The following is a 72,089-nucleotide window of genomic DNA, read 5'->3' as shown; positions in this document are numbered from 1 at the left end:
TCTCATAATAGGAATCCAATATCTGGATTCATTATGCCGACAGATTAATTAAGAGCATTTCTTTTTGTGCTAAATTCCAGAATGAGTTTCCTAAGTGTTTTCACAGTCTGGTTTTATCTATTTTATTCTACTGTGATTCAGAGGTTCCCAAGTTTAAGAACACAACAACTATACCCAACATTTTAATAGACTGATATTTTAACTGACCTTCTACACGAATCTTTTTCATTCTAAGCCCAGATTTCATCCCCAATTTTCATCTCCCTAGACATTCAGAAGTTATTGATTCTCTACTGGCTTTTTATGTAGTGAAGTCGCTCAGTTGTGTCCAACTCTTTGCGACCCCATGGACTATAGCCTACCAGGCTCCTCTGTCCATGGGATTTTCCAGGCAAGAGTACTGGAGTGGATTGCCATTTCCTTCTCCAGGGGATCTTCCCGACCCAGGGATCAAACCCGGGTCTCCCACATTGTAGACAGACGCTTAACCATCTGAGCCACCAGGGAAGTCCTAATAACTATCATGCTGACTTTCACATATTTGTATCAACTATTCATTAAAAATCCATTTGGAATTTTAACATTTCATAGGATGAACTGTCTTTACAGACCAATTGAAAGGATAAAACCTGATATAAAGAAAATGTTTCTTACAAGTAATCTTACAGTTCAGAAAATTGGGGTGAATCTTAGGTCTTTAGCCTTCCTGAAGTATAATCTTGGATCAAGGTAAATGAAGGTGAGGACACAATTTGTTTAAAGCACTCTAAATATTCTTAGAATCCCTACTAATTCTAGATTAAACTAAAATATTTGAAAGTTGTGCTCTCATATTTAGAGATAGCTTACAAATAGCTGTGAAAAGAAGACAAGCGAAAAGCAAAGGAGAAAAGGAAAGATACAAACATCTGAATGCAGAGTTCCAAAGAATAGCAAGAAGAGATAAGAAAGCCTTCTTCAGCAATCAATCCAAAGAAATAGAGGAAAACAACAGAATGGGAACTCTTCAAGAAAATCAGAGATACCAAAGGAACATTTCATGCAAAGATGGGCTCAATAAAGGACAGAAATGGTATGGACCTAACAAAAGCAGAAGATATTAGGAAGAGATGGCAAGAATACACAGAAGAACTGTACAAAAAAGATCTTCATGACCCAGATAATCACGATTGTGTGATCACTCACCTAGAGCCAGACATCCTGGAATGTGAAGTCAAGTGGGCCTTACAAAGCATCACTACGAACAAAGCTAGTGGAGGTGATAGAATTCCAGTTGAGCTATTCCAAATCCTGAAAGATGATGCTGTGAAAGTGCTGCACTCAATATGCCAGCAAATTTGGAAAACTCAGCAGTGGCCACAGGACTGGAAAAGGTCAGTTTTCATTCCAATCCCAAAGAAAGGCAATGCCAAAGAATGCTCAAACTACAGCACAATTGCATTCATCTCACACGCTAGTAAAGTCATGCTCAAAATTCTCCAAGCCAGGCTTCAGCAATATGTGAACCGTGAACTTCCTTATGTTCAAGCTGGTTTTAGAAAAGGCAGAGGAACCAGAGATCAAATTGCCAACATCTGCTGGATCATGGAAAAAGCAAGAGAGTTCCAGAAAAACATCTATTTCTGCTTTATTGACTATGCCAAAGCCTTTGACTGTGTGGATCACAATAAACTGTGGAAAATTCTTCAAGAGATGGGAATACCAGACCACCTGATCTGCCTCTTGAGAAACCTGTATGCAGGTCAGGAAGCAACAGTTAGAACTGGACATGGAACAACAGACTGGTTCCAAATAGGAAAAGGAGTACATCAAGGCTGTATATTGTCACCCTGTTTATTTAACTTATATGCAGAGTACATCATGAGAAACGCTGGACTGGAAGAAGCACAAGCTGGAATCAAGTTTGCTGGGAGAAATATCAATAACCTTACATATGCAGATGATACCACCCTTATGGCAGAAAGTGAAGAGGAACTCAAAAGCCTCTTGATGAAGGTGAAAGTGGAGAGTGAAAAAGTTGGCTTAAAGCTCAACATTCAGAAAACTAAGATCATGGCATCCGGTCCAGTCACTTCATGGGAAATAGATGGGGAAACAGTGGAAACAGTGTCAGACTTTATTTTTCTGGGCTCCAAAATCACTGCAGATGGTGGCTGCAGCCATGAAATTAAAAGACGCTTACTCCTTGGAAGGAAAGTTATGACCAACCTAGATAGCATATTCAAAAGCAGAGACATTACTTTGCCAACAAAGGTTTGTCTAGTTAAGGCCATGATTTTTCCTGTGGTCATGTATGGATGTGAGAGTTGGACTGTGAAGAAGGCTGAGCGCCGAAGAGTTGATGCTTTTGAACTGTGGTGTTGGAGAAGACTCTTGAGAGTCCTTGGACTGCAAGGAGATCCAACCAGTCCATTCTGAAAGAGATCAGCCCTGGGATTTCTTTGGAAGGACTGATGCTAAAGCTGAAACTCCTGTACTTTGGCCACCTCATGCAAAGAGTTGACTCATTGGAAAAGACTCTGATGCTGGGAGGGATTGGGGGCAAGAGGAGAACGGGACAACAGAGGATGAGATGGCTGGATGGCATCACTGACTCGATGGACGTGAATTTGAGTGAACTCCGGGAGTTGGTGATGGACAGGGAAGGCCTGGTGTGCTGCGATTCATGGGGTCGCAAAGAGTCAGACATGACTGAGTGGCTGATCTGATCTCTGATCTGATCTGACCATTCCCAGTAACTCCCAGACCTGGGCACATTTGTGATGTTATATTTGCCTTCATGTAGTGGTTTTTTTTTTTTTTTTTTTTTAATTCCATTTCTCTAAGAAATAAAGAAAAGGACTTGAACTAATAGCTATACTTCCAGCATTGAGAAGTATTTTCTTCAGTGCGACTCTCTTAAACATGAATTCCACTAGAACAGCCCACAGTATCTGCTGCATATTGAACACAAAATGGGACTTATCCCATGCATCAAGACTAAATGAAATCCTTTCAAATTTTGGTCTCCTTGCCAATGTGCAATTATACTGTAGATATTTTTTTAGTCAAACATATTTCACATTAATAAAATAGCTCAAAAAATTTGAGAAGGATATCAGATCTATATTTTTCATTTACTGATAATCTTGTCTACTTACTTGTGGAAGGATAAAACATAGGATTTGGATCCTTAGAAGCCAGCAGATTTACATATATAATATGAAGCTTTCCATGTCACTTCCCATTAATTTGGATATTTGGCCTTATTCCAGTGTTGATGAAGAAGGTGAAACAAGAATGATAAATTGCAGGACTCGCTTGGGTTTTTCTGGCTGTCATCAAACCTATAAACTTGTCTAGTCTTCCATTTGCAAGAAATATTTAAGTCATTTCAACAGCCTAGCCATTGTGCTCACAACTTAGGGAAATGACTGAGTCAAGGTTCATCTCAAAGAATAAACACATAAGGGATTAAACCTAGGCAAAAAATAATTTGCTAAGCACTTTTACAAAGTACGAAATACAGAGTTACAAAGTATTCTGAAAGGAAAGAAATCAGGGAGACTAGGTTACATGGAGGAGATGTTTTTAAGTCATGCCTTTAAAAATGACTTTCTCTTAGTCCCTGCTTATCCAGTACATTAGAATATTTGGCCTTAGATATGGAAAAAAAAATTGTATTTGCAAGATAATAGGTATCTTCTTAAAAAGAAAAAAACGTTGATTTTGTTTTAACTTTGAGGTAACCTCGTGTCCATGGGTAAATTGTTTCATGTCTCAGATCTTCTCAAACCCAGCATCATGAGGATTGCACACAATATGAAAAGTGTTCAATATTTGACACACAGTCAATAACGATGCTGAACACCGTCAGTGGCATTATGTATGTTACTCATAGTATCATAACCATGACAAAGAAATTTTAAAATTTAAAGAGAAACATCTCAGGTATTGCAATCCTAAAGGGGAGCCAATGAAAATATAGTCTTGCAGCGTTTGCCTCCATTTGCAATTTCCAAGGGCTAGATATTTCTCTCCAGTGTTCAGAAACAAAGACGATTACCTTTCAAGAAAAGTTCAGTTTATCTGAAAGGACAGTTCTAACTCTATGAAGTCATTAGTTGGTAACTTGGATTCACTTTGCACAACTATTCTGATACCTGTTATTCATTTGTTTTGTCAGCTTCCAACTGATGTTGCTAACGAATTTTAGATATGAATTGGAGAATATGTAGTTTGAATATGATATAATGCATTTATTGTACGTAAATCTTATTTTCAAAACCCATAGTGATTTTTTTTTCTTCTAGTTAGGCCTTATTAATATAGAGGCAACTGCTACTGGCCACAAATATAGGAGACCCAGTGGTAATAAAAAGGCCTTTATGATGATCTGTGCACACCAGGCTGGGCAAATATTGTGAGATTCCTTCTTACCATGAAAACTTTGCAAATACAGTCCTAACCAAACAGGGTACAGTCCTCTTTAAATTTTTATTTTTGGCACAGAACCTTTTAAACTAAGCTAATTTAGGTTTTTTAGTTTATAAATCTTGTCTGACTTTTCTAAATAAATACAAGCTCAGTGTGTGCCATTCGAGACTTGTATCTTTTCCCTTTTAAAATTTACATAATTATTACCAAAATAAGTTGAGAAGGTGTGTTCTTCTCCATGTTTTACCTTGACTTTAAAATGAGAATACTCTATGACTCTTAGGAAAAGAAAGAGTTTGCACTTGGAATTTGAGATCTTAAAGAATGTAGAGAAAATGTTAACTAATCCATCTGAGGAAAAAAAAATACCTGTAGCCCTCACCAGGCTCTTCTGTCCATAGGATTTCCCAGACAAGAATAGTGCAGTGCGTAGCCATTCCCTTCTCCCGGTTATCTTTCCGATCCAGGGATCAAACCCTAGTTTCCCATACTGCAGGCAGATTCTTTACCTTCTGAGCCACCAGGGAAACCCCCAAACCAACTATACTTCAACAATAAAATACATAAAATGAAGCTTATATGAAAGGCCAAAAAAAAAAAAAATCTGTTGTTTAAGCCACCCAATCAATGGTATTTTGTGATGACAATCTGACCTAACTAATACAGTGTTCTTCTTCTTAAAGAAGTACCCCTGAATTGTATAATGTCCTACAAAATTTGGATTTGGTCTTGATAGCAAAATTAAAATTAAGAACTAGGCAAAGTGGATGGTGGAAGACTGAGAAAATAATTTCAGTTTCTATCCACCATTACCACCAAGTCTTACATAGTTTTTCCCTCAGTAAAATATCAAAATATACCTAAATTCTGGGCAGCTTCAGTCTTGGGCAAGAAATTAGAATATTAGCAAAAGAGTCTTTCAGTTATTGTTTCTATATAATATTATGCTTTAATCTTCAGTGGAGAGGCTAGAGCTCAATAAAAAATAAATAGTCAAAATACTGATATTAATAGTACTGTATGAGCTCATTGTTTGCAGTCCTCATTTTAGTCTCACAATAAACAGAACTGGCATAGGCAGGAATTCATATGATTAAATATCCTACTTGCAAACATGAATATATTATGAAGTGTTAATGCAATGCATTAAGAAGTGATGTCATGTGGCATAGATTTTCTATTGGAATATGGAGAACATGTTCTATTTCTTTTTTTGTAACTTCAAAACAATTGATTTTGACAAATTTGGGGGCAGAGAGTAGAAGTTTTAAAGAAAACCATTTTATGCCACAGAGAATCCAAGATAAAAAGCAGTCATCTTGGACTTCCGGAGATGCATCTGCCTTTCTGGATCACTAAGTGTGGTATTTAGTCTATTTGCAGAACCCACCTGCTCAGAAATTCTTGGTGACTCAGCGTTAGTTGCAACATGTTAAGCTGTGTGGGGTTTTCCTTTTTCCCCAAAGGAAGCAGCCACTAGAGAAGAAAAGTTCCTGTTCGGGATATGGGAAGTCTTTAATCCAGAGAAAATTTTCCATTTTTTTCTTATACATCATGACAAATTGCTAGAACTTCAAATGATTAACCTGTAAGTAGTGTGGTTTATGGAGAAGGCAATGGCACCCCACTCCAGTACTCTTGCCTGGAAAATCCCATGGATGGAAGAGCCCGGTAGGCTCCAGTCCATGGGGTCGCTAAGAGTCGGGCACGACTGAGCGACTTCACTTTCACTTTTCACTTTCATGCATTGGAGAAGGAAATGGCAACCCACTCCAGTATTCTTGCCTGGAGAATCCCAGGGACAGAGGAGCCTAGTGGGCTGCCCTCTATGGGGTCGCACAGAGTCGGACACGACTGAGGCAACTTAGCAGCAGTAGCAGCAGCAGTGTGGTTTATAGCCAAAGATGAGGTCTTAGTGAATCCTAGTGGTCCTGGGATTAATCAAGAAACACTGAGTCCTCTCAATGTGTTACCCACTATAGCACCAGCCACTCAACAAATAAAGTCAAATAACAACCCGTGCTTTCTAGGATATCACAGTATATTAGAACACCAAGACAAAAACAAATGTAATTTTCCATTAAGTGCAGTAATACAGACTTGTACATTCTAAAGGTAACTAAGAGAAAATATAAAATATATATATCTGGAAAATATATATATCTGGAAAAAATGAAAACACCAGTTTGAAACAATACATGAACCTCAATGTTCATAGCAGCACTGTCTGCAATAGCAAGATATGGAAGTGACCTAAGTGCCATCAGTGGATGAACAGATAAAGAAGGTGTGAAGTATGTGTGTGTATACAATGGAATATTGCTGTTGTTCAGTCACCAAGTTATGTCTGGCCCTGCGACCCCATGGATTGCAGCACGCCACGCTTCCCTGTCCTTCACTATCTCCTGGAATTTGCTCAAACTCACGTCCATTGAGTTGATGATGTCATCCAACCGTCTTATCCTCTGTTGCCCCCATCTTCTGCCCTCAGTCGTTCCCAGCATGAGAGTCTTTTCTAAAGAGTCAGTTCTATGCATCGGGTGGCCAAAATGTTGGAACTTAGCCTCAGCATCAGTCCTTCCAATGAATATTCAGGGCTGATTTCCTTTAGGATTGACTGGTTTGATCTCCTTGCCATCCAAGGGACTCTCAAGAGTCTTTTCCAGCACCACAATTTGAAAGCATCTGTTCTTTGTCACTCAGCCTTCTTTAGGTCCAACTTTCACATCCATACATAACTACCAAGAAAACCATAGGTTTCACTGTACGGACCTTTGTCGGCAAAGTTAAACTGTCTAGGTTTATCTAGCTTTCCTTCAGAGGAACAAGTGCCCTTTAACTCCATGTCTGCAGTCACCATCCACAGTGATTTTGGAGCCCAAGAAAATAAACTCAGGCAAGAATACTGGTGTGGGTTGCCATGTCTTTCTCCAGGGGATCTTTCCAACCCAGGTATCACACTAAAGTCTCCTGTATTGGAAGGCAGATTCTTTACCATTGAACCACCTGAGAAGCCCACCAAAGAATATTACTTAGTCTTAAAAAAATAATGTAATTCTTCCATTTGCATCAACATGGATAGACTTAGAGAATATTATGTTTAGTGAAATAAGTCAGACAAAGACAAGTATTGTAAGATATCAGTTATGTGTAGAATCTAAAATAAGATACAAATGAATGTATATGCAAGACAGACTTACAAATATAGACAACAAACTAGTGGTTACCAGTGGGGAGGGGCAAAATAAGGGTATGGACTTAAGAGATGAATTCTACTATGTATAAAATAGAGAAGCAACGAGGATATGTTGTTTAGCATCGGCAAATATAACAATTATCTTGTGATAATTTTGAATGACATATAATCTATACAAATATACTGAATCACTATGCTATATACCTAAAACTAACATAATATTGTAAAGCAACTATACTTCAATTAAAAAAAATACAAAGAAAATATAATCCCATCTCCCTGGTCAGATTTTGATGCTTATTCCATCAGTTTGCACCTCTGCTATAAAGAAGATAACTGCATTTCAACCTGTCAGAAAATTTAGAACATTTTGTTCAAATACATGAAGCAAAAATGTTTTCTATTTTTTAGTAGAACTTATTCTATGATATAAGAGAATATTAACAAGTAGCACATTTTTCTTTGTCATGTCTCCGAGTCTTCTTTCTCTACCAGAAAAATCTTATTTCAAATCAGAATGACTGATATCTGATTTTTTTTTTCTCTGTAGTTGATAAACCAGGGCAGACTGACAGGGCTCAGTTTTCTGAGCTAATGTAATTTTGTTTCCAATAACAGTTTAGTTACCTCTCTTGGAGAGCAAAGTTTTCATGCCAGAAGTAGTGATGTAGAGATTAAGGTGATATTGTACATGTCACACCAGACCTCAGTGAGAATATATTTTGGAAAGAAAAAAATAAATAAAGGTGACAATCAACATAGGTATGCCAACTAGCCAGGGACTCAAAAACCACAGCAAAAATGTCTAGTGCTTTATTTTCCTGATCTCAAACAATTTTTGTTACACAAGGTAGATTGTGAATGTTGTCAGCAGTCATAGAATTGATTTCCTTATACATCATTTGTAAGACATCATGTCATACAGGGCAGATATTCATATTTTAGGATTTCCCTGGAGTTACACGGAAACATAACAGTCAGTTCAGTCACTCAGTCGTCTCTGACTCTTTGCAACCCCACGGACTGCAGCACGCCAGGCTTCCCTGTTCATCACCAACTCCTGGAGTTTACTCAAACTCATATCCATTGAGTCGGTGACGCCATTCAACCATCTCATCCTCTGTCATCCCCTTCTCCTTCCATCTCAAATCTTTCCCAGCATCAGCGTCCTTTCAAATGAGTCAGCTCTTTGCATCAGGTGGCCAAAGTATTGGAGTTTCAGCTTCAACATCAGTCCTTCTAATGAATATTCAGGACTGATTTCCCTTAGGATGGACTGGTTGGAACTCCTGGCAGTTCAAGGGACTCTCAAGAGTCTTCTCCAACACCACAGTTCAAAAGCATCAATTCTTCAGCACTCAGCTATCTTTATAGTCCAACTCTCAAATCCACACATGACTACTGGAAAAACCAAAGCTTTGACTACATGGACTTTTATTGGCAAAGTAATGTCTCTGCTTTTTAATATGCTGTCTCAGTTCAGTTCAGTTCAGTTCAGTTGCTCAGTCATGTCTGACTCTTGGCAACCCCATGAATCGCAGCACACCAGGCCTCCCTGTCCATCACCAACTCCCAGAGTTTACCCAAACTCATATCCATTGAGTCGGTGATGCCATCCAAACATCTGATCCTCTGTAATCCCCTTCTCCTCCTGCCCTCAATGTTTCCCAGAATTAGAGTCTTTTAAAATGAGTCAGCTCTTCTCATCAGGTGGCCAAAGTATTGGAGTTTCAGCTTCAATATCTGTCCTTGCAATGAATATTCAGGACTGATTTTCTTTAGGATGGACTGGTTGGATCTCCTTGCAGTCCAAGGGACTCTCAAGAGTCTTCTCCAACACCACAGTTCAAAAGCATCAATTCTTTGGTGCTCAGCTTTCTTCACAGTCCAACTTTCAAATCCATACATGACCATTGGGAAAACCATGACCTCGACTAGACAGACCTTTGTTGGCAAAGTAATGTCTCTGCTTTTTAATATACTGTCTAGGTTGGTCATAACTTTTCTTCCAGGGAGTAAACGTCTTTTAATTTCATGGCTGCAATCACCTGCAAATCATCTGCAGTGATTTTGGAGCCCCAAACAAATAAAGTCTGCCACTGTTTCCACTGTTTCCCCATCTATTTCCCATGAAGTGACTGGACTGGATGCCATGATCTTAGTTTTCTGAATGTTGAGTTTTAAGCCAACTTTTTCACTCTCCTCTTTCACTTTCATCAAGAGGCTCTTTAGTTCTTCTTCATATTTCTGCCATAAGGGTGGTGTCATCTGCATATCTGAGGTGATATTTCTCCCGGCAATCTTGATTCCAGCTTGTGTTTCTTCCAGCCCAGCATTTCTCATGATGTTCTCTGCATATAAGTTAAATAAGCAAGGTGACAATATACAGCCTTGATGTACTCCTTTCCTGATTTGGAACCCATCTGTTTTTCCATGTCCAGTTCTAACTGTTCCTGACCTGCATACAGATTCCTCAAGAGGCAGGTCAGGTGGTCTGGTATTCCCATCTCTTGAAGAATTTTTCAGTTTGTTGTGATCCACATAGTCAAAGGCTTTGGCATAGTCAATAAAGAAGAAGTAGATGTTTTTCTGGATCTCTCTTGCTTTTTTGATGATCCAGCAGATATTGGCAATTTGATCTCTGGTTCCTCTGCCTTTTATAAGTCCAGGCTGAACATCTGGAATTTCATGGTTCATGTACTGTTGAAGCTTGATTTGGAGAATTTTGAGCATTACTTTGCTAGCCTGTGAGATGAGTGCAATTGTGTGGTAGTTTGAGCATTCTTTGACATTGCCTTTCTTTGAGACTAGAATGAAAACTGACCTTTTCCAGTCCTGTGGCCACTGCTGAGTTTTCCAAATTTGCTGGCATATTGAGTACAGCACTTTCACAGCATCATCTTTCAGGATTTGAAATAGCTCAACTGGAATTCCATCACCTCCTCTAGCTTTGTTCATAGTGATGATTCCTAAGGCCCACTTGACTTCACATTCCAGGATGTCTAGGTCTAGGTGAGTGATCACACACCATTGTGATTATCTGGGTCGTGAAGATCTTTTTGTATAGTTATGTGTATTCTTGCCACCTGCAAAGTCCATACCATTTCTGTCCTTTATTGTGCCCATCTTTGCATAAAATGTCCCCTTGGTATCTCTCATTTTCTTGAAGAGATCTCTAGTCTTTCCCATTCTATTGTTTTCCTCTATTTCTTTTCACTGATCGCTGAGGAAGGCTTTCTTATCTCTCCTTGCTATTGTTTGGAACTCTGCATTCAAATGGGTATATCTTTCCTTTTCTCCTTTGCCTTTAGCTTCTCTTCTTTTCTCAGCTTTTGTAAGAGCTCCTCAGACAACCATTTTCCTTTTTTGCATTTTTTTTCTTGAAAATGGTCTTGATCCCTGCCTCTTGTACAATGTCACGAACCTCTGTCCATAGTTCTTCAGCCATTGTATCAGATCTAATCCCTTGAATCTATTTCTCACTTCCACTGTATAACTGTAAGGGGTTTGATTTAGGTCATACCTGAATGGTCTAGTGGTTTTCCCTACTTTCTTCAATTTAAGTCTGAATTTGGCAATAAGGAGTTCATGATCTGAGCCACAGACAGCTCCCAGTCTTGTTTTGCTGACTGTATAGAGGTTCTCCATCTTTGGTGGCAAAAAACAGAGTCAATCTCATTTCACTATTGACCATCTGGTGATGTCCATTTGTAGCATTTTCTCTTGTGTTGTTGGAAGAGGGTGTGCTATGACCAGTGTGTTCTCTTGGCAAAACTCTGTTAGCCTTTGCTCTGCTTCATGTTGTACTCCAAGGCCAAATTTGCCTGTTACTCCAGGTATTTCTTGACTTCCTACTGTTGCATTCCAGTTCCCTATAATGAAAAGGACATCTTTTTATGGTGTTAGTTCTGGAAGATCTTGTAGGTCTTCATAGAAGCACTCAGCTTCAGCTTCTTCAGCATTACTGGTTGGGGTAAAGTCTTAGATTACTGTGATACTGAATGCTTTACCTTGGAAACAAAAATGATCATTCTGTCATTTTTGAGATTGCATCCAAGTACTCCATTTCAGATTCTTCTGTTGACTATGATGGCTACTCCATTTCTTCTAAGGGATTCTTGCCCACAGTAGTAGATAAGTATAATAACCTTACACTCTTGTCAAAACAGGTAAAAATATGTGACAGGATCCCTTCAGTTTTATAAGTGGGTAAGAGTAATTCTACAGAGTCCCAGATATATTGTATTAGTTAATAATTTTGTTTGGTTAAAAAAAAAGAGAGAGAGTGTGTGTTTGATTTGTTTATCAAGGCTTGTCTTACAAAGCAAGTGCTTCCTTCTACTATTTCATCTTATGATATTTTCATTGCGTGATGTTACAGTTAATGTATTTAAAACTTTTCACTATGGACGTGATTGCTGGGAATCCCATGAAACTGACTACTTTGTCTTCCCTAAAAAAGACTTGAGGATCTTAAAGCTGAACTAGTGGGGTTTCCTAGGTGACACTAGTGATAAAGAACCTGCCTGCCAATGGAGGAAACACAAAAGACAAGGATTTGATCCCTGGGTCAGGACGATCCCCTGGAGAAGGAAATGGCAACCCACTGCTGCATTCTTGCTTGGAGAATCTCATGGACAGAAGAGCCTGGCAGGCTCCAGTCCATGGGGTCACAAAGAGTTGGACAAGACAGAAATGACTTCGGATGCTCTCAGTGAAACCAGAAGCCAACCACTCCACCAGGGTGAGCTCTACCTTGTCTTGACACTGTCCGTTTAGATGGCCAATCCACTGGCAGGAGCTGTGGTGTCCATAGTTTGAACTGAGTTGCTCTCAGCAGTCAATGGCAAAGGATAGCAAATTTGAGCCTTTTGACATGTCATTGAAAGGCAGGAAAATTCAGTTTATGGAAGGCAGGAATTAATATCTGTTGAGCCAAAATGTTGATTGTTAAAGAGAATTTAGACCTGTAGTCATGGTAGCTTAGGGATGGTGCAGAAAATTTCACACTACCTCAATGACCCAGGGAGAGACAGGCAGCAGCTGCCAGGAGAAAATTTTGACTATGGCTCAATCAACCAGGCAAATTTCAATCACTGGCCATAGACGTGGGGCCAAGTCACAGGTTTTCCGGTTCCCAGTTATGCAAGAATAAAATGGATTATACTAAGCTGGAAAAAATTCTGGAGTAATCAGAATACAGATGTATAAATATGATACAGTGTTAACATAGGTAAGGTGATAATTGTGCTCAGCACATTCCAAGTGTAAACTATATATTCACACATTTATACCTAATTCTTCAATTTCATTCATGAGTCCACTGAGAATTTATAGATATTTATAGATATGTATAGACATATACGCCCACATATATAAACAAATGCATATTAAATTATTTTACAAACTATGACACACTTCTAAAAATCTGATTTTCAGTGCACTTGCATAATTCTATCAATAGCAAGCACTATTATTACACTTTGGGAACAGGTTTACTTATTTTACGCTGCTTCTATCTTCCTATTTTTCTTGTTAATTTGCTCTCAGGATTACACCCCTCAAAATCTGTCTGAACTTTACCACCCATAGTGAATTCAGTTTTATAACTAATGAGTCATGTGGTTCAAATGCCACATTCTTTTTTTAGAATCCTAGTAGGTTTCAAAATATACAGTAAAATAGATCTCCCTTTAATGTTCAAAACATCAATTTAGGAACCCAATAATCATCTTCTCCTTTCTCTATGTGTTATCATGCTCTAAGCAACATTTCATTTCCTCTTCAGATAAGTCATATAGTATTCTTTCTGAGGACACATTATTGCAGATTTAAGGATACAGTCGCTTCTATGAGGAACATCAAGGATGATTAATGTAAACTATAGTCTAGACAAGTCTAGAATGGACTATTTTGGAGTAGAAGGGGAAAGAGTCTTAGATTGGAGAAAGAGTCTTCATTTCTTCTCCAGTTACAAACTTGTTATAATCTCATTTTATAATATAAGATTCTAAACATCTCTTTTCTTTAATATTCAAAATATTCTTCTCCCTTTACCCACAAAAGAAGAGAAAAATAATCCTATCTTTTAGTTTCAGATTCATTCTTAAGAGAATGTGATCTTAAGTTTTAAAATTTATGGAAAGTAGATTAGTATCTTTACAGTTAGGCATCTCTCTTGCTATTTAGAAATCTTATAACTCAATTCAAGTAAATTGCAGGGAGTTGATAGGTATAAATTTACCTCATTATGCATTTTAAGGGGAGAAACTAAAAATAATTGTACAAAGACTGTGCTGTTCATTGGTTTCATAGGATCTTTAATCCTTTTTCAAAACTGCCACTTCCCTCACATTTCAATGTAGGTTTTGTATGCTACAAGAGAGGGGAGAAGATTGCATTTAGAAACCCATGAACTTCAGATTTAAAAAGTTGCAGCATTTGTTCCCAGTTGTTTTTCAGTTTCTCTCAATTTATCATGAAAAAGAATTTCAATCTCTTCAGTCTTATGAAAAGGTCTCTGCCGTATACATTTGTTTGATATTGAACTAGCAACCTGTAAAAAATGTAGACTATCTAACAGTTTACAAAGAATGAGCTTGGCAAACAAAAATTCAGTGTGAATTTTTTTTTAGAAGTATTAACCAAAAACCATAGCTTCAACCAATAAATAAATACTTTCTTTTGTGTTATTTTGTACCCATGGTTCCCGGGGGTTTGTCTACTCACCCGCACAATCTTGCAGGCTTTTCTCTGCAGTATCTGGCGATCTCATTTTTCTTCCAGGACCATAGGGAAGGAGAAAGTTAACTCTCCTTGGACAGGGTCTGTTCACACACAGAGAGACGGTCTAGAGCAAGTGCCTGGCATCACCAACAAGTTCAGGACTAAGAGCTCTAGGGGATCAGAATCTCTGTGGGTCATACAATAACTAAGATCACCATCTGCTTTGCCTCTGTAGACACAAGACAAAAGCAAGGTCAGTAAGTGAAGTTTCCAGGAATGCTGTGAGCACTAGATGTCCAAAGTTAGAAGACAAACTAGATTGTGTATTTTTTTAATTAATTACTTTTACTATGGACATTTTTTTTAGTTGCGGCAAGTGGGGGCTACTCTCTACTTGCAGTGCGTGGGCTTCTAATTACAATGGTCTGTCTTGTTGATAAGTATGGGCTCTAGGGCCCACGGGCTTCAGTATTTTGAGACAAGACTCAGTAGCTGCAGCTTCTGGGCTCCAGAGCACAGGCTCAGTAGTTGTGGCTCATGGCCTTAGTTGCTCCAGGGCATGTGGGATCTTGTGAGATTACGGACTGAACCCATCTCTTCTGCATTAGCCGTCATATTCTTACCACTATTTCTGCTTTATGGATTATGCCAAAGCCTTTGACTGTGTGGATCACAATAAACACTGGAAAATTCTGAAAGAGATGGGAATACCAGACTATCTGACCTGCCTCTTGAAAAATCTGTATGCAGGTCAGGAGGCAACAGTTAGAACTGGACATGGAACAACAGACTGGTTCCAAATAGGAAAAGGAGTACGTCAAGGCTGTATATTGTCACCATGCTTATTTAACTTATACGCAGAGTACATCATGAGAAACACTGGGCTGGATGAAGCACTAACTAGAATCAAGATTGCCGGGAGAAATATCAATAACCTCAGATATGCAGATGATACCACCCTTATTGCAGAAAGTGAAGAGGAACTCAAAAGCCTCTTGATGCAAGTGAAAGAGGAGAGTGAAAAAGTTGGCTTAAAGCTCAACATTCAGAAAACTAAGATCATGGCATCCAGTCCTGTCACTTCATGGGAAATAGATGGGGAAACAGTGGAAACAGTGGCAGACTTTATTTGTTTAGGGCTCCAAAATCACTGCAGATGGTGATTGCAGCCAAGAAATTAAAAGATGCTTCCTCCTTTGAAGGAAAGTTATGACCAACCAAGACAGTATATTAAAAAGCAGAGACATTACTTTGCTAATAAAGGTCCATCTAGTCAAGGCTATGGTTTTTCCAGTAGTCATGTGTGGATGTGAGAGCTGGACTACAAAGAAAGCTGAGCACTGAAGAATTGATGCTTTTGAACTGTGGTGTTGGAGAAGACTCTTGAGAGTCCCTTGGACTGCAAGGTGATCCAACCAGTCCATCCTAAAGGAAATCAGTCCTGAATATTCATTGGAAGGACTGATACTGAAGCGGAAACTTCAATACTTTGGCCACCTGACGCGAAGAGCTGACTCATTTGAAAAGACCCTGGGAAAGATTGAAGGTGGAAGGAGAAGGGGATGATAGAGGATGAGATGGTTGAGTTTCAATGGACATGAGTTTGAGTAAGCTTGGGAGTTGATAATAGACAGGGAGACCTGGCGTGTGCAGTCCATGGGGTCACAAAGAGTTGGACACGACTGAATGACTGAACTAAACTGAACTGATTCTTTACTACTGAGCTACCAGGGAAGCCTTGTGTATTTTTTAAAATCAAAGTTCCACCATTTGCATCAACACTTTCTATTATTAGAGAAGAGAATAGAAGCATAGAAAAGGGTATGAATGCCAAGAGTGCCCAGGTCTGTCCACAATTTGAACCCCCAGTCTTAACCATATATTTGGCTTAAACCTACAGGTTACTTAACCTTGCATGACTTAGTTTTGTCATCTGTAAAATGAGAATAATAAAAGCACCTACCTCATAGGACTATTGTGAAGATTAATTGGTTTATACATGCTAAGCCTTCTGTCCATATCTGGTGTGTTTTAAGAACTCAAGTGTTAGCAATTATTATCCAGCAAGCAACAATAATGCCACTTATCCTATAGTATGTGGACTTATAATTTTCATGACCTGTTTGAGGGCCAAACTTCCCCCACAAGAAGCAAAGCTAACCATTGCCATCAGCTGTACTGTCACTGGGATGGCAGGTCCTCATATAAATGAGCATGGCATTCCAAAATATAAATGATTTCCAGTCAATCACACATGATTGTACATCACTTTGCATCAATCAGTAAGGACAATTCTCAATCTGATAGGAAGCTCAAGGGTGAAGTCAATTACAGTTACTTGATATTTTCTGATTGCATATTCTTTGTAAATATTTTATGTACCTAAGTTATATTGTCACAGTTGTATACTGCATACGAAAAACTATAAATAATTAGAACTAAAATCTTTGGACCCAAGAAGAATGATACATAAGCAATATTTAGCAACACTAAAAATATATGATTTTTGTGCATACAAATTTGCAGCTTAAAATAGGACAAAATGTACTAGATAAATAAAAATAAAATAAACCACATTGGAGAAATAGCTGAAATAATAGTCATGGCATCAAGAAAACAGTGTGTCAGTTACTTGGGGGTTTTGTTGTTGTTTTAAAAGACTTTATTTTTTCAAACAATTGTAGGTTTGAAGAAAGACTGAGCAGAAAGTTTAGAGTCCCTGTCACCTGTTTTCCCCACCCACTACATACATTGTCCACTATTAGCAACATCTTACATTAGTAGTATGGTACCTCTGCCAATGCAGGAGACATAGGTTCGATCCCTGGGTCAGGAAGATCCCCTGGAGAAAGAAATGGCAACTCACTGCAGTATTCTTACCTAGGATGTCCACAGGGTCACAAAAGAGTTGGACATGACTTGGAAACTAAACAACAACATATCTGTTACAATTAATGAATTAATACTGGCAAATTGTTATTAACTAAAGTCCACAGCTTCTATTAGGGTTCACTCTACATTTCTATGGGTTTTGAGAAATGCATAATTGTATCTATTGTTACAGTGTCACACACAATAATTTTATTCACCTCAAAAGTCCCCAGAATTTCTCCTATGCACCCCTCTTTTTCTCCCCCATAACCTCTAGCAACCACTGATCTTTTTAGTGTCCCCATAGTTTTACTTCTCCCAGAATATCATGTAGTTAAAATCAAGTGTTATGTAACATTTCCCATCTGGCTTCTTTCACCTAGTAACATGTGCTTAAGTTTCTTCCTTGTCTTTCTGTGGCTCGATAGTTCATTTCTTGTTAGCACTGAATAATATTTCACCATATGGATGTACCACAGTTTATTTACCCACCCACCTATTAAAGGACATTTTCATTCCTTCCAAATTTTGGAAGTTATGAATAAATAGCTGCTCTAAGCACCTTGTGCGCAGGTTTGTTTGTGAACATAGATTTTTCAACACAATTGGGCATATAAATACCTACACTAAAACTGTGTTTTGTAAGAGACTAACGAACTGTCTTGCAAAGTGGCTGTAGGATTTTGCATTCCCACCAACAATGAATGAAAGTAGTTTTTTTTTTTTTTTGGCTTCATATCCCATCAGGACTTGGTATTGCGCTTTGAATTTTGACTATTCTAGTGGATGTGTGGTGGTATCTTATTCTTTTCATTTACAACTCAGTGAAAAATAAAGTTGAATATCATTTTGTGTGTTTCTTTGCTGTGTGTATATCTTTTTTAATGAGGTGTCTGTTCAGACATTTTTTTAAATTAAATTATCTTTTATTGAAGGACAATTGCTTTATAGAATTTTGCTGTTTTCTGTCAAACCTCAGCATGAATCACCCATAGGTATACAGTTTTTTGTTTTCTTATGATTGAGTTTTAAGAGTAATTTGCATATTTTGGTTACAAGTCCTTTATCAGATATACCTTTTACAAGTATTTTCTCCCAATCAGTGACTGTCTCTTCATTGTTTTAGCAGTGTCTTATAAAATAATAGTTTTATATTTAATTCTTCATGTTGGAGAAATAGGTGAACTTGATGTATCAATTATTTTTAATAAATTGATCCAGAGCTATTTCTGAGTTTGTACAAAGATAATAGTGTGAAGATTGAATTGTCAATGACAATGGTTCAGGAAAATTATGAGAATATAATCAACAACTCTGGAAATATTTTTAAACACACTAAAAGCAAGTGAGGGAATTACAAGAAAAAAATTTAAATTGTTCTTTGGGAAATACATATCAAATTTCAAAAATTCAAAAAGGGATATATTATATATATCATATATATATTACATATAATATATATATATATATATATACACACATATGTATGTATGCATTTCAAAGCCAACTCGGGGTTTCAAAGGAAATTAAAAGATTATACTTGACTTGGGACTGCAATGTACTCCCTGGAGCCAAATGGCAAATTGATGGCCTCTTACACGCCAAGTCCAATCAATTGGCAATAGCTGTGTGGAGGGCAGTATAGAGAAGGCTTAGCAGGAAGTGAAAAGCTGTGATTGGTTGAATGGTGGAACTTCTGCTGTGGAATGCAGGGTTCAATGCTTTATCCTGGAAAGAAACAGCTCCTATGTAAGTCATATTTTTAATTACAGAGTACACTAAGACAGAGAACTGATACAAGGAAGGTATTGTACCATGAACTGAATGGTGATTCTTTTCTTCTTTACTTCTGCATTTTGAACAGCATGAAAAGACAGGCTTAGTTTAGTTCTGGTTTTGGTGGGGGCAGGGGTCTTCCTCCTTGGCATACTGGAGCAGGACGCATATCTGTTGTTGCTTCTGATGAACTATAGCAAAAGAAAAATGCTTTTCAAAACATTATAGATGTTGGAATCATGTCTCTACTTCTTAGCTTCTCGTTTAACCATCAGTTAACAGTCTTTAAAACATAGAGGATAAAAGGAAAAAAGGGAAAAAAAATGCGTTGAAGAATGGTAACCTAGATGAGAAAGCACATCTTTTACCAATAAAATCAGAATTAAGAAATCTATAAGATATCAAATGGTAACAAGAGTAGATTATTCTGTGGCAAATACTTGATGAGAAGAAGAATAATTACCTTCTAGCGTGTAAGTCCTTCAATTCTAAGCCAGAGGCTCAGTCAGCCTGCTTAAGAAGGACTAGTGACAGTTTTTCAGAAGCTACAACTTACTAGCAATATTACAAATTTGACGATTGTCTTTTCTTGGTGTTCAAACTCAAAATCTAAGACTTAGCCTAGATTGTGAAGATGTACTTGTCTACGCTGATTACAACTTTATCCAAATATTAATCTGACACCCATGCAGTGATCCTGTAGCTTAAGAGTACTGACAGCTTCCTCCCCAGATCAACAATTAAATGGCAAAACTGGTTAATTGTGTTCCTCCCTTCATTTCAAGTTGAGCAACTATATAAATTTAGCAAATAAGCCAAACATGGGATCTCCAAGCTTGTCAAAATATGATGGCAATTAAATTGACATCTCTTCTGCACCTCATTTTTAAAGGAATATATTTTTCAAGGCCTTGACAGTCAAAAACTATTTAGATTATTTATGACATTTCCAATGAGTTAGTAACATTTTTTATTGCATTACATTTTGCATAATATAATTTGTCACTATTTCTTTATTAAGCTTGTTCTATATTCATAGTTGTCCCACAACACTATATTTTCCTTTTTGTCAGCCCAGAACTTCATTATGAAGGATGAGGTTTTATCATTTCCCAGTGATGCAAATGTCTACAGTGAATAAGTGTCATTATGCAGAAACAGGAATTTAGTTTTCCTCCATTAACCAGGCAGCCTAATGACTCAACAAGTTTATGGCTTGCCACAAAATTTGATAGCTCAATGTGAGTTAGAACAAATGAGAGTGACATGGATATAAAGATTAGAGAGTTGTACTTTTCCTTTTTGTGTGAGTATGAGTTTTCTTACTTTCCTAAAGTGAGGGTTGGGTTTCTATTAAATTCATGAGTAGCGACACCTCTTGACATTTTCTCCTGAGAAACAGTAACTTAGATTCTCTGTTGCCAGCTGTTGGACAGATCACTTATTTCTCTTGATCCAATTCAGCCTGAGGGCATAGTGAAATGGGTGCTACCTGCTCACACCTCTAAATAAAAACTTTATCAAGACTGCAAGTCCTACAGAAGAAAACAAGCATGTTCAGTCCTGGAGAGTGTCAAGGAAGATCCCATAGTGAACTATCCAAGTATCTTATTTATAAATCCAGGGATGCCAAGAGAAGTTTTGGCATAAAAAGTGCTCAGCTTAAACCACTAACTCCAGAATGCACAGAGTAAGGCAGGACCTACAGCTCTCTCTCTCTCCACTATTAAAATATATTTATGGCTTCAAATAAAAGATGAAGGAGAAGGCAGTTAGAAACTATGTACTCAAGCCTCTCATACCTTTACAGTAGTTATGAATTGGTCATTCATTAACTTTATTAACACGAAGCTGAGGATTTAGATAATTTGCAAAAAGAAGGTAAGACCATTCTGAAAGTCAGGATGTGGGGAAAAGTCACTGCATGGAATATTGACCTCAAAAGACTATCCAAACAGTGAGAGACCAGGCTCCAGACAGCTACCATCTATTTACTTAATCATTCATTTCCGGTACACTGTACAGCATTATCAGTACTGTTAACCTTTATCCACATAGGAAACAACTTTATCAGCTAGGGTATAGTACTTAAGTGTAGTCCTTTCGGCTTTAGTCTTATGAATTCTATTCATTCCCAAAGTTACTCAGGTTAGCATCTTTTTTTCTCTCACCCGTTTCATTAGGTTGTATTATATCTCTGTAATGCAGTTAGATTCTGTGGTCACAGTGTGCGTTCTTTCCTAGGACTATTCATATTTCTAAATTTTATTCATAATACATATGATTACACACACACATACAATATTTTACTTGGGTAAATTAACGTTCACTCTTTGTGTTGTAAGGTTTTATGGATTTTGACAAATTTTTTGATACTTATTATTTATTTATTTGTCTGCACCAAATCTTGGTTGTAGCACGCAAATTCTTAGTTGAGGCATGTGGGATCTAGTTCCCGAACCAGGGGTGGAACCCGGGTTCCCTGAACTGAAAGCACAGAGTCCTAATCACTGGACAGCCAGGAGAGTTCTTGACAAATTCTTATAGCTATGCATCTACTATTACAGTATCACACAAAATAGCTTCTCTACCATAAATATCCCCATATTTCACTTATTTAATCCCTCTCCCCTTCCCCCCACCCTCTGATAACCATTGACCTGTGTACTTTTTCTTTTTTTCTTTTTGCTTTTTCAAGAGTCCTATAATGGGAATCATACAGTATGTTGCCTCTCAAGATCAGCTTCTTTCACTCATTAATATTCATTTAAGATTTCTCCATGTCTTTTCATGGCTTGACTGCTCATTTCCTTGTATGATTAAAAGCTCTCCCCTTGTATGGATATACAACAGTTTGTTTATCTTTTCACCTATTGAAGGACATTTCGGTTGTTTACAGTGTTTGGCAATTATGAATAAAGCTACTGTAAACACATGTGTGCAGGCTTATGTAGACATAAGTTTTCAAAATCAGTTGGAAAAATAATTGGGTGCCTTATTACTAGAGCATATAATAAAGACTGTATAACTTTTTAAAAGACTTTCAAATTGTCTTCTATTTTGTGTTCTCACCAGCAATGACTGTACATTCTTGTTCTTCTGCAGGCTTATCAGCATTTGGTATTGTCAGTTTTTTATATTTTAGCCATTCTAATAGGTGACTAGTAGATCTTGTTTAAATTTGCAATTTTCTAATGAATAGTGATGTTGAGCATTTTTACAGGCTATTACCATCTGTATGTATTCTTTTGGGTTTCCCAGGTGGCTAAATGGCAAAGAATCCACCTGCCAATGCAGGAGACGCAGGTTCAATCCTGGCATCAGGAAAAATCCACTGGAGAAGGAAATGGCAACCCACACCAGTATAGTTGCCTGGGAAATCCCATGGACAGAGGTGATCAGAGGGCTACATTCCATGGGGTTGCAAAAGAGTCGGACATGACTGAGCTACTAAACACCAACAGCATATCTTCTTCTATGAAGCATCTGTTTAGGTCATCTGTCCATTTTTAATATGATTATTTTATTATTCTTAGGTTTTTCAGTTATTTTTATAATTTAATACAAGCACTTTATGAGGTGTTTTTTATTCTCTTAAGAGTGTCTTTCACAGAAAAGAAGTTTTTAGCTTTAGTAAAGTTGAATTGTGTTTTTAGTGATGCATCTAGAAACTCTTTTTTAAACCAAAAGTCATCTGAATTTGTATTTACATTTAGGTCTATAATCTACTTTGAGTGAATGAATGTTTGTGAAATGTGTAAGATGTATCAAGACTCATTTCTTTTGGCATATAGATGTTCAATTGTTTCTATGATACCATATCAATCTGCTTAATTTGTTAAGACTTATGTTCTAGAGTATGGTCTTTCCTGATGAATGGATTGACTCAGTGATTATTATAAAAGTCCCCCTTTTATTTCTACTAATATTTTTATTTTAAAGTTTGTCAGAAACTACTGCAACACTCCACCTCTCTTCCAGCTTGCATGATATCCTTTTACTTCAAATTATTTGTATCTTTGACTCTACAGCTTGTTTCCTATAGACAGTTGTTATTGTTCAGTTGCTAAGTTGTGTCTGACTCTTTGTGATCCCATAGACTGCAGCATGCCAGGCTTCCTTGTCTTTCACTATCTCTTAGAGTTTGTTCAAGCTATAGAGAGTTGGATATTGTTTTTTTTTTTTTATCCAGTCTAACCATCTCTGCCTTTTGACTGAATTTTTAATCCATCTGATGAAATGGATAAATTAACTATTTAATTTAAAGGTAATATTAACAAAAGTGTCTTCTTAATGTTAACCTCTCATACTGGGACACTATTTGCACTTCTTTGAAAAGGATTATATTCTGCTAGATATTTATTAAAATTCTTCTTTAAAAATGCCTCTTAGGTCTTATGATTTCATCTCTCTATTATGTCTTTGTGCTAAGTTAATTACTGGTTTACCTAAGATTACAATAGCTTCAATCTGCAATCTTAAATAAAGTGACACTAGGGAAAGCAACATATAGGTTTAGATTTTCAATAACCGTGTGTAACCACTTTATAATTGAGCTATGGTAATAGAAACGAGATTGAGATTGGTTGCTAGCACTATTTGCAACAAAAGAAATAAGGTTCTCAACCGGGATATACAATGCTGAATTTTACAAAATCAAGAAAAAGCATTTACTGGCCATGAATTGGAGTGCAGAAAGTTCTACATATTAACATAAGCAAAATGAGGTTTCTGGCCTAAGGCATCAAATACAATCATTTCATCTCTCCAAGTAGCTCTTTCTCTATTTTAATATCCCCACAGGCACACACTCACAAGGATAGAAATGATGGAAGTGATTTTGAATTTTAAATCCAAATCAAAGTCTAAATGGAGTACAGAATACAATATTTAGCATACCAGCCTCAGCATCCTAGCTCTTAAGTCTCAGAAAACGAAAGGATCTATTTAAAAATTATGTTAAAATAAGATTTGTTTATTGAAGTTCCTAATATAATTTGGCCTTTGGATTTTAGGCAACAAACCTAAATGTGGAAAGTGATCAGTATACATTAAGAAAGCATTATTATTACAAGTACTCAAATTATTACAATACTGTTAGGTTAGCCTTCTGTGTAAGTTTACTGATTAAATATCATATGAAGGGAATTTCTACATGATAAGTTTAATTTAGTTAAAAAATCAAGACACAAACAGAATGGACAGATTTGTGTTAAATAAACAAACGATATAAAAATTATGCACAATCAAAAGGAACAATTAACTAAATATTTATAATATCTTCAAATTGGATACAATATTGAATATACATTATATTGAGTTGCATCCAAAAACTGGAACAGAAATTAGAAGGCTGATCTTTATGTCCAATTAGGTGATTGTGTATTTACAATGTCAGGAAATCAGCTCGCCTTCGACATCACCAGCAGGTTAATGGATATGAGGTTATTAACAAGTTCCTCCACTCCTGAAAAACGTTTGGTGGTTCCCCATTACATAGGGATAAATCTCACCATCCTTTATGCTCATATTTAAAGCCACTCAGTTATTCTAGCAGCTAGAATTTTGGACATTACCTGTCCTCCATACTGGTGGCTCAGAGGTTAAAGCGTCTGCCTCCAATCCGGGAGACCTGGGTTCAATCCCTGGGTTAGATTCCTGGGTTGGGAAGAATCCCTGGAGAAGGAAACGGCATAGCCTCATCTTCTGAAATTTTGAGTATGAAACTAAGAATCTGTGTAAGGTAAAAGAAAAAAATTGATAACATTTATTTCTAAACAAAAGATAAAAATCAAAGGAGGAATAAAGAATCAATAGTAAACACAGTATTTTTCAGATTGGATCTGGGGAACACATCATAAAATTATGTTCCAGGGTCGAAGTGATGTGTGTGTGTATACGTGTGTGTGTGTGTGTATGTGTGTGTGAAGGACTTAGTCACTCAGTCATTCTGACTCTTTGTGACCCCATGGACAGTAGCCCGCCAGGCTCCTCTGTCCATGGAATTTTCCAAGTAATGGCTACTGGAGTGTGTAGCCATTTCCTTCTCTAGGGGATCTTCCCCACCCAGGAGTCAAACCCAGGTCTCCTGCATTGCAGGCAGATTCTTTACCATCTGAGCCACTAGAGAAGTCCCCAAAGCAATAGTGTTTATATAATTAATCAAACACCTCTGCCAGCAAGCAAAAACCCTTCCCCCACCCGGCCCACATCACCATATTTTGGTGTCAGAACCCAACAGATTTCCATGCAGACAGTGTATTTGAGAAGATCTCAGGGAGCAAGAATAAGTTACTAGGGGAATAAAATATGAAAAAAAGACAATCAAAGCATGCATTCTCCCAATGGCCATTGATGAAGGCTGCTATTGCTGCTGCTAAGTCACTTCAGTCATGTCCGACTCTGTGTGACCCCATAGACAGCAGCCCACCAGGCTCCCCCGTCCCTGGGATTATCCAGGCAAGAAAACTGGAGTGGGTTGCCATTTCCTTCTCCAATGCATGAAAGTGAAAAGTAAAAGTGAAGTCGCTCAGTCGTGTCTGACTCTTCACGACCCCATGGACTGCAGCCTACCAGGCTCCTCCATCCATGGCATTTTCCAGGCAAGAGTGCTGGAGCGGGGTGCCATTGCCTTCTCCGTGATGAATGCTACTGGTGTCCAGTTCCACCAGGACCTGTTTTTTGGGCTCACGAATATATTGATTACACCTAATTTTTTACACCTTCTTTTTTCTTTTTATGAAGCTCTTGTCTACTTCAACAGTACATGAACCATGAACTTTCAGACGCTCAAGCTGGATTTAGAAAAGGCAGAGGAACCAGAGATCAAATTGCCAACATCTGTTGGATCATCGAAAAAGCAAGAGGGTTCTAGAGGAACATCTATTTCTGCTTCATTGACTATGCCAAAGCCTTTGACTGTGTGGATCACAGCAAACTCTAGAAAATTCTTAAAGTGATGGAAATACCAGACCACCTGACCTGCCTCCTGAGAAACCTGTATGCAGGTCAGGAAGCAACAGTTAGAACCAGATGTGGAACAAGCGCCTGGTTCTGAATTGGGAAAGGGTTACGTCAAGGCTGTATATTGTCACCCTGCTTATTTAATTTATATGCAGAGTACATCACATGAAATGCCAGGCTGGATGAAGCACAAGCTGGAATCAAGGTTGCTGGGAGAAATATCAATAACCTCAGACATGCAGATGACACCACCATTATGGCAGAAAATGAAGAGGAACTTAATAGCCTCTTGATGAAAGAGAGAAGAGTGAAAAAGCTGGCTTAAAATTCAATATTCAAAAAACTAAGATCATGGAATCCGGTCCCATCACTCCATGGCAAATAAATGGGGAAACAGTGGAAATAGCAAGAGACTTTATTTTCTTGGGCTCCAAAATCACTGCAGATAGTGACTGTAGCCAAGAAGTTAAAAGACGCTTGCTCCTTGGAAGAAAAGCCATGACCTATCTAGACAGCATATTAAAAAGCAGAGACATTACTTTGCCAACAAAGGTCCATCTAGTCAGAGCTATGGTTTTTCCAGTAGTCATGTAGTGATGTGGGAGTTGGACCAAAAAGAAAGCTGAGCACCAAAGAATTGATGCTTTTATACTGTGGTGTTGGAGAAGACTCTTGAGATTCCCTTGGAATGCAAGGAGATCCAACCAGTCCATCCTAAAGGAAATCAGTCCTGAATATTCATTGGAAGGACTGATACTGAAGCTGAAACTCCAATACTTTGGCCACCTGATGCAAAGAAGTGAGTCATTGGAAAAGACCCTGATTCTGGGAAAGATTGAGGGCAGGAGGTGAAGGGGATGACAGAAGATGGGATGATTGCATGGCATCACCAACTCGAACAACATGAGTTTGAGCAAGCTTGGGGAGTTGGTGATGGACAGGGAAGCCTGGAGTGCTGCAGTCCATTGGGTCTCAAAGAGTCAGACACAACTGAGCAACTGAACTGAACTGACTTGTCTACTTACGTGAGTTAGTATATAACTATTTCATTTGTCTTGATCTGAAAGGTGATTCGACATTAGAGTAAGGAGTGAACTAAGTGTTAGAATAAGAAATCAACAAATGTGAACTTTTCTCTTGATTTTAACAAGTAGGATAACCCATGGGTGGTAATCTCAAAGGCATAGTTGGTGGCTTGAATGGCACTGGGCATAGTATTAAAAAGCTGGTTTAGCCCAGGAGTGACTGACATACATTTTCTCTAAATACCAGAATTACCAATTGAGCCCCTCACTTCAGTTCAGTCATCAAACTTGGTAGGGATGGGTGTTGCCACTCTTTGAGGCTTGCTGCAGCTTCCTGTGGCCAGGGACTCTGTGCTCCAGAGTGGGAATTTGGGGAGGGGGCAGAAATGAAATTCACAACCCAGGGAGGAGCTTCTGTAGCCCAGAGCTTGGTTGTGTGATTCCTACAGGTGATCATAGGCTGCAAATATACCAGGGCCAGCAACACACAACTGTAGGGAAGTGGATGCCCTTCACCAGTGGTCCTGTCTTGACTCTCCCTGCAGAGCAGGAGAGGTGGGAATATTTAGACATTTCCTGGGACATTTGCAAGAGCCCCCCACAAATGACTGCTCTGTGACACAAAGCTGGAGCACAGCAGCTACTGAATGTTGGTCTTCTCACTGCTCTCACAGAATTTAATGAATAAATGCCTCCTAGTCTTTTGTAAGCTCTTGGGTCAATCTCTGGAGACAATAAATGATTGTTTTTTTTACTAATTTCAACCAGTTCAACATCTGCCTCTCAAGGGGAGAGTTTTCACTGAGCCTCTCGTCCTCTCTCTGGAAGTCCAAAATCTTGCATTTTAAATCCAGTCTTGCAGCCTGTATCTAACTTTCAAACCCTGAACAGATCACCTTGACTCAATTTCTTCATCTGTGCCTCTTCATATGCAAAATAGAGATATTAATAGAATCTACCTCATGGGGGTGTTATAAGGATGAAATGGTTTTATTTTTGTATATACTTGGAACATTGCCTGGAACAGAGTTTGTGCTGCCTTGAAATTGGCTACTTTCCTGTCCTCGTGTGCAGGTTTCAGACACTTGGCACCACGTAAGTATACATACACAAAAGCTTGTTACTTACTGCTGTGAAAATCTAGGATGAAAGCTATTCCAGTGAGAACCAGGAAAACATCCACCTTCATTTCCTTTTGATGGAATGCCCTGCCCACTATAGAAACATTGCCCCTTGCATATCTCTTGCTAACCAGTCAGAGTCATGACTTCTCTGTCCTCTCTAGAAGTGGGATGGAGAGAATGTTTGAAGTGTTCTCTTCAACTTTCCACTTTTGTGGGAAGAATATGATTGAGTGCATCTTCTGTGGAAAATAGGAAGGAGTGGGACTAATAATTGCTCTTTTCCAAACAAAAGCTAATACTTCAGTCTGACATATTTTTATTTCATTGTTTTTTATTTGCTTCCATTTGTTGCCACTCTTTGAAAGGTATATACAGAAATTTGTAGATGAGTGCAGCAACAGAGAATTTCAGTGGATTAACATTGCTTCTTCCATGTGCCAGTCTTAAACTTTCATAATTATATAGTCATATTTTAAACTTGTGTTAGTTTCTGTGCTTCAATAAGCCCTCAACAAGGATATCTGAATAATAGAATTGAAAAGTGTACTAACAGCACAATAAAGTTCTAATCCACTAGTCCTTGAGAATTAAGTTAATTCTGTTAATAATGATTCCAGATATCTGGAAGAAAATAAATTGGTGGTTGGAAAAAGTACTTAAAGAGATGCAAGTGCTTCCTGAGTTCTTCCATGTATTAATGGTGAAGTTGAGGCTTGACATTTGCAGACGGTGGGTCTCAATCTTCTCTACAAAATGCAATAGTTGGCAACATCAGCACCTCAACCTGGCTTAGGCTACATATCTGAATTGCCTAGGAGCTATTTGAAAACATCTAGAAGCCACCCAGGAGATGCCAAATCTAGCAAGTTAGATTCTGGGAATATGCTTGTAGTTTGTAAGACTGACTCTTAGGAAGCCAGGCTTACGGATTTAAGTTTTGGAAGTGCTGGGGTCAGCACTGTACAGAACTGTAGTTCCTTAAGAAGTGAAAATGGTAAAACACAATGTTCTTCCGCCTTCTGCCTTATTCTTCATGGTGTGTATTTTCTGCTATCGATTCCTCCAAAATCCTTTATAAATCTATTTAAAAATCCAAGGCCAGGGCTCAGTCACAAGGAAGTTGGAAGTAGAAGGAATTTCTACACTGACAGTAGCTCTAGATACCTGAATAACATAATCTTCACCCTCTATTTAAACCATTAAGGTCTCAGCTATTCTCTGCCCATTCATTACTCTTTTGGCTTCCATCTAGCTGATTCATTCCCCATTTCCAGTAGGAATGTCAGGAAGAGGAAACCTGATTGACCCCTCTTAACTCTTCAGTCTAAGCTACATGGTACATGCTGCTAGTAATCACTTGCCACTCGTATAAATAATGACCCAGAGCTATCCTTCCACTAGGGACTATGGGTGAGGCAAGTTTAGCTGACAGATTCTTCTCACTTATGGTCAATAATCCAATTACACTTTATTTTTATTAGGTCAATATTATTCACGTTATGTAGACAATCTTAACATAAGTTTGGCATCATCAACTCGGTAGACAAGAATTTGAACAAACTCAGGAAGATAGTGAAGGACAGGGAAGCCTGGCATGCTGCAGTCCATGGGGTTGCAAAGAGTCAGACATGACTGATAGATTGAACAATAACAATAGACCATCTTAAAGCTCTAATAGTGTATGTCATATTTATCATTTCCCAACCAAATTTTTATACACATTAAGAGATGAAGTGGCATAAATCCATACTAACCAAATACTAAACTAAATAGCTTAGACATTTTCAAGGAACTCAGGGATTAAAGATTAACTTGTTCTACCTTGGGGTCCAATTAAATTTGAAGACTCTTTGTGTAAAGAGGGCTGAATTGCCTTCAGGCTCAGATATGCTGCCATTAAGAGGGTGTGGTTTCTCACTCATATATCAGATAAGCATAAGTTTACTTCCTTTTGCTCCACAGAGCAAAGGAGAAAGAGCCAATTTGTAAATTTTCAAGAGACCTGATGAAAGTCATTGCAACTACTCTCATTTCTGCCAGCTGTTCAGAGCAAAATCAAAACAATTAGCCTGCTTCTAGTCTCTGTTTTAAGTACACTTAGAGGATCACAAACATTGTCCTTTTCCCTGAGATTGGTATTCAGCTTTGTGACTACTTCTGAAAACCACAGGTCATTCCCTACACCAGAATTAAAACGAAATGTATATTTTTAATTCTTTCTACTGCTAACACATTTCTGGGTACCACTTACTATCAAGACATTACACAAGCTGTTCCCAGTTTAATGACTATTGATGCCAGGCCATAAATTTCAAGGTCAGTTCAAAGTCATGCAGCACTTTGCCAGAGGGTGCAGGAATTTGTGTGTGAACTTCTTTGGCAGTTCCTGCCAAGTGATAATTTCCAGATTCTTCTATATAAGAGCTGAAGGGGTGTTTCAACAGCTGTGTCAGTCACAGGAGCTAAGCTCCAAAGAGATTGCATTCTTTGTTATAGTTTCACACTATTTCTTTAATTTATATAAATAACATAGTAACTGAAAATCAAGATACTTATTAAAACAGTCACAGATAATATCAGCGACCTAAAAATGCATCAGGGCCTCTTTGAGCTTTATGAAAGTTCAGCCCATGTATACACATACAAAGTGGTAGAAACCCAGCCCTGTAGAATCTTTCACTGGTTATCTTTAGGATCAATACCATTTTCTGCATGATCAATTTTGCTGAAGTGATCAGTATTGATCATGTTGTTGTTCTTTAGTTGCTAAGACATATCTGACTCTTTTGCAATCTCATGGACTGTAGCCTGCCAGGCTCCTCTGTCCATGGAATTCTCCAGGCAAGAATATTGAAGTGGGTTGCCATTTTCTTCTCCAGGGGATCTTTTTGACCCAGGAATCGAACCTTTGTCTCCTGCATTGGCAGGCTGGTTCTTTACCCCTGAACCACCAGGAAGCCTGTGTTGATCATGATCGTATGCTAAATTAATGAGTTAGTTTAGTTCCTGACTGCACGCATGCACAACCGTCATCAACCATATGCCACCAATGTAGAAGCTGGATATATCAGAAGGCACATTCACCATTTCAAGCTACACAAGCATCATTTAGCTGAATGCAATGATGGTGTTACATTCCTTCTGGGAGAAACTTGTGTGCTAGATAATCTGACTGATACTATGTACTGAGAATGAAGTCAGAGAATCCATTACATGGTAGGAGTGAATGCACATCCAGGAGAAATTCAAGAGAGACGCTATTTCAAGAAAACAGAAAAATCAAGGTCCTTAAGTTAATGCCCTGTACCTTATATAACACTCAATACTTTAAACTTATCAACCTTGAAACTTCCCTCCCGCCCTCTCTCTCTCTCTCTCATACACAAACACATACACACACATACAAATACACCTGTGCTCTGAGTTTGAACCTCCCGAAGATGGAAGACCAGCCCTCAGGGAAGGGGATCCAGTCAACTCTCCTCTTTCCTCCCTGAGTAGCACTCTCTTGCCTTGATCCTCTCCTCCAGTCCTTCATCCATCCTAGGGAGGGTGCAATGCAGGGGAGGAGATGAGATCCAGTGTTGCAGGCCAGTTCTGATGGGACACTTACAGGACAGCTCAGACATTGACAGTCCTTACAATTTAGCAGGTTCTTCAAAGCCCCTGCCCCCACCCCACGCCCAGGAACAGGGGCTTTCTGGCATCTCTGTAGATGCATCACCATCCCCGTCTCCTCTGTCTCCTCCTTCCCCAGGTATCCTGTGATACTTTCAGCTCCTCTAATGAGGTCTGGCCCCCTGCCAACAGCCTGCTTGGCCCCAGGATTGCATTTCTTTGCCCCAACAGACTCTCAGAGTACCTACAGCTGCTTTTCCTTGTCTCCCTCACCAGCTGCTGCCCCAGCCAATGCTTTCCCTGGCAATTGATCTGACTGCAGCTCCACAATCCTGGTTTTACACAGCAGTTTATTTGAACTAAAGGCTCTCTTCAGTGAGAAAAGGGGATGGCATGAACCACCCAAGGTAACTTTCTATCAGTTTTCCTATAACATATGGAAAGCCACAAACACATTGACACTTATAGGTAGTGATAGAAAAGCTCTGGGATTTTACTATTTGCAGGGTAAGAAAACGGGCTTACCCAGTGGCTCAGATGATTAAGAATCTGTCTGCAATGCAAGAGACCCTGGTTCAAGCCCTGAGTGGGGAAGATCCCCTGGAGAGGGGAATGGCAACTTATTCCAGTATTCTTGCCTGGAGAATTCCATGGACAGAGGAGCCTGACAGGCCACAGTCTATGGGGTCACAAAGAGTAGGACACAAATGAGCGACTGACACACACAGGTAAGGAAGGGTCCTCTTTTGTCTGGTTACCTCTACTTTGACTTGTTTATTGCCCCTAGGTCTCCAGCTGTGGAACCTCACTGTGCTCCATGTGTGCCATTTTGTTTGGCAAATGAATGGATGAAAAAATGAAAGCCAGTCTGGAGAGACTGAAGTTAATGTGAACTGAGTTTTGTTTTGCAGATACCTCCTTTCCTCCACTAGGGTGCGGGATCCACAGGGTCAGGGATTTCTATCGGTTTTATTCACTTATTAGTCCCTGTAATAAGAAGACATCTTTCAGTGAAGGTTGGCCAAATTGAAGGAATTCTTGGGACAACATTGGCTCAGGAAAGAACAAGACAACCTTGTTGTAGATGGAGAGGCTATGGATTAGAGGTGGGGGCTCAATTCTTTCTCAGGTGACTGAACTTTATTCATAAAAAAAGGGTACAGTGATCTCATATTTCAGAGGAGTTCTGTTTTATTCAAATATTGCTGCTGCTGCTGCTTGGTCACATCAGTCGTGTCCGACTCTGTGCGACCCTACAGACGGCAGCCCACCAGGCTCCTCTGTCCCTGGGATTCTCCAGGCAAGAACACTGGAGTGGGTTGCCATTTCCTTCTCCAATTCAAATATTGAGCTTCTTCAAAACAAATAACCCCCAAGGGCTTCCCCGATAGCTCAGTTGGTAAAGAATCTGCCTGCAATGCACAAGACCCTGGTTTGATTTCTGAGTCGGGAAGATCCCCTAGAGAAGGATAGGCTACCCACTCCAGGATTTTTGGGCTTCCCTGTGGCTCAGTTGGTAAAGAATCCACCTGCAATGAGGAAGATCTGTGTTTGATCCCAGGGTTGGGAAGATACCCAGGAGAAGGGAACAGCTACCCTTCCAGTATCCTGACCTGGAGATTCCATGGACTGTAGTCCATGGGATCGCATAGAGTCTGACACGGCTGAGCAACTTTTACTTTCAATGTTGTAAAATGTAAGCATTGTTTTTTTTTCATATAGGTATGTTTTTAACAAACCCTCAAATTGTCAGAGATTATCAAATACTTTTGGCTCATGTATCTTTATATGAGTTTGGGGGAGATCCCACTGATACCAGGATTTTCTTGACTGTGTGTGTGTGTGTGTGTGTGTGTGTGTTTTCTTTGTCAGTTGATTTCTGGAAAGAGTTTGACAATTTTTCCTGCCAAGTTTTTCTTTGCAAAAGTTTAATCCCATGCAGTTCCTGTGAATGAAATTGCTGATATTGGCCAGTGTTGCCATATTTTCCATATAATGTTGTTAAAATTCTACTACTTGCTATTTTACTTGTTAGTTTATCCCAGGAAAAGCAGATTTTATTTCTATTTAGTTTCAAAAATATCTTCACAACTTTTTTGAAGAAGTTTAAAGTGCTTTGGTGTATATTTTTGGTTATGTTGTAAATCAAGTCTCACGTTTGAATTTAATTTTAAGAATCTATGACAGTTATAGTATAAATATAGTGATTTATTTTTGCTTCAGACTTTTTAGTTCAGCAGCTTCTAAATAGGAACACACATTCTAATTAGTTTTCAAATTTCAATTAGAATGCTCTAATAACTCTTAGCTTCCTGACATTTCTCTTGGCAAGAGGAATAAATGTAGTAAAATTCTTACGTAGACTGCTACCAAGAGCAAAGTATTAAAGGCACTGAGTTAACTAAGCAACCAAATATAAATTTATATTCTTTGAAACTGTAATTAACTGTTAATTAGGTGTCAATTGAGTGCTGAAGCATATTTATTGAGGTTGAACAACAAAGATATGTCTATTACCATATACTTGTTTGTCAAGAACTATGCTCTCCATAATTGTGTCATTGATTAAACATGAATACCTTCCTGCAGAAATTAGATTTGCATATTCATCCTATGAACAAAGAGGCCTTCATCTTAAGTGATATTTTGTATAATATATTTTCTTTTTAAGTAACTAGATTCCTCTTGGTTTTAAGACAGATCACAGTTCCAATGAATTGCCGTGAGAAAAAGATGTAGCCACATTTCCCAATCTCATTCTGCTTTTATATGTACAAAGCTACAGATTTACTGATTTGGAGCTTCTTCTCCATTTTGTATTGGATATTTCAAAAGAAATGCTTTTCTAAAAAACCTGTACTGTACTATATACAATATTGCAAATTGCTCATTTAAAATCCCCCTTTCTTCTTTAACATTGGGATGTATAAAGGGAAAATTAAAAATATATCAAGCACAAGAGATTTCAAAGATTTTGCAGCCAGAACAATCTGTACCTCTTGGAAGAAACCTTGAGATTTTAGCCTGAAGGAGAAAAAACAATTTAGCCACTACACATGCATTCTTCTTGCTTTCAAGAATCCAATTTTCATGTTCATGGAGATTGAAGAATGTGTAGACCAAACTCTTCCCAACTTAAAAATGCAGTCAAAATTGGTGTTTCCTATGGGAATATGACATTTCTGGTAGAGAAACTCTTCCAACTTGCTGGAAGAAATGTCAACATCATAAAGACTGTGCAGTTGATACTGGAAAGGACCCAGTGGTGCCACAGATGAGTTTATTTAGTAGGGGAAATCATAGAGTTGCATTACCCTACAGTCCAATTCTTGAGAAGGGCTATTATTTTCTACGTGGCTTTTTAAAGTAGTTGGTATATATGGAGTACTATGCCTTAAAAAAATAAAAATAAGTGTAAGAATTTGAAAACTAGATCCTTACTTTTTCCTGTTATTTTTCCTAATGAAATAACCTATTTATCTTAGCCCACTAGAATGACTTAAGTTCCCTTCCTTTATTCCAACTTTAGTTTTCTGATCTTCAGACACTCAGGGAATAAATAAATATAAACAAGGCACCACACACATAAACACCCACAACACAGCAACACATGTCTCTGCTTGTTGGATGTTTGTTTCCCCAATGTGTTTTGTGATGTTTATAAGTATACTCTTCTCCCTCAACTCTGCAGGCACACTCAGATGTAAAATTATATTTAAATGTAAAGACCTTTATTTTAGGAAATTGATTCCTGAATTTGGAAAAAAAATCCAATAAATATTTTTGGCAAGTATTTATCTAAAGAAAAGAAAAACTAAAGGTTTGTAGAGAATTAACTGAAATACTTCCAGAAGAATCAACATAACATATAATTAATTCAAGGGGCTGGAGTCCAAAGGGGATCAAACCCACAAGTGTGTTCTATATTCTTAAATAATATTATAGAAACAGACCGATTGTTTCAGAATTTTAGAATACAAATTAAACACCCACTGTATTAGTTACCTATCACTGTGAAACACATTGCCCAAAATTAGCAACTTAAAACAACACACAGTTGTTATTTCACAGCTTCTGAGGGTCAGGAATCTGAGAACCGTGTATACAGATCCTCTGTCTCAAAGTCTCTCATATGACTGTGATCAAAGTGTCAACTGTGGCCACAGTCTCTCTTGAAAGCTTAACTGGAGAAGAATCCACTTCTAAGCTTGCTCGCATGGTTGGCAGGATTCAGTGCTTCATGGGTTGTTAGACTGAAGAATTCTGCTCTTTGTTGGCCAGGAATTACCCTAAATTTCTTCCCGCATGGATCTTTCCAACATGGCAGCTTGCTTACTAAAGCATACAATCCAAGAAAACAATGGAAAGAGTCCAATAATATATGTCATAGTCTTTTATAGCACAATCATGGGAGTGATATCCCATCATTTTTGCCATATTCTCTTCAAAACAAATCATTAGTTCCAGGTCTGCACTCAAAGACGGGTGTCAGCCAAAAGCATGAATACCAGGAGGTGGAGATCATGAGAACCATCTTCAAAAGCTTCTCACTATACAATGTTGTATTAATGTGTGCTGATCTGTCTAGTTCAAATAAGACTTGTCCTTAGGAAGATTGTAAAGATAGACATAATCTTGTTGTTTTCATTGATAAGCAAAGTTCCTACTCCTTGATAACTGGTGCTACATTTATTATGTACATGCCTGCAATGGCACCCCACTCCAGTACTCTTGCCTGGAAAATCCCATGGACGGAGGAGCCTTGTGGGCTGCAGTCCATGGGGTCACGAAGAGTTGGACACTTACTGAGTAACTTCACTTTCACTTTCATGCCTTGGAGAAGGAAATGGCAACCCACTCCAGTGTTCTTGCCTGGAGAATCCCAGGGATGGGGGAGCCTGGTGGACTGCCATCTATCGGGTCGCACAGAGTCAGACATGACTGAAGCGACTTAGCAGCAGCAGCAGCAGCAGCCTGATAGAAGGAAGACTAGTGAGGTAGTCAGGTTTCTCTTGGTGTAGGTAGAGAAGTGATGATGCTGGGAAACAGGAAGACAGTAAGGTTCTCTTAGTCATGATGAATTATTGCTGACTAAAAAAAAAAAAATTATTTCAAACTCTCCCTCCATGCAACTTTCCATTTTCTGGCTTTGCCAGCTGCATACAAAATTTACATCAGCAAAACTACTTCAGTCATTAAGACCTCTCTGATCTCTCCAAGTAAAATTAGTAGATATTCCTCAGGGCCTTTCACACACTTGATATAAATCATTTAAGTTTCCCTGGATGTTCTTTACATGACAACTTCTACCCAAGTTAGCAGTTGGTTAAATGTAAGAATATAGAGAGTGGAACAGCATCTTTAACCTTCTCTTTGGTGGGTATATTTTTCCAGAAATATATGCCAGAAAGATATGATCATTCTGTAAGTGCTCTCAAGCTTCATCATCAGACAATGTGGCAGTGCTTCCCAAATGGAATTCTTAAAGTATTGCCAAGAAGTTCACTTGAGCTTTTCCATAAGATCTTATAGAATAATCTGAACAAACTTTTTGGCCAATGTGATAGCAAGTACAAATGAACAATGAGATTGGGAAAGCTATAAGTAGGGAAGCAGATCTCCTGATAGAAAGAGTCTGCCATAAAAAGTCTGTAAACTTCAACTTGAAAGAAATCTTTACAATATATTTTATGAGAATGACTGTGGTCCTGTTTATCTAGAAAAGGGGGTGGGTGCTTAACTACCTGTTTCAGATTAGTTTAGTTACCTAACCAGACTGATTGTAGATTGGCAGTTACTAGAGAGAGGGCTTCTAATAAATGAGTTTTACAGTGGCGGGCTGTGATCGTACAGTTGTTAGTACTCTGCATTGTGGCCATAGAAACCTCAATTCAAGTCCATGTCACAGTGATGTTTCTTTCCTTCGACAAGGAAATGGCAACCCACTCCAGTATTCTTGCTTGGACAATTCCATGGACAGAGGAGCCTGGTGGGCTACAGTCCCACCAGGAGTCATGAGAGTCAGATACAACTGAGTGACTGAACAACAAAATAATTTATTGCTCTTGCAATAAATTGCTTGTAAACAACATGATCTCAGATAATATTTGCTGGCTAAATATATGTCATAAGTTCTGAAAAGAATACTTTGGATTTCAATTTTCTATGATTGAATTTTGTTTCATAGAAGCTGCCAATAGTTAGAATTATTTGATTAGTTTATGTGTATTGAGTCATCCATGATATATTTATCGAGCACTTGTTATAAGTATAATGATAGAACCAGTGGGAGGCAAAATATACACACTTTGGCCTCAAAATACACAACCTTGGTTGATGCTCAGTAGTGCCATGAAAGCAGAAAGGATAGCATTATGCAAAGAATATGTAGTTTTGACTCATAAAGACCTGAATTTCAGAGAGGGCAATCGCAACCCACTCCAGTACTTTTGCCTGGAAAATCCCATGGATGGAGGAGCCTGGTGGGCTGCCATCTATGGGGTCGCACAGCGTCGGACACGACTGAAGCAGCAGACCTGAATTTTGATCTTAATTCTGTAACTTGTAAGCTATAATCTAAACATTATTTAAGCTCAACCATGATGGTCAATTTCTGTTCTATGTATTTCGGACACATCAAATTTTCTCAAGTTGGAACAATTAACATCTCATTTTTGGAGATGGGAAACTGAACCTCAGGGTGTTCAAGTTGCCCAAACCCACATAGCTAAAAAATTCCACAGTCGGTATTTGAACTCAGACAGCTGGGCCCCTGAGTCCATGCTCTGACCTATAGTGACGAAATGCTTCTGGTCCCATTTTAGAGGTAAATACATCATATTGATTTGTATAATTTGAGAGATACAAATATTGCTGAAGGAATTCAGAAAAGAAAGTGACTTTATTTTACAGGGGTGTTAGAAATGGCTTTTTGGAAGAAATAACATTTGATCTAGACCTGGTCCTAGAAGTAAAGAAAACACCTGCCAAGTTTCAGTTCCATCCCTGGGTGGGGAAGATCCCTTGGAGGAGGGCATGGCAACCTACTCCAGTAGTCTTTCCTGGAGAACCCCATGGACAGAGGAGCCTGGAGGGCTACAGTCCATGGGAGCTGACTGAAGCGACTTAACACGGACTCATGTAGAGCCAGCTAGTATTTCTGTAGAAAGAGAGCAGAAGGAGTGAGAGGGACAAGAGTAAAGGCAAAAAATGGAAAATGTCTTTGTTTTCACATGGTGAACAAACCATTCTGGCTAGAGTTGCATTTCTAAGTAGAAGTTTAGTGGCAATAGGGGCAAAGGGACAGATTTCAGAGACTAGTTTGTCAATCTGTCTAAACTTCATTCTGTAGGCAGTGTTGAAGATTTCACATCAAAGGAGACTTATTAGTAAAATAACAACTTATAGACATCAAAATGGCAGAAACAAGATGACGCCAGAATGGAAAAGACTCTGGCAAAATTTTATATAAACAGGAAAAGCATTTTTACTTTCAAAAGATGAATTTAAAATATTTTATTCTTTATAGCCTTGGGGAACGTTAACAACCTCATATCCACAAACAGGCACAGAAATGGGCATCTCAAAATGATAGGAAAGAAGAAATGTGTTGCAGATTAGATTTTTAAATTGGAATGAGAGGGCGAAAGGTAAAGTCTCCCATTTCTCAAATATTAGAACAGCCATGTTGAGTAGTAACATTAGCGTCTTCTGAAATATATAAAAATTATGCTCTATTAAGCCATCCAGCCTTCTGCTTTAGGACTTTTACTGTCCTGTAAATATTCTGCAGTTGGCAAATTTGGTAAATAGTGTACAGCTGCAATAAGCAGGTAACCATATCAAATAAGTCAGTGTTGTTTCTAGAATAGATGAAATATTGTATGTATAATTTTGAAGACTGTTTTCTAAAGTAAAGATGGTAATGAGAGTAAGACCGCTACTTCCATGAAATAAATTCAGTTCCTTGAAATGGTACTTTCTTGTTGCTACAATCCTTTTGGAAAATGATATCTTTAACTGCAATGATAAGATTTATTTTTATTTTACTTATGATTTAAATCCCACGATATTTCAAAGTTGTTACCTTGAGGACGGCATTATTTTAAAGGATATATTAAAGGAACACAAGATCATTAACTGGTTAAATTCACAAAACATCGTTATTCTTTATTGTTACTATTGTTTGCATTTTGTTCAGCTTGGAAAATGTACAAGGTAGGCTCATTTCATTTTAACATTTAGTCAATTTCATTTTCTACTACATGAGCAAATTTTTATTTCACAAAGAAGCAAGATAATAAGTTTCCCCCTTACTCAACCTTACTTCTCTTCATCTTTTCCTCTCTGTCTTTTCAATCAAACCCTCCCACCCAAAAAGAATTGCTCCAATTGAAATTTCTAAGAAGTTCTATTACTCCCCTGAAAAAATCCTTCTCCTGAAAATTGCTACAAAAGAATTTCACCCTATTACTCACTCTCTTCTTGGCACTTCATTAACATCAGTATTAAATCAGTCCCCAATTGGAATCCTGTATTGTGCATGAATTATTCTGCATGAGTGGCCTATTATAATTCAAAAGTCTTTATTTTTTCAATTTCATTAAAGCTATATAGTTATATTGTTATTTAATAAGGCAGGTTTGCATTCATTTCCAAGTCTGGATAAGGCACATAAAGACATTTTGAATATGCCCTTCAATGATTAGGTTAAAGATATTATTTTGTGGGGTAGTCCTTTTAAAACACAGATAATAATTTGGCCACCAATAATCCACACCAATGGACTCTACTTTGTTTTGCATGCATATTTCTTTTGTAACTGATGACACAGGTGTGCTCTCTTTCATAAAATACATTAGGATATGCAAAATAAATTGAATAAAACCAAATTTTACTAGAAGCATCCAAGTACATTAGCAATTAAAATGTTGACTTCATAATTTAGGTTTATTAATCACTGTATATGCTGCTTAATGAGAAAAAATATAGTTCTGAGAATGTGAGTTTTGTCAATTCAGGTACATTTGGGTAAATGCTAAATATGTTCAATATTTGATTAGCTAAATAAATGGTTTGAAATCCACTGGATAATTTGCAGTTATCTGCACTATTTCCTTCTGACTTAGTTTCTGGAAGATGCATAAGCCAGTTTCATCAGGCTGGAGCAATTAACTGGTAATTTGGAGCATTTAACTGGAAGATTGGCTTGCAAGGAGGTCTCTCAGCCATGATGCTCACAGGAAATGGATTCTGTATGTAATCTGGCTCAACAAAATGGTTCATGAAACAGTTTCACAGCAAGACTATATCAGAAGCCAATGAGCCCTTGTGAAAAAATGCTTGTTGGGAAAAAAATTTGGTCTAGTCTAAGCCAACTTTAGAACATTGGCCAAATTAGTTAGATGCCTTCATTTTTACATCAAGAAGCACCATTTTAATATAAGGAACAAAGTCCAAAAGCAGGTTGGGGAAAAAAAGAAAAGAAAAGAAAAAAAAAAGTCTTACATATGAGCCAGTTTTAACCTCACATCATTCTAGTAACTCATAACTTTAAATATACTTTCCACATTTCTGATTTTTCTTTGATTTCTTGCAGTCATCCTGAATTCTGTTAGTTTCTCCTTTCCTACCAAATGATTGTTTCTTCTCAACATCAAAGCACTAAATCATTGCCGTTAGTTTATTCCAACTTCTATCAAAGCCTAAAATAATTACTACTTCGGAAAATTTATTTGAAGAATATGTACTTCATCTCCTCTTCCAGAAAGTCTAAATCCTATCATTTAAGAAAATCAGACCAACAGAAGGCAAAAATTTGGATCAGTTGGTTGGAGAATTTGTAGTATGGAACCTGGGGTAGGAATAGACAACTGACTCCAATATTCTTGCCTGGAAAATCCCATGGACTGAAGAGCCTGGCAGGAGTCAGAGTCAGGCATGACTGAGCGACAGCTAAGTTGCTGAGCACAGCACAGTAGTATGGAAACAGTGATGATTACGGAACCAACTAGGAAAACCCATTAATTGATATGAAATCCATTAATTGATAGAAAATCCCAAGGTAAGAAAATGTGATGGGACAGTGAAAGGAGAAAAGAACAAACCAAGTGGAACAAAAGAGCAAACAATCAAAGAACCTAAAAAGACAGCCCTCAACCTCCAAAAGAAACCTCTTCCACTCCTGAGAAATTTCACAATTCGTTATAATTATGGTTAAATTACTGTGATAAGGGATACAGCTGACAAAGTACACACAGACACACACAGACACATACACAATGGAATATTACTCAGCCATAAAAAAGAATGAATGTTTCCATTTTCAACAAAATGGATGGACCTGGAGAGTAATAAGCTAAGTTAAATAAGTCAGATAAAGGCAAATACTCTGTGTTATCATCTGACACTCAAGTATCATTATACTTGCTATCTAAAAAATTAAGCAAACTAGTGAATATAACAAAAAAAGCAACAGACTCACAGACATAGAGAACAAACTAGTTGTGAACAGTATATAATGTATTGTATCACCCAAAGACTGTAGCCAATATTTTTCAACTACAAAAGGAGTATAATCTGTAAAAATTTTTAATTACTGTGTCATATGCCTGAAACTAATACATTATTGTAAATCAATTAGGTGTATGTGTGTGTGTGTGTGTGCTCACACTGTGTCCTGCCTGATTCTTTGCAATGTCATGAACTGTTGCCCACCAGTCTCCTCTGTGCATGGGGTTTTCCAGGCAAGAAAATTGGAATGGGTTGCCATTTTCTACTGCAAGATATTTCTTCCCAACCCAGAGATCAAACCCGCATCTCTTGCTTCTCCTACATTGGCAGGCAGATTCTTTACCACCGCAGTACATGGGAAGCCCCCAAAAGCAATTACACCTCAATAAAATAAATAAATAAAAGATATGAAAAGCTTATTTTGAGTACACACAATCGGAACTGTAATTAATCCGGAAATGGGACTTTTCAAATTTTGTTATTCTTTTTTGCACGTGTACATATATTGATCTTGATTTTCCAACAAGTTGCCAAGGTATTTCAGTAGAGAAAAAAGAGTTTTTTCAACAGAGTCAGAACACTTGATCAATCATACATAAGAAGAGAAAAAGAAAAGAAATGAATATCAACTCTTACCTCAAACTGAAATAAAAATTCAGCTTGAAGTGGATCATAGACCACTCATAAAACTTTTATAAGAAAATACACGAGAAAACTTTTATGACCTTGTATTAAGCAATTATTTCTTAAACAAGACACACAAAAAAAGCACAAACCATACAAGACAAAACTGGTAAGCTAAAATTTATAACTTCTGCTCTTCAAAAAGCATTTAAGTAAATGAAGACTAGCCATAGACTCAAAAATGTTGTCAAGACACATATCTTAGAAAAAAACTTATATTCAGAATATATAACTCTTCAGTTCAGTTCAGTTCAGTTGCTGAGTCATGTCCGACTCTTTGAAACCCCATGAACCACAGCACACCAGGCCCCCCTGTCCATCACCAACTCCTGGAGTTCGCCCAAACCTATGTCCATCAAGTCAGTGAAGCCATGCAGCCATCTCATCCTCTGTCGTCCCCTTCTCCTCCTGCCCCCAATCCCTCCCAGCATCAGAGTCTTTTCAAATGAGTCAGCTTTTCGCATAAGGTGGCCAAAGTATTGGAATTTCAGCTTAAACATCAGTCCCTCCAATGAACACCCAGGACTGATCTCCTTTAGGATGGACTGGTTGGATCTCCTTGCAGTCCAAGGGACTCTCAAGAGTCTTCTCCAACACCACAGTTCAAAAGCATCAATTCTTCAGTGCTCAGCTTTCTTTATAGTCCAACTCTCACATCCATACATGACCACAGAAAAACCATAGCCTTGATTAGACAGACCTTTGTTGGCAAAGTAACGTCTCTGCTTTTTAATATGCTATCTAGGTTGGTCATAACTTTCCTTCCAAGGAGGAAGCATCTTTTAATTTCATGGCTGCATCACCATCTGCAGTGATTTTGGAGCCCAGAAAAATTAAGTCAGCCACTGTTTCCCCATCTATTTCCCATGAAGTGATGGGACCAGATGCCATGATCTTTGTTTTCTGAATGTTGAGCTTCAAGCCAACTTTTTCACTCTCCTGTTTCACTTGCATTAAGAGGCTTTTTAGTTCCTCTTCACTTTCTGCCATAAAGGTGGTGTCATCTGCATATCTGAGGTTATTGATATTTCTCCCAGCAATCTTGATTCCAGTTTGTGCTTCTTCCAGCCCAGCATTTCTCATGATGTACTTTGCATATAAGTTAAATAAGCAGGTGACAATATACAGCCTTGACATACTCCTTTTCCTATTTGGAACCAGTCTGTTGTTCCATGTTCAGTTCTAACTGTTGCTTCCTGACCAACATAATGGTTTCTCAAGAGGCATGTCATGTGGTCTGTATTCCCATTTCCTTCAGAATTTTCCACAGAGGCAGGTCAGGTGGTCTGGTATTCCCATCTCTTTCAGAATTTTCCACAGTTTATTGTGATCCACACAGTCAAAGGCTTTGGCATAGTCAATAAAGCAGAACTAGATGTTTTTCTGGAACTCTCTTGCTTTTTCCTGATCCAGTGGATGTTGGCAATTTGATCTCTGGTCTGTCTGCCTTTTCTAAAACTAACTTGAACATCTGGAAGTTCACGGTTCATGTATTGCTGAAGCCTGGCTTGGAGAATTTTAAGCATTACTTTACTAGCGTGTGAGATGAGTGCAATTGTGCTGTAGTTTGAGCATTCTGTGGCATTGCCTTTCTTTGGGATTGGAATGAAAACTGACCTTTTCCAGCCCTCTGGCCACTGCTGAGTTTTCCAAATTTGCTGGCATATTGAATGCAGCACTTTCACAGCATCATCTTTCAGGACCTGGAACAGCTCAACTGGAATTCCATCACCTCCACTAGCTTTGTTCGTAGTGATGCTTTCTAAGGCCCACTTGACTTCACATTCCAGGACTTCTGACTCTAGGTGAGTGATTTCTTACAACTTAATAATAAGAAAAATAAAAGCTCAATTTAAAATTCCATAAGACATTTGAACAGGAACTTCACCAAGGAATAGATAGCTATGTATGGCCAACAACATATAAAAATGTTCAAAATCATTAGTCTTTTAGAAAATATAAATTAAAATCACTATGAAATGCTATCAAATAAATGTTAAAATTGCTAAACTTGATAATACCAAGTTCTGGTGAAGACAAAGAGCAATTAGAACCCTAAAACATTGCTACTGGAATGGAAAAGGGAAAGCAATTTAGCTATTTTTAAATAAATGTAAATATATGTTTATTATATTACCCAGTAATCCTCCTCATCAATATTTACAAAGAAGAAGAAAATATATTTTCCAGCTAATAACTGAATGCAAATATATAATAGCAGATTCATTCGTAATTGTCAAAATTAATTATAATCCAAATGTTGATCACCTGGTGAATGGATGAACAATTGTGGTGCATTCATACGTAGGCAGCATATTAAAAAGCAGAGACATTACTTTGCCAAAAAAGGTTCCTATAGTCAAATCTATGATTTTTCCAGTAGTCATGTACAGATGTGAAAGTTGAACCATAAAGAAGGCTGAATGTTGAAGAATTGGTACTTTTGAACTGTGGTGTTTGAGAAGACTCTTGAGAGTCCCTTGGACTGCAAGAAGATCAAACCAGTCAATCCTAAAGAAAATCAACCCTGAATATTCATTGGAAGGATTGATGCTGAAGCTCCAATACTTTGACCAACTGATGTGAAGAGCCAACTGATTAGAAAAGATCCTGATGCTGGGAAAGATTGAAGGCAGAAGGAGAAGGGTACAACAGGGTGAGATGGTTGGATGGCATCACTGACTCAATGAATGTGAGTTTGAGCAAGCTCTGGAAGATGGTGAAGGACATGGAAGCCTGGTGTGCTGCAGTCCACGGGGTCACAAAGAGTCAGACAGGACTGAGCAACTGAACAACAGCAACAACATTTAGTGGACTTTTTATTGCCCTCAGTAATTATTAAATAAATAGAAATGAACTACAGATAGACACAACATCATGGATGATCCTCAAAAGCGCTATGCTAAGTGAAAACACGTGGGCCCAAGAGGCCACTCATGTATATTCTCATTAAGACATTGTGGAAAAGGCAAAATCATAGACAGAAATCAGATTAGTGGTTGCCAGGGGCTGGGGGAGATGGGAACGGAATGATGACAAAGGATCATGATAGAGTTTTTGGACTAATGGATATATTCTTGGTAGAGGTTACAGGGCTTTATATGTTTCTCAAAACCATCAAATTGAAAACCTAAAAATAGAGTGAATCCAGGTATGTGAATTATACCTCGATAAAGCTTTAAAAAATTATGAATGGCCACAAAATAGAAGGAAAGCGAACAAAATGTGGTATAATAGAAAAGTCACCAAAGAAAGTTTTTCCAAAAACTTCATCCACTGTAGCAGATGCTGCCAAGATGTCAAGTGAGAGAAAAGGAGAGAAGTGACCATGGGATTTGGCAGCATAGGAATTCCCCAGACCCTTGGCAAGAGCAGTCTGCAGAGAGCAGTGGATAGACATCCGGCTAGAGCAGATGGAGAAGAGACTGGAAGCTGGAGGAGCGGCTCTGTGAAGACTGAAAGATGAGACGTTGCTTAGAGAGGGAAGGAAGTTCATGAAATAAGGTTGTTGAGGTTTTTTCAAATAGAAGACACACCAGGGCATCAGCGTACATAATGCAAAAATTTATCATAAAGACAGAAACAATGATGCTGCAAAAAAAAACAAAAACAAAAAACGGCGGGTGGAGGAATAGCTTTGGAGCAAGCCCTGATGAATCTAAGGGGCATATGGGATTCCCCAGCCTTAGTGAGGGACTTGTCTTTGGGAAATCTTTATCTCTGGTAGCAAAATGAATTCACACTTGAACTTGACTACATATATATAATTACATAATTGTACCCTACTCATTTATGAACATATTTTTAAGACTACACCAGAGAGATACCATCTGAAGAAAGCAGAAGGAATAGGTGTTTTTGAGGCAACTGAATTGAGCAGATTGTAACACTCGGGCAAGACATTAAGCACTGTGATTTTTGTCAAGAGAAGTGGAAAATAAAATGAATCTGGTCATGCACTTCTTTTCCCACAATAGGGAGCAGGCAAGTTGGTCTGCTCAGAGACACAGTTTTCCTTCATATTAAAATTCAGGCAGAAATTTAACCATGAGTTGGGCTGCCCTTGAATAAATTCTGTACCGACAGCTTTTTAAAAAGTTATGAAGTTCTTCTCTCAGCCATGTAGGAAGGCAGAGAGAGAAGAGGAACGCACCAAAAAGAGCTTTGTGAAGGCTGCGTGTGCACGTGCTAAGTCGCTTCAGTCGTGTCCGACTCTTTGCGACCCCATGGACTGTAGCCCACCAGGCTCCTCTGTCCATGGGATTCTCCAGGCAAGAATACTGGAGTGGGTTGTCATGGCCTCCTCCAGGGCATCTTCCCCACAGAGGTGTTGGCCCTGCATCTCTTATGTCTCCTGCATTGACAGGTGGGTTCTTTACCACTAGCACCACCTGGGAAGCCCTGGGAAGACTGAGAGGAATGCATAGTTGACATCTGGCTAGGAGGGAAATTATAAAATACATATAATTAGAATGAGGGGCAGGGGGAGTTGAGGGGAAGGTGCAAATGCCACTGGAGTAGGGAATTCTCTCACATATTACCCACCAGAAAACCTACTCCAAATATCATAATGTCCTTGTTTAACATGTTTTTCTATATATTCTTCACTCAATTTTAACCTCCATGAGGGATCAAAGCTTGGTTCAAGCCTACCCCAACTTACACACATGGCTCTGAATTATACCAACCCTCAACTATCTATAGAAAGAGTATTTCAAGTCATTGGGGAAAAAGAGTGAAAAACTCACCTTTTGTATTAAAGTGGGTCTATCTAACCACACAGCATCAAGGTTGCAAAATGGCTCCCACAGAATACATGTGTAATTCAACAATTAAAATCCTCAGATGGAGACTTCCCTGGTGGTCCAGTGGTTAAGACTTCACCTTCCAATACAGGGGGTGCGAGTTCAATCCCTGGTGGGGGAGCTAAGATGCCATGTGCTTCACAGCCAATAAACCAAAACATAAAAGAAAAGCAATATTGTAAGAAATTCAATAAAGATTTTTTTAATGGCTCTAAAAAAAGTTAAAAAAACTTTATTAAAAAATACATTTAAAAATGTCCTCAAGTGGATTAATTAATGTATTGATTCCTAAAAGGAACAAAAGTAGTTCTGAGTGCAAAAATGATACAAAGAAAAGCCAGATGTAACCATCAGAAAAAAGATAATAATACTTTTTATTTTCTTTTATCCCTTTGCAACAATTAAAAATATATATTCTCTATGTATTTATTCATTCTATTTTCCAAGTTAAGAAGCAGTTCTTTTTAAAAGATAAGGCATGTGATTATTTAGAATACAGTTAGAAGTAAAAATTTGCTCTCTTTATATCTATCCGATTTTCTGACTTTCGGTGTTAAAAGAGTCTGAAGTGTGTGTCCATGAGATGATTGTTAGCAATTACAAGTTTCAGGTCTCTGGGGTACCCACCCTTGGGTACACAGACAATTACATTTCACCTCCTCTTATCACTGCAGTTCACTTTTTTTCCTCCTCTGTGACCTTATATCCTTCTTCAGTGTAGCATCTTTTATGTCTTTTGTACTCCCAACATTTTTATGATTGAACACAATGCTGGTTTATTCTGTACTGTCTTTTTTGCTCCAAGTTCTGTGTGCCTGAATTTTTGTAATAGATGGTAAATGTGAATTCTTTTCATTAAAAGTAATCTTTTTTCCCCCAAAGCTGTCTTTGAAAGCTGCTGATTTGTTATGAATGTTCAAGGAAGAATTAAACTTCTGAAAGTTACCACACACTGTTCCAGTTGAGGTCCCTGCATTTGAGCAGTGTTAGGTACACAAAGCAGGAGGGCAGGTTTCATCATTGTTACAGAAATAATAAAATAGTAGCAGGTGTGACAACTGGCATGGATTGTAAAGGGGGTACAGTCTAGCAAACCATAGGCAAATAAAGCCAACCTGAAATGATTCAGTGTAAACCAATTCAAAATACGTCATGTCACCTCTATGTGAGATGAGTTTTGAGGAGCAGTGTCCAGTCAGCGAGGACCAAAACGTTCATTCTACATGTAATTCCACTGTCACCAAATGAACCATTGCCCAGGCACACCTCTACCAATTAGAAACGTAGCAGTATGGAAAACAGCAATCAAGGACACTATATTTGATTCAGTCTAGGACCAAGAGATGCTGTTTGTAATTAATCTGCTTTTGAGAAATCCAGATATTTCCACAGATAATGTTACTTGAAACAGCAGATGCTTTGCTATGCATTAGTTTTAATTTCATCACTACTTAAAGTTAAAGACAGACTTTATTGTTGACCAGAAACTAAATTTATCAGCCTCTACCCTAACACTCCCTGGTGGCTCAGTGGTAAAGAATCCATCTGCCAATGGTAGAGATGCAGATTCTATCCCTGTGTTGGGAGGATCTCCTGGAGGAGGAAATGGCAACCCACTCAAGTATTCTTGCCTGGGAAATCCCATTGACAGAGGAACGTGCTGGGCTACAGTCCATGGGGTCACAAAAAAAATCAGACATGACTTAGCAACTAAACAACAGCAATACCCTAACTCTCAGAACGCTGTCCTATCACACTTGCATTAGTTTCACTGTGTCTGCCTGTTGCCTCCCTGTCAACTATCGTACTCAAAAATCAATGACTGTCTCCAGCACATCCCACCACACCTCTAATTTCATCACTTACAAGAAACATGCAAAAATTGTTTTGCTGAGGTCATAAGACATTTCACTTATGAAAGTCCCTATTGCAGCCAGAACGTATTCATTAGTTCTGTGCTACTTTATCTGGCCATTTCTTCAACTCTTGCAAACTGTTCTGTTGAAGGAAGCCTGAAGGGATGGTAGGGTTGCACAGAAGGAGCCCTGCCCTTGGATTGTTGTTGGACACATTGGCTCCTGGTTCTCATTTGGCTCCTTCCTAAACTACTTTGGGCATATCCCCTATTCTTTCTGGGTTTCATTTTCACCCACAAGTCAAATTAAGGGGATATGCTAAGTTATTTCTAAGTTCCCTTCCAACTCCAGCATTTAATTATTTCATTCAGACGGCGTTAACGTCCTCTGGAGTTTTCCATTCATCAGAATGTTCAGAATGAATGACTTGTTGATGAAAGCTTGTTGAGAATTTTGGCCTTCGGAGTGTTCAGCATAACATTACTTTTCTCGTAAGTCTCATAAATTCCTGAAAAAGACTTAACTATTAAAGAAGACTTGATGACAGTTGGTTAGCTCAAAGAAAGATAAAAGGCAGTGCTCTAGTCAAGAGGACTCTTTCATTTCAATAGAAAAACTGGCAAATTCTAATCCCTAGCACTGAGCCAATGTCAGAAGTTTTTAAAATATTCCGAAGACCACAGTCTATAACCCTGACAAAAGACACATGGATTCTACAAGCAAGAATCATCAGGCTGGAATGATGAGCTGATCCAGGAATCGATTAACCACAGGCATGAGGTTTAACACTTGGGGAAATGTCATCAACACTATGGAAAAGAAAGTGAATCATCTATGTGCCTAGGCAAAGTTTCAAAAAAGAGTCTGAAAGTGAAAAACAGATGGTGAGATGACAAGCCAAAGATATCTGACATTTTCACAACATCTACAAGACGGCAGCTTTTGTAATGTTCTGAGTGACAAGGCAAACTATTAAGTACTTATTGAAGATCTTTTACGTATTCAGCACTGGGCACTGAAAAGTAAATAAAAGACATATAAATACATACTCTTGCCCAGCGGGAGCTTGCAATCTAATTGGGAAAACAATTAAATAGTAAAGCCTTTTTATTTCCTGTTCAGAACAAGAACAAGAATAGAATTCTTAGGTAAAGATGATGAAAATGATTTCTCAATAGTCTAATTTACATCTATATTCTGTTTCCAGGAGAAAAATGTTCAATCTGGTTAGGAATGTTCAGGAATGGAACTAAAGCAAGATGGTTATGTAAAGAGGCTGTAAGAAATTAACAATTTGTTTTAAAAGAATTTAGGTGTCTAGAAGGATTACATCCTGATTTACCACAAAAAGCTAAGATGGAATTCCAAAAATCACTGACAATAATTTTAAGAATACATGGAGAATGAACGAAGGATACTAATGTTAGGAAAACAGTCATTAAATCTGAAAAAAAGAGGGGGTGAAAGATTACATCCAGATTAGTATCATCAAAATTAAAGAATGATATCTTAAAGATTAGAATAAACTGTTAATCGGGTGAGTTGTGATCACTTACGACAGAAGAAGCACTTAATAAAAGACAGTATAGCAAAGATCTATTTATTTAAGAGATACTAAGACTTCAGTGAGAGTGAAACAGAAAAGCCTCTAAGCCAGAAATACATCTTAGTGGAAAAAAAAAATTCTGTAAAGGCTGCTGTTCATCTTCTTTTCAACAGTCCTGAGTACCAGAATCTTGACTGTAATAACTAAGTAGTGTTAGTAACAAAATATGTTTTTGAGCATCATGTTCTTAAAAAGGACAAAATAGATTTTGTGTGCATTTTGTATGTGGTGTGTGTGTGTGTGTTTGCTCAATCATGTCCAACCCTTTGCAACCCCAAGGACTGTAGCCTGCCAGGCTTCTCTGTCCATGGAATTTTCCAGGCAAGAAGACTGGAGGGGGTTGCTATTTCCCATTCCAGGGGATCATCTGGACCCAGGGACTGAATCCATGTCTCTTGTGTCTCCTGTATTGGCAGGTGGATTCTTTAGCATTGTGTCACCTGGGAAGCCAATTTGCCACACATTATACAACAAAATGAAAGGTTTATACAGTTAGTCCTAGGTCCACCTGAGATGCTCCATGCCCTCTTGACTGAGCCATGTCCCCCAGTGATAATCTGTGGAACTAGATCTGTGTGTCTCAGAAGACTTTCCCCAAGCTGACCTCATGGGACGTCTCTTCTAAGTTCTAGAACCACAACCACTTGATCGTAAGACTTACAAGTATATTTCTCACCCCTTAGAATTGCATCTTTATCAATGGATTTCTGTCAGAGGTTTTGTTTATCTACCCTACACTCTGTGGAACCCCAGCTGCTGTCTTTACCAGACCATGGGAATCCCTATCAGAGTGGGGGCCGTCTATTTGCCCTGAGTTTAGGATCCCTGCCCTCTCCTGTGTTATCTTTGCCACTATCTGCTGCCTCAGAATGTTGTGGTCATGGATACAATGGTTCTAAAAGCTTTGGGCCAGAAGGAATTTCTTTGTTTTTGGAGATAGAGCTAAAAAGCACTTCCCATTGCACAACACCAATTTTATTCCTGTGTCACTCTGTTTGAACATAGTCCAGGGAATGTGGCTTATCACACTTGCAAAAGATACAAAATGAAAAAGGTCACTGAATGAGAAAGATATGAGAAGGGTAACAGAATTAAGATTTGCAACTATCTCTAGGTGTGAAAATATAGATCAGTTAGAGAGATGGATTTTTAAGTAAAGAATGAGAACATCTTACATCCTGATTTGATTAAGTTGATTGTACAAGTAACAAGTGGATGATGTCGCTCAGCAAAAGTTTAAGCAGTAAAGATATGGGGGTTTCAATCGATCCCAAGCTCAACATAAAAGAACAAATATTGAAAACTGAGGTCCCAGTAAAGCAAGTATAGTGTCGTTTGAGAAATGGAAACATTCCCACATCACTCCATACTTTCCAGATCTCATTTGGTGCATTGTATTTCATTTTACTCACCACATTTTAAGAAAAACGTTGTCCATCTGGATGTCTTGTTTATTATGTAATTTGGCAGTAGTTATAGGTCAAACTCCAGTAAGGGTAGAGAAGAGGGTAACAACGTGTTGTTGCTGTTGTTATTTAGTCACTAAGTCGTGTCCAATCCTTCTGCAACCCCATGGACTATAACACACCAGGCTCCTCTGGGATTTGTCCAGACAAGAATACTAGAATGGGTTACTATTTCCTCCTCCAGGGGATCTTCCTGACCCAGGGATTGAACCCAAGTCTCTTGCATTGGAAAACCCAGGATAAGAAGAACCAGCTATCAATCCTTGTGGCTTCTCCCAGTTTCTAAAATAAGTTATATCAACCAGTGCCTCTTCCTAAAGTGATCACATCCTTTTTTTTTTTTTGAAAATCTCTAAGTTGGGGTCTCTATTTTTCATACCTGTTTTAGTATCATGAGAAGAAACCATGCTATTGCCAAAACTCATTGCTCCTTTCAAAGGAGTCTGACTTGTTTTCCATGCAGAGAAAAGTCTTTCAACCTCTTGAGTCAGAGTATCACCTCTCCTGTCATGCTTCATTGCTTTAGCCCCGTGTCAATAGGTTCTGTTATCAATCACTGTTGTAAATAAAAGTTTATATTGATGCTGTGGGCATTTATTTATGATATTTGTTATATGAAAGATTTCATGGGAGGTGCTAATCAGGCGGTAAGAAGGGCCACCTATGCCACCAAATGAAGGTCACAAGTATTTCTAGATGAGGGCAGCCAAGATGATGAAGGGGGCTTCCCTGATTGGCTTAGACAGTAAAGAATCTGCCTGCAATGCAGGAGACATGGGTTTGATTCCTGGGTCAGGAAGATGCCCTGGAGAAGGAAATGGCAATCCACTCCAGTATTCTTTCCTAGGGAATTCCATGGACAGAGGAGCTGGGCAGGCTAACAGTCCATAGGGTCACAAACAGTCAGACATGACTGACGGGCTAACACTTTCACTTTCTTTCAATATGATGAAAGCAAGCAACCAATATCTAAGAACAGAAGAACTGTGGATGTATAACATGAATAAGAGTGAGGGAATATATATAGCTACAATGCAGGAGACCCAGGTTCTATTCCTGGGTGGGGAAGATCCCCTGGAAAAGGAAATGACAACCCACTCCAGTATTCTTGCCTGGAGAATCCCATGGACAGTGGAGCCTGGCAGGCTATAGTCCACGGGGTGGCAAGAGTCAGACATTACTTAGCAACTAAACCACCACCATATATAGCTACACTTATGTGTTTGATGTATGTCAGGAAGCAAGGGAGTGGTCCCAAAGGTGGAACTGGGACCAATGAAGATAAGCTATTTGCAGTTAGAGTTCGGAATGGAAAATCTAACAAGATCTATCCAAAGACGTGGCAGACTGCCTTCTGAAGTCAGAGTTCCCCAATGTAGAAACTGTTCTAATTTCATAACAGAATGGGTTTAGCCAAGGGGAACTTTTATAACACTACAGAATTGTTTTGTTAAAGACCTGATTATCTTTTGTCTGTTTTAACAGCTGTTAAACACAATGAAGGCATTTTCTAATTTGGCCTGAATTGTTCCAGAAATCACAGGAAAATGTATATAATAGTTTTATTCTCTTAATTTGAGACACATAATGAGGATGGAAATCCCAAATGTTTTAAAAATGCTATACTTAGAAAAAGTTAACAAAGAGAAATAAATCCAATAACAAGTTTGGACATATCACCTTTTTCCTACCGTAGAAAATAGCTTTACAAAATAACAAAAAAAAGTTAATTCTGTCCATCAACCATTTACCATCCAACTGATAGATTTTGTAAAGTGATCAAAAAAAAAAAAATGGCTCGGTTGATTAAAAATGTTTTTCTTAAAGAATTCTGAATGACATTAGTATTTACCATTGGTCATTTTATATTGTTAATATTTCAACCTATTTTCCATATTTAAAAGAAAAGACTTTTTTTTAATTTGGGAAACTGCATTAAATGTAAGTATAGAATATTCAACACTGAAATACTATATATCAAATATAATGCCATAGCTTAAATTGAGCAGGGCACTTTATTTTCTCTTGTAATCACAAGATACATGCAATATCTTTACAAACATAATATATTACTGCTCTGTGTGTCTGTGTGTGCTCAGTCGTTAAGTTGTGTCTGACTCTTTGCAGCCCCATGGATTGTAGCCCCCTAGGTTCCTCTGTCCATGGGATTTCCCGGGCCAGAATACTGGAATGGGGTACCATTCCCTTCTCCAGGGGATCTTCCTGACCCAGGGATTGAACCCGTGTCTCTTACATCTCCTGCCCTGGTGGGCAGTTTCTTTACTACTACTGGAAAATAGGGCACCACTGTATTCTAAAATCCTTCAGTTCCGTGCTGCTATTATCTCATGAGGAATTGTCAGAGCCTTCAAACAGAATTCCTACTTGCGCAGCACTTCAGTTGGATACTCTCCATAGCCTGGATCTGATGTAGGGCCTTCTAGGGCAGGACACTTGCTAATGGATCAGAATCACACAGCAGATGTGGAATGTGTGGTTTCCAAAATCCAAAGAGGATTTTTTTCATGAAATCCAATCCTCTTTTGTGGGGGTTTCCCAGGTGATGCTAGTGGTAAAGAGCTGCTTGCCAGCGCAGATTAGACGCAAGAGACGTGGGTTAGACCCCTGGGTTGGGAAGATCCCCTGAAGAAGGACATGGCAACCCACTCCAGTATTCTTGCCGGGAGAAACCCATGGACAGAGGAGCCTGGCAGGCTGCAGTTCATAGGGTCACACAGAGTCAGACATGATTGAAGCAACTTAACACGAATGTCTGCACAGTCCTCCCTTTTTAGTAGCATGTGGTGTAAGGTTCAGTGGCATATTTTCCCACCACCTAACAACTGTCTTACTTGAGCAAGTAGGGCAGTACACCTCCAACTTTCTGGCTGCAGGACCAGTTTTTATTTTTCCCAATTCCTTATGGATTGATAATTTTATAATCTGTAAAATCCCAAACTTTGATGTTGCATCAATGTCAAATTGTTACAAAAGTTTTTGAATGCATATTCTCATGTAATATCTTTATCTTGCCATGAACAGGTAACACAAAGTTTATGGACTAGCACCTGGAATATCTGCTCTGTGCCAACTCTATTCTAGAACAAACTGGGCAAGGTTCATGCTCTCAAGTTTACGTTCTAGCAGAGAAGAGAAATAATAAAAATAGAATTATAAATGATTTAATGTCTGGTGATGATGAGTATTATAAAGAAATAGTAAGGCACTGTGAAATGAAAAGTGAAAGTGTTAGTGGCTCAGTCATGTCCAACTTTTTGGGACCCTATGGACTGTAGCCCACCAGGCTCCTCTGTCCATGGGATTCTCCAGGCAAGAGTACTGGAGTGGGTTGCCATTACCTTCTCTAGGGGATCTTTCCAACCCAGGGATCAAACCCAGGTCTTCTGCAGATTAGAACCCAATCTTCTGCATTACAGGCAGATTATTTAATGTCTGAGCCACCAGGGAAGCTCTAGTAAGACACTATCAGGCCATAAAAAATGGTGACTGGGAGCTATCTTAAATAGACTGATCAAAGAAAGCTTTTTTTTTTTTTTTCATTTTCAGATAACATTGGAGATGAGACTAAATGAAATGAGAGGACAAGACAGCAGAAATGAGTGATCCATGCAGTATAATAGCTTTGTAAAGGTTCTGATTTGGGAGGTTGGGTTCAACCATGATATCCAAACACGACTGAAAAATGTCAAGGAGTAGGGAATATACAGAGATTTTTTGATGGAACTCCAATATTCGGGGAGATCACATCTACAGTATTTACTTTAGTATATGTCCTAGGATTTGGAAGAAATTTCATATGGCTAGAGTACAGGTAGCAAGGGGAAAAGTGGTGGGAATTGGTGGTTGGTCATGTAGGGCTCTGGGCTTCCTGGTGGCTCAGAGGTTAAAGCGTCTGCCTGAGTCTGCCTGCAATGCAGGAGACCTGGGTTCAATTCCTGGGTCGGGAAGATCCCCTGGAGAAGGAAATGACAACCCACTCCAGTATTCTTGCCTGGAGAATCCCATGGACAGAGGAGCCTGGTGGGCTGCAGTCCATGGGGTCGCAAAGAGTCAGACACAACTGAGTGACTTCACTTTCACTTTCATATAGAGCTGGAAGTAATGCTGAATAGTTTGAAGATTTTTAAGTGAGGAGTGTAAATAATGGAGAACTATTTATGTTTTAAAAAGATAACAGGCTACAGTGGGACAAACAGTTGAGTTTGAGAACCTAAGTCTGGTACGTGGTTTCTAAAGGCCTCATATAAAGCAAATTAATTTCAACATATTAGTGCCAGTGAGCAGAGAGAACAAATTGATAGATGAATAATCTAAATTTTTAAAAAGCTTTCTCTATGGCGACACATAGAGGGAGCAATAAAATTACATTTGTTAAATAGTTCCAGCCATTTCTTCCCTCCTATACTCAAATTAAAAGTTAACATATGGAGCCATCTTCCAGTAACAGGGCAAATTTCTAAGGCAGTTCAGGATAAAGCCATTTATCTCATGAACTCCTCGGGGTTTGGATGAGGGAGGGGTTCACTAATCCCGACTCACTCCTGCTGCTGCCACTGTAGGCTGGCTGCCTGGTTTAAGCTTCCTGTGGCTGCTTTATTTGTTTAAAACTCTTTTTTGGTGATCATTATCACTTAGGATTGGGGGGAGAAGGGTTCAACCATGATATCCAAACACTACTGAAAAATGTCAAGGGGTAAGGAATATACAGACATTTTTTTTTTAATGGAACTTGATATTTGGGGAGACTACATCTTCAGTATTTGCTTTAAGATGCTGTTAGATTAATTAATTGTATTTAAATCATGCCTATTCTCCCACAGTGCTTCATAACCATTCATTAAGACAATACTTATAAAATGATAATGAGCTTTACTAGAGGATCTTTCACCACACTAAACCAATTTCCTGGGGAATAATTTAACGGGAAAATTATTTTGTGAAAACCAAACATATATGTTTTGTTGCATTTAGTATTTCTTTTAACTTTTTAAAATGTTTTTGGCTGTGCTGGATCTTCATTGCTGCACGTGGGATTCTCCAGTTGTTGCATATGGGGGCTTCTCTTGCTGTGGTGCACGGGCTCCACGGCATGCAGGCTCAGCAGTGCTAGCATGCGGATTTAGTTGTTTCACGGCGTGTGGGATCTTCCCAGACCAGGGATTGAACCCGTATTTTCTGCATTGACAGACAACCACTGGACCACCAAGAAAGTCCACATTTAGTTCTGATTTCAATTTAATACAAAGGAAGAAACTGTTTACCAGAAATTAATGTCAACTACCATTTGGAAAAAAAAAAAAAAAGACAGCATCCTTCTCTTTTTAAAAGGCTAGAATATAATTTCTAATATCTCTAGGGAGTGTACAGAGTGATCTTGGAGCAAAATTAAATGATTTGGTGTTCTAGAGGTGTCTTAAAATCTCACTGGCTCCCATATTCCAACCTGTCCACACCATCTGTCAAAATAGCAGGTGCCCACAACATGTCAAAGGACACCAAGTCATTAAATCCTGCATCTTTGCCCAGAGATGTTGGGATCTGGGATGTTCCGCTGCCCCATATAGGGAAGGAGGAGGGAGAAGGTGGAAAGAGGGAATCTTGAGTGTGAGAATTGTGGATTGGAACAAAAGACTATTATTAGGCTTTGCTGAGTGCCAAACATGAAGCCAATAAAACCAGGGCCCATATACTCGCATTTAGGCAAAGTTTCATAGAAAACATAAGAATCCTCACAGAGGTAGAAAATCTGAAGTGAATGCACAGAAGAGACCCAGAGGATGCAGGGGCAGAGAGTCTGGCTTGGCCACCATGAGGTCCGTGTGTACTTTGTACTTACCCCTACTTCCTCAATACGTTCACTTTCATTTACGCTGTTTTCAGTCAGTTTCTGGTTCTTGAAAATAACAAGGTGCAATCAAGACAGATTTCTTGAGAAATCTGTATGCTGGTCAGGATGCAACAGTTAGAACTGGACATGGAACAACAGACTGGTTCCAAAAAACAGGGAAAGGAGTACATCAAGGCTGTATATTGTCACCCTGCTTATTTAACTTATATGCAGAGTACATCATGAGAAACGCTGGGCTAGATGAAGCACAAGCTGGAGTCAAGATTGCCGGGAGAAATATCAAAAACCTCAGATATGAAGATGACACCACCCTTATGGCAGAAAGCAAAGAACTAAAGAGCCTCTTGATGAAAGTGAAAGAGGATAGTGAAAAAGTTGGATTAAAACTCAACAGTCAGAAAACTAAGATCATGGCATCTAGTCCCATCACTTAATGGCAAATAAATGGGGAAACAATGGAAACAGTGACAGACTTTATTTTTGGGGGGTTCCAAAATCACTGCAGATGGTGATTGTAGCCATGAAATTAAAAGAAGCATGCTCCTTGGAAGCAAAGTTATGACCAACCTAGACAGCATATTAAAAAGCAGAAACATTACTTGGCCAACAAAGGTCCATCTAGTCAAAGCTATGGTTTTTCCAGTAGTCATACATCGATGTGAGAGATGGACTATAAAGAAAGCTGAGTGCCAAAGAATTGATGCTTTTCAACTTCAACAAGAAGACTTTGGAGAGTCCCTTGGACAGCAAGGAGATCCAACCAGTCCATCCTAGAGGAAATCAGTCCTGAATATTCATTGGAAGGACTGATGTTGAAGCTGAAACTCCAATACTTTGGCCACCTGATGCAAATAGCTGACTCATTGGAAAAGACCCTGATGCTGGGAAAGATTGGAGAAACGGATGACAGAGGATGAGATATTTGGATGGCATCACCAACTCAATGGAGATGAGTTTGAATAAACTCTGGGAGTTGGTGATGGACAGGGAGGCCTGGTGTGTTGCAGTCCATGAGGTCACAAAGAGTCAGACATGACTGAGTCACTGAACTGAACTGAATCAAGAGAGGTATATTGTAGAACAAACTAATACAGGTTAATGTACATCAGTTCATTTTTCAGAACTTCTGTAAAGGAGATTTTAATATTTTCCTTATGTTTATCCACAGGGTTGTCATGGAATCAAGTCAGAAAGTATCTGTCAATGTGCTCTGTAGACTAGATACTTTTGAAACTTAAGTCATTGATAATTTTGTCATCAATTCCAAAGAGGAAGCCCTAACACAGACTTGTCGGACATAGGCAGACATTGTGCTGAGCTAGCCCCCAATTTCACTATCAGAATGATCCTAGTTTATTTATAAATTTAGTCAATTTATAAATAATTTTTAAAAGTTAAAATTTATTTAATAAAGACCCACACACACACACAATGAGTCAGGTTCTGTGTTATTACTTTACATTTATCATCTCATTTAACAGCTAAGGTACAAAAATAAATCAATGCTGATATCTTTAAATCACTCATAAATCAATTTATAGATGTTACAGTTAAATCAATTTATAGATGTTACAGTTAAATCAATTTATAGATGTTACAGCTTGCTTAAAGTGATGAAGCAAGAGAATGCAACAAAGTCAAGAGTGATGGGATGGTGTTAAAAGTGTAAATGAAAGGCTTTATGCAATAAATGAGAGTGGCAATTTGAGAGGGTTCAGGGAGAGGCTGTTTAGCATTATCCAAAAGACTGTCTGCATTTTAAAAGAATTGCTCTATAAAATTCTTACCAAAATCTGGTGGCTGAACATATGTGCACAATAAAATACTTTGTTAAAAAAGTAATTGGAGAAGTCTTGCTTGGTAATAAATATTATAATGGATGTATATACTTTCATGGAACCAAAGAATCTTTTTTCTCAATAAAATATTAATGTAATATATCAATTATTGGAATAGGATGAAATTCATTAAATAATCAAATAAAATTCCTCTTTTCCAATTTAATAAGTAAAAAGAGCAAATGCATATAATTCATTTGTAGTGGTTGTTCCTAATACAATATAATGGAGAAAGAGCAAAAACAATACTGATAAAGACCTTTCCATATTAGAGTGAAATGTTTTTCTCTCTATTAATAATCAGAACCAACTGTAGTTAGACTCATCTGCTTGCTATCAATAACATAGAAAATCTTGTTCATTATCTTAATTGAGAGATGCCAGGAAACAAAATATCATAGAAAACAACAGTGGGAGGGACCATTTAACTACTTGCTAGCTCAATTTCCAATTTCATTAAATCTGCTACAGTTACCTAATGTGGACTGGGAGGGAAGGAATCTTTAATTTAGAAATTTGCTCTAATTCTTTCTCCTGATTTTCTGCTATAAGCATAGGAAACAAAAGACATGTGTAAACTTTTACCTATATTCTCTATTTATTTTATTTGTGGGATATTAATAGAATCATTTAATTTCTCTTTTTGGTAAATGAATGGCCAAACAAACATCTCGGATGTTTATTGAAGAAAAAAATAAAAAAATGTTAAGATTATTCTAAAAAGTACTGCTACTTATTGGAAACAATAATACCATATGTAACTTCAATTTTTTTAAAAAATCAAATAAATTTTAAATTATTTTTAAAAATACTTTGCTTAAATATTAAACCCTAAGAAGAATTGATACTTTTGAATTGCTGTGCTGGAAAAGACCCTTGCGAGTCCCTTGGATTGCAAGGGGATCAAACCAGTCAATCCTAAAGGAAATCAACCCTAAATATTCATTGGAAGAACAGTTGATGAAGATGAAGCTTCAATATTTTGGCCACCTAATGCGAAGAGCCAACTCCCTGGAAAAGACCCTGATGATGGGAAAGATTGAAGGCAAAAGGAGAAAGGGCTGGCAGAGGATAAGATGGTTAGATAACATCACTGATTCAATTGACATGAATCTGAGCAAACTCTGGAAGACAGTGGAGGACAGAGGAGGCTGGCGTGTTACAGTTTGTGGGGTCGCAAAGAGTCAGAAACGACAGAGCAACTAAACAAAAGTCCAACAGAAGTCCCACTAGGAGCAATGTCAAAACTTCTAAGCCATTTGACAATACTGATTATTTTTTCCCATAACCTATGAATAAGTATTTTCTGAATCTAAATCACCACCTTTAGTCTTGCCACCTAAAGAAAGCAGCCAATTCATAGAACTGTTTTGCTTCTTCACTGCCTCCTGTTAGTTAGGACTGGAAACAATAAGATAGGTCAGGACAGACCAGTGCTGCTTGGGGAAAGAGAGAGTGGAGTGTCACAGGAATGTCTATTTATCTTGATGAAGTCTCTGTGTAGAAATCAGAAATTGTTCAAGCATTCTAATTGTATGGTGGTGGTGGTGGTGGTATTCTATTAATTGACTTGGAATTAACTCATTTCCCCCTAGTTTTCTGAATTTCTGCCCCATTGTCATTCAGAAATATACCCTGTTGATTTCAGAGCACCGAGATCATGTCTTTTCCATTTTTCTAAATTGTTATTTGACGAGTCTGGATAAGGAAAGGAAAAATTTTAGGAATGCAAATACTTGAGCATATGCACAGCTTCAGATGGCACTGCCAAGTCAGGGGGGCAAGTGCTGGAGCCAGCAACTAGTGAACACAGAGATGGTTGCATGCCCTCTCTGATTGATAACAGATTTGTTAGAGATAATGATACGAATGTCATATTTTCATATGGCACATAAATAAAATAAAAATGTCAGAGGATTGCATAAACTGATGATGATCCAGTGGGGTATGAAGGTCATTCCTTCATGAATACAGAAATCTTCCACATCTGAATATCAACTTGCAAATGCATTATGTAACATAATACTGTATGTTTATACTTTATACATTTTAATGAAATATTAAACAGTCTTATTTTGAGTTCTTAATCTAAATCGCTGTAGAGGTCATGACAGTAAAATGAATGCAGTTCTTTCCCTGGAACAATTTTTTTTTTTAAAGCCCTGCCCTTCTCTAACCTAGGAATAACCAAAAGAATGCAATTATAAAATTTTCTATCATCATGCCTTTCCTTCACAACTCTTTCCCCCCTTTAGGGTCAAGGAATACAATTCTCTAAATATCTGAATATCCCCCAACCTGTCTCTTCATCCATAAGATCATAAGGTCAGAGGCAAATCGACCAGCAAAGATTTTGCTAAAGTGGAAAGCTGTCCTGTGCAAAAAAAAAAAAAAAAAGTAATCTATTTCCCCCATTTCTTCATATTAAAGGTTTCTGCTGCACGGTAGGCATAAAATTAATAGGCAGTTTACATAACATTTGCAATAAATTGCCATATGAAAAAGCTTTCTCGATTGTGTGACTCTAGGACTGAAGAAACAAAACTATAAACTTTACTCTTTACTTGCCTTGCTGCCAGCGTCTTGTCTAAAACATCTGCTCAGGTAATATGTCATATCCAATAGCCTGTGCAGGTTAGGCCAGTACATAATAGAAGTAAATGTATTTTTAAATGCCAGGTTTTAAAAGAAGACAGGCCCACTTGGTATCTCATTACAAGTGAAATGACTTTTCATGTCATCCTATCAGTAGCAATGCTGCTTTGGGGAGAGTTTCAAAGGTCAACATCCATAACTCTTTATTCTGTACTCATTCACTATTTTCTCATGAGAGAAATGCAAGAAGACTATTTTCTAAGTGGACTTGTGTTTCATCTAACAAATGAAAAAAAATAGCTGCCTGAGTTGCTGTATATGCCAACAATCCCCTCAATTTGATATATACTATTACCAGAGGAACAAAAAACCTCACAAGCAACAAACAAGTTAAAGCTCCTGTTCCTTTCCTCCATCCAAAATGCATGATCGCAGAAAATGTGCCTGAAATAATCTGAGATACCTAGAGACAATCGCTCAAGGTGAATGAGAAAGAAAATTACTATCTTTAGAACTGCAAGAAATTGATTTCGGGAAAACATGTTTCTCATTCTAGTCAGAACATCATCATCTGATTAATTCCAATAAATATTGATAATAGAATTAGCAATACAAAGGAATCACATACCACAGAAAGTAATGATGCCAGCCCGTCTCAGGCTGTTCATTCCACACTTCCTTCCACAGCAACAAAGTTTTCTGAAACTCTTTTCTGGGCAAGGTGGGTTCTAGACCCTGGAGAAAGAAGAATGACAAAGGTTATCAAAGTCCTTGCCTTTATCCAAAAGATAGAAATAAATAAGCAAAACAATAATGAAAGAACAGTAGTTTCAGGTAGAAAAAGCAAAGTAGAAAAGTATGTGAGGATTAGTTCCTTCTACAGAGTCTTCTCAACTCATGATCTTATAGGTAAAATCAGAATGAGAGAGAAATAAGGAGAAGATAATGTGATAAAAGTCAATCATGGTAGTGGACCTGGGGCCAGCCCACATGGAGGTGTGAGCATCACAGTAACTTGATAGCAAGCTGGGGCCCCAGTGTACTTGGAGAATTAATAGCATACTTCCAGGCCATTCACAAAATGTTTGCTTTCTGCTCCTCACCACCCACTCCCCACCCACAAACTAACTGCCCCTCCTATTACAAAATAACTGTTAAGAAACCTTGGTAATTTGTGCCAACTGGATTAGCTAATTTTACTTTCCTGTCCTTCTCCCTTCCATTAAGACGCCTATGCTCTCACTATTCCCCCTCAAGTACCTTGCTGAGTCAATAGCTGTGTAATCCAATAACATAGTTCAAGATAAAAGTATAAATGGCAGAGAGTGGTTTTTATTATGTTAGCTCTATCAAAGGCTTCCAATAGCTCAGCATAAACAAAGGTGGGAAATGTTGGCATTCCAGAAATTATGGAAGACACAATGGGAGAGTTATCTTCGGAAGATGGGGCTTTTAAGATTTGCTTGGAGGAGAGCAACCAGAGCTGTCACCTAGCTTTGCAAGTCATGCTGGCACTACACCATCTGATCAAATTTTGTGGCAGACGAACAGACATTGTGTACCTACTGATGTAATGTAGCGTGAATGCCACGGCTTCACCCGTGAGTATTCCTGACAAAAATGTCGAACCTGAATTTAATCAGGTCTTTAGGACTAAGTCTCAGAACGGGAAATGCAGAGGAAAGAGAAAAAAAATTAAACAAAACCATGAGAAAACTATCAGACAAATCAAAAAGTGGAGCATTCTAAGAGATAATAGATCTGATCCTTCAAAGAATCAGTGGATGATTTATGCATAAAAGAAACATTAAGAAGCCAATTAATTATTGCAACACATTATCCTTGCATGATTCTGCTATTTTTAAGAAATGACTATCAAAAGTATTTTAATAACAATTGTTGAAATTTGAATATGGGCTAAGTATTAGATATTTTTAGATTACGGTTCATATTATTAGCTGTGGTAATGCATGGTTTTTATGTAGGACAATGTCAACTTTTTTGGAGATGCTGAAGCATTTAGGAAGCAGTGTCATGGTGATATGGTTCAGCACAGAAAAAGTTAACAATTATTTTTCAAAATTCTTTGTATGATTAAAGACTTACAACTAAAAATGGGTTAAACTTTATTATTTGTTTTTCAGAAACTGAGTTCTTTCTATAGTTCACGGCCAACAAAAGTTTTCAGGCTCATGGAATTTTAGTAAAACAAGCTTCAGTTATCCAGATCCCTGACTGGAGTCATTCTAGAAATCTATATCTTCTAGAAAACCAAGTTAATCCCTTATGTTACAAATGTAAAATGTTATTCTGAAAGTACTGTGAAATAATCAGCTCTAAGTACAATTTACATAATATAATGGAATTGTTTTTTACTGAACCCAGGTCATTCTTATAAGCAATTGACATTCTGACACTGATGTCAGGAAAATTATGATTGATTAGGTTGATGATATATACCCTAATACTTATTTTCCTGAAAATCTCTGTGATATCCATCTGACCTGAGCCTTTGTTTCTTTCTTTTGCTTCTGCAGTAGTATTTGCTGACCTTGTGCTTTGTGCCAGTTATGGTCTGAGTTCCAAGGATGAATGAATGTTCAAAGGGCTAGATGAAAGTGCAGGGGCAGGAAAAGTGCATTTGGGAGCAGACACACTGAGCCTGAATCTCTTAGGAATGGTGCAGAATCTCATTTAGGAACCAGGAGAAACAGGTCAGGTCCATGAGAAGATGGAAATGTAAGGAAATCTCCCTGGGGAGAGATTCACAGAAAGGATAATTCTTTAGCTAAATCTTCAAAGATGCAAAAGAATTTGGCAGCTAGACGAGGAATGTAGAGTGTCAGATATTTTGAACATGTGTTACTACAAAGATAGTGATGTCTTCAACTGAGAGTGAAAAGACAAAAGTTGTGAGATCCGTTTTAATGAAAAAGATGAATTCAGTGATGCCTCCATCAATATGACCATACGATAAACTCTCTCACTGACAAGACAGCAATAATCAAAGTCAGATATCACTTCTGTCTTCTTTATTTACCAGCCTTGTAAGAAAATGGAAAAGAAAGTTTGACATAGGATCCAAGACTGCCTGGCTTCGAATCCCTGCTCCATAACTTACCAATTGAATAACTTTGGGCAACTTAAGCTCTATGGGTTTGAGCTTCTTAAAAAACTATCTCATAGGGTTAAGAGGTTGAAATGAGTTAGTCCACATGAAAGGCTCAGAAGCGTCTGGGACAGTGTGTGTACTCAGTCAATACTAGTAATTCTTAAATTATTAAATGTTCAAGGGTGAGGTGTCTTCAATTATTATTGCATGGCTTGACCAAATATATCATCTTCTGGTTGATTTTTAAATACTCTTTTTTTAATTCAAAATTTCTCCCTCTCATTTTTTAATATTCTTGATAACTGCTTTAAAATAGCAATGGCAAATAGAATAGTTTAATAGAAATAGCATTGCTATTTTGTCAAAGAAAATTTAAGCAGACTGGCCAATGAAATGAATGCTAAATAAAGAAAAGCAAAGGCCAAGACTTTTTCAGCATTTCGTTGCTGCTCCATTGTGATGGCTATGAGTAAGACACTCAGCTTTGCCGCTTTCAGATTAAGAAGGCAAATGTCCTTGGTTACCATTCGCTGCATGTAGCTCTGGCTGCCTCTAAAGAGGCCGTAAACACCTGGAGGGTCCACTTCCAGACATGAACTACACGAACTGCATTTAGTGGTCCAGTTGTCAAGATATCTGTGCACAGCCCTCCTTGCTCTTCCTGACTAAATTGCTACGCCTACTCTTTTTCCCTATAATATTCTAAATCTATTGTGCATTTTTTTTAAAGATTGAAAAAATTGCAGGTGGTAAATTTAATGTCAGGAGAAAGGGTTTTCTGTGTTCTGTAGCAATTCTGAACTAAGCCTATAGATTCCCTGGTGTCCAGTGGTTAGGACTTGGAGCTTTCACTGACATGGCCCAGGTTCAATTCCCAGTTGCGGAACTGAAATCCCAAAAGCCATACAGTGAGACCAAAATTAATAAATAAGAAACTTAAAAAGAACTAAGCTTTCTTTAGAGGAGAGCACGTAAAGTGAGCACAGATGAGCTCATGTCACTAGGTTCCCCCACACGATGACAGGGGGACATTAAGGAAAGCTGTCTGTTCTTGAGAGTTATTAGCAATTACTTCGATCCATTTGTGTCTTTATCAGGTTCTTTCATTTCTCCTTCTCTGTTCCATGCCAAGTCTTTCTGAAAGGGATCTTATGGTAAAGCAATTATCCTCCAATTAAAAATAAATTTTTAAAAATCTGAAAGGGCTTTTGTGTGCTTAGTTGCTCAGTCATGTCCAACTCTGTGACCCCATAGACTGTAGCCTGCCAGGCTCCTCTGTCCATGGGGATTCTCCAGGCAAGAATACTGGAGTGTGTTGCCATGCTCTCCTCTAGTGGATCTTCCCAACCCAGGGATAGAACCCAGGTCTCCCATATTGCAGGAGGATTCTTTACCATCTGAGCCACCAGGAAAACCCAAGAATACTGGAGTGGGTAACCTATTCCTTCCTAGGGAAAACAAGGAAGGGAAAAATGCAGCATGGAAACCCATCAGATCTCCCATCCCTCTCTTATTTTTGCTTTTCTATCTCAACTTTCATTTTTATCCAATCTAGCCTGTTTAGAAAGGTGCATTGGATCCAAAATCTATGAGCAAAAAAAAAATGAATATACTAGAAGTAATCTTTCCTTTTCCTCTAAAAAGTATCATAGCTCACAAATGGGATATGATCACCTCCATGTTATAATCAACTCTAAGAAATAGTATAATTCTCAGTGCCCTTCAGAACATCAATACAAGGGGCATGAAATAATGATTTAATATTATAGAGCATTTCATTTCATCTACAAAAGTACCCATGCAGCCAGCAATGCTAACAAATGTGCATACTCAATTCAAATCTCAGCAACCTGACATGTTTTTCATTATTATAATGTCAACTTTTCGAGGGCAAATGGATGAAGTGAGAGTTACCTCCGATTCATGAACGTTAGAGGGTAACCACCTTTCCTTTCACTCCGCCAATGTGAAAGGCGTGAATGACCCCCACTGCCCTCTACAGCTTTTGTGTTTTTTCCGATTCATTCTGATTCGTGTCTCCAGCTGATGCAAAGAACAGCTGATTCTTTTCCTCACATGGTCTCTTTCACCTTGGAGAAGAACTTCCATTAGCTTTTCTGATCCAAAGCCTAGGAATACTTACCTTCACCTCCAAAATGTACTAAATGCCTCAAATTATATGTTCTGACCTAATTCTCTTTTTCATGTTTTTTTTTTCTTTTTAACATGAGAAGAATCTCAAACACCAAAAATTCACCCAGTATTTTACTTCATATTAGTAAATTTTCCATATTCACAATACAGAGTCTCAATCAAGAAACTCAAGAGAAAGTCATTTTTATTATAAGATGTGCTTGTATTCCACAGCAATGAGAGAGAGGGCCTTGCTATCCATTTCAGAGTAGCTGGTATAACATTCTGTTAGAATTCCAGGGACATTGTTTATATGAAGGGATATAAGATATTGCCCCATTATCAGCATGTATGTCAATTATACGTTCTAGTTTAGAGATTGTATGTATAGTCACTGAGTTCAAAATCTTGTGCCAATTGGTTATTTTTCTGCCCCAGTGGGCACATTATGTCCATCCACATTCATCTTCCAGTACTATATATTCAAAGCTGCCTGAAGAGGAAAGAATGAAAATTGCTATTAGGGAGCAGGTATTGAAAATATATATATACAAAGTTATGATGGTTTTATTTTGGTGGTGGCAGAAATAGTTCTTTAGGATATCAGAAAAATTATAGATATATGATATAAAATTATAATATATAGTTGTGTGTATATATATATAATCTCAGTGCTCAAATTGGCCTGGCCCTGGTAATGAAACAGATGAAGCAAAGAAGCTAAGGTTGATCCTTACAGGGCTAGAGACTGATAGGAATAAACAGCACCAAGTCCACAAGGGTGGGGAGAACGCCAGGTCAAGCAGAGTTCATGCCAATCTACTAGTACCTGGAAAGGATGTGGTTAAAGAAAGTGTGGGTGGTAGTTTTTAGACTCAAGTGGGTCACAAACCAGTGAAGTCTGTCCAAGTGATTGAACATCATACAGAAGTGGGGGTCATCTGCCTCTGGTTTATTTCACTTACCATAATGCCCTCCAGGTTCATCCACATTGTCATGAACAGCAAGATTTCTTTCTTTTCTAAAACCAAATAACATTGCCTTGTATTTTTGTTGTTGTTGTTGTTGTTTGCTGTTCAGTCATGTCCGACTCTTTTGCGACCCCATGGACTGTAGCCCACCAGGCTCCTCTGTCCATGGGATTTTCCAAGCAAGAATACTGGAGTGGGTTGCAATTTCCTTCTCCAGGAAATCTTGCTGACCCAGGAATCGACCCTGCATCTCCTATTTGGCAAGCGGATTCTTCACCACTGTGCCACCTGTATGCTTATATCACATTTTCTTTATCTGATCATCTACTGATGGAAATTCAAGTTACTTACAAATACCACATGATTTATAAGATAAATCAAGTGTAGTAAAACTCATAGAAGCCAAGAAAGGAGTGGTACTTTCCACGATCTGGGAGGAGAAGGAAATGCAAAAGTATCAGTCAAAGAGGATGTGCATGTTCAGTTGCTCAGTCATGCTCACTCTGCAACAACATGGACCATAGCCCACCAGGCTCCTCTGTCCGTGGAATTCTCCAGGCAAGAATACTGGAGTGGGCTGCCATTTCCTTCTCCAAGGATTTTCCCCACCCAGAGATCGAACCCACGTTTCTTGCATCTCCTGCATTGGCAGGGGGTTCTTTACCACTGAGCCACCAGAGACACAGCCAGACAAATGCCTTTCTTTCAAATGAGATAAGAAACATGAATTTACATATATTTCAGCAGTATGCATCAGGAGAACACACCATTCCTCCCATAGTAAGTGGTGCTATAATTGGGGTTTGAGGATTTTACTACCTAGGGTTCTGAGTACTTTTCATCTAGGGTGAAGATATTAGATGCAGGAAAGAATGAGGGGAATACTGATGAGTCTCATTCTCAAGATCATGAAAGGAAAAGCCAGAGTGGTTCTCAGTTGCCATGTCAACAATGGAGTAAAAAACTGGGGACCATACTAGAAGAACCATGTATGATGTTTTAGGATTTACAACTTCCTCATCTTTGCTTTTTTTGGTCATTTTTCTTCAGAGATTCACAGTCAAATATGCATACACATAATTGTGCGTAGAGCAAGCAGGAGACTGGAACTTTTTCTACAGCGAATATTCTGGGGTGCCAAGACCCCAAGGAAAAATGTGGGTAATAGTGGGTTTAAATCATAAGTAAACAAATAATTGTTAACTTTGGGAGCACTTGCTATATATCAAGCAAGAATCTAAAAGTTGTATGGATACAGAGACAGATGTAGGCATGGATACAGATGGAGATGCAGATGCGGACTAGGGGATGGAGATGGGAGGATACAGAAACAGATGCATAAACTCTAAGAGAAAGGGAAAGTAAGCCGAGCATCTGCTGCCTGCCCCAAGAAGGAGAAGCCAGCAGACAGGGCAACCCAGGACAGAAAAGCAGCCCGAGGCTAAACTGCATAGGCAAACTTCCTACCTTTTATAGTTAGAACTCTTCCACTTCACTGATGCTCAAGACAAGAGCCTGACTTCGTGACCAACGAAGGTCAATTTCTACACACCAGATCTGAAATCAGCCTGATTTGTAAAGCTGCAGCAAATTTTTGGCCTTTCTTATTCCACTTGGAGAAGCTGAGTAACCCCCAAGTGTGTCCTGTCTTGTCTTTCAGTGAAGGAGACACAGAGACAGGGACTTGTGGAGTTGGTCCAAGCACGTGGAGCTCTGTCTCTCACACTGTGAAACATGGAGCAAATACATCAGAATCACCTTCAGTCTTTTCATCTTCCTTATTTCTTTGTTTTAGATTTGAAGTGTCTGGAGTTGAGACCTGGCAAATTATAATCATTGGCCCAAAGAAGATCCTTATCTTCCCACATTGCACTGCATTATGCTTTATCTTTTATCTTCTCCACTGTCCTGTTTGCCTCCTAGTTCAGTCTCCTCCCACAACAGGCATTCAGGTCTAGCACATTTCATATCTGTCTTTTCCATCCACCTTCTGTACGTCTACTTAGGTATATGTATCTCACACATACATAGCTCATGCAATATTAATTCAGTAATAAAATATGTATATTATTCATTTTTGTTTTTACTATAAATCTTGTTCTCTCCCAAGTTTATTGGACTAAATATTGTATTTTTGAGAACTTCTGTGCTGTAAAATGTAACCTTAGTTCACATTTCTGAATTTAGATGGGCATTGTACCCACTCACACACCACATCTTACTTCTCTGTCTCTTATTGTCAGATATTTGGGGTTACCACCAGTTTCTTTGTGCTACGATAACTGGAAATAAAACAAAAGCAATGTATTATATTGATACAAACTTCTTCTGGAAAAGGAAGAGGAGGACATAAAAAAGAGGAGGTATTAGAAAAAAACCAACTTTTATGAATTGCACAGGCATTCTTGAAAGTGATCAGAAGTGATCATAATAGTCTCCTCTGGAAAATTATCTGTTTTTCACTGATCGCAGTATACAAAATGAGTTCTTCAGAAATTCATTCTGCAAAAGACAGAGTTGAAAAAGTGGACTCTATTTCTTTATTGTGGGATTTCTTCAAGTGTTTAATATCTAAAGGAGCATGCGGTTCTCTCCCAAGACACAAAGTAATGATATAAAATACTGCTTTAATGAGAATATCTGTGAACTCGTCAAACTAGAGTTCCACAAAATATATTTCAGGAACCACTATAGTATTGTTGTTATTGCCATATTTTTTTTAAGGACACAGTGATAATATTGGAACCGAATGAGATTTCTCATCAAAACAAATTAAGCCTTGAAAAGAAATGATGCCTTAAAGAGGAAGGCATTTTGCTTGTAGTTGGATATTATTCAGTTTTTTTCCAATATTACATATTTTATTGTTTTGTGGTTTCTATTTTTCCAACAGACTAACTCACCAATCTCTGTACAAAACCATGTTT

The sequence above is a fragment of the Bos javanicus genome, chromosome 14 (assembly GCF_032452875.1).
Source record: "Bos javanicus breed banteng chromosome 14, ARS-OSU_banteng_1.0, whole genome shotgun sequence".
Classification (NCBI taxonomy): Eukaryota; Metazoa; Chordata; class Mammalia; order Artiodactyla; family Bovidae; genus Bos; species Bos javanicus.
This window is presented reverse-complemented; position numbering follows the sequence as displayed.